General features: G+C 32.6%; 1 protein-coding gene across 1 annotated transcript; it reads left to right on the top strand.

The window, feature by feature from the left end:
* Positions 1-24692: 24692 nt before the first annotated feature.
* Positions 24693-25196, top strand: LOC124899557. Its single transcript, XM_047414463.1, has 2 exons — positions 24693-24808; positions 24929-25196. Exons 1-2 carry the CDS (start codon positions 24693-24695, stop codon positions 25194-25196), a joined length of 384 nt encoding a protein of 127 aa, XP_047270419.1.
* Positions 25197-72089: the final 46893 nt, after the last annotated feature.

Raw genomic sequence — 72089 nt, 5'->3', positions numbered from 1 at the left:
CTCCCTCCATCCCAAATTATGTGTCATCATTTCTTTTTTAGTCCGTTCCAAAATAAGTGTCGCCTTTCCTTATTAGGCAATTTTTTAAAGACACAATTACCCTTTTACCTTTATTGGTCCCACTTAATTAAAAAAAAAGATATTGTCACATTTTTTGATAAAGAATAATTTGGTAAACTTTACCAAGTCTTCCCTTTTTTCTTAAACTCCGTACTCGGTCAAATGGCGACAAATAAAATGGGACGGAGGGAGTATTAGTATGCATTAGAAATAAAATTCAATACAAACTCGCTTGTAATGGACACAAAATCTCAATCACATTCTCCACATGAATTTTTCTTTACCTGTACAAAAATATTGAAGAATCAATCAATAATGACTTATATCATTTATATTTATTAAAGAACATGTAATAACTCTGATAAAAACCTTTCTCATTGTTGAATTTTTTTTCCTAATTGAAATTATTATGAGACTTTTCTTTCCATCGCGCTTTATATAATATCATCTATAAAAAAAGTTTCGATTTAATTAGGGAGACAATTTATATGCGATAAACTTTATTTTTCAAAATAAATAAAAATAGCAATTTTCAAAAGAATTTTAAAAACATGAGTATTATTGTCCTATATATGAATAGTTCCTTATTTTAGTTATGTATATTAAATATAGCTTCTTCAATATCATTGCATTCCTATTCAAGAATATTTTTATGGATTTTTTTGTTGCTTTAATTGATATATTCTTTAATTTAGGGTTTTTATAAAGTGGCATTAATTCTCCTTAACTAATTAGATTTTTTTATATATATTCAAGTATTTTAGTTCTCCTAATATTTCTTACCATATAATTGTTATTACTATATGTTTTAAGAATGTTTAATTTAATTAAATAATAATTGGAGGAAAAAGATGATAATGCTATAAATGTATTTACATTATAGTGAATGTCTATCAAGATCTACTTTGATATTTATTAGAATTTGAAGCATCCGTCTTTTACTCAGATTAAGAGTAAATTTTTCCTATAAATAGAGGGGTTTTGTTCATTGAATTGACAATCATATGATCTCTCATCCCTCAAGAGAAGAAATAAGAACCACTCTCTCTATTCTCTCTACTCTTCTTCTCGTTCTTTATTGTTGCATAATACGTTATCAACACGAGACTCTATCAAACAAGGTGATATTATAAATCTTAAGGATTTCAAGGTTAGTAATTTCTTATGTTATTTATCTTTTGCTACTAATAATATAATTATTGTTGAATTTGAGGAAAAATAATTGGTTTAGAACCATTTATGTTTTAAATTTATTCATCAAGAACAATATTATCAAAAGGGATGATAATATATTGGGTTGAAGTCCCATCAATTTATGCCTAAAACGCCTTTATATGGATAAGACATTGAGATTGGATCTCAATGCATGTATTGGTGATATTATGATGGCTAAGGCAAAATAATGGGTATTTGATGAAAAGTCATGAAATATATCCCATTAATATGCTCTATTCCCTGAATTGAATGTGGTAGCAATAAATCATATGTATGCCTTAATTTGCTTTTGTAGTAGCTATCATAATTTGATACGCTTAAGGCATGATTATATTTTATTCCTGGAGAATGAGAAGCTTATTAATGCAAACGTGTACTTGATTGTGATGGTATCACAACTCACCTCTGAATAAGGCAGAATAACTGAGAAGAGTTATTTCGAAATCTACTTCTAAAGTAGTAAATCTGAAATTTATTCATGTAATATTAAATTTGAAATTTACTAAAGAAAAAAGTACATGTCATGGTAAACTTGGAGTTTATTAGAATAAAAGTTCATAAATTGGTATGAACGATTGTGACATCTCGAAGATGTGCATATTGAATATTAGACATGTATTGAAGAGCTAGAAGGTTCCTCGAGAATTGTTTATATCACTTGTTCTCATGATAAGTTGGTTGGACCAACTAATGTTGGGATTGAATTCCTTACATTTGAAAAATATAAAAGATGAATATGGGTCTGTTCACCTATCATGTGATATGTTGAAAAAGATGCACTAATAAGATGATCACATGTACATTCATTGTCAACTTGCAGTTTGACATTCATAAAGTTGGTTACTCAATAAAATTGAGTTAAGAGCATAATTTTTAAATTGTGCAATCAAGAAAGTTATCTTGATGATGATGGTTTAGCATTGAATGCCTTCGATAAATAGTTAAACTGTCGCTATTGAGAACAAAGCTTCATGTGTTGGTCTAAAATATGATATTTTGAATACAATAACACTTGTATGTATTAGACCAATAAATTATGATTATTTCTTCCCTCTCAATTGGTTCAAGGTCGGAAATCAATTATTCCATCTAATAATTTTGATGTGCAGTATACGATTGATGAATATACCATAATGCACAAAGATGAATTCCTCAAAGAAGATGGAGGATGTATGCTAGTTTTCCTAACACAAGAGGGAGATTATAAGCAGCTATGAAATATGTTAGGAATTATCATCAGATCCTCAGTCAAAAGATAATTCAAGTCAAATGCCGAAAACATCTCATATTTAGCTGCAAGTGCTCCTATTTTATGTCCTCAAAGGATAAAGTCTATGGATGCGTGAAGCATGATAGACCAATCAATTCCAAATGAAATAATTCTTGAAAAAGATAAGGAGCAAATAACCATGATAAGAAGACAATGTGCTCTTGAAGATTCTACGACATAACACTTCATGAAACTTTATAAGAGGTTTAGGTACCTGAAAATAATGAAGTAATGAGATCTCAAAATATGATATCGCATTGTGAACCGATACAAAATAAGAAATCGTCGACGATATCTTTGATACAATATTGGTGCAATATTGTAAAAGATTATGAGGATCTAAATTCTACGTTAATTTAAGCATGCTGACGTAGAAACATTATTAAGTGACATGAAAGGATGCATTTTGGTAAGCATAAAACTTATTTGATTTGCAGTCCAGACACTTCAAGATGTCACTCATGAAATGTCGAATATTGTCACTTGACAAAACTTATGTGAAAAACTTTCAAGGATTCAAAATGCTTAAAGCATATAAAAGTTTCTGGGAAACTTATTTATAATCCTTATATTGTATAAGCTCATAGCTTGAAAATCATTGAAACTCTTGGCGAGTTTTCAAAGCAACATATTATTTGCTGAAATTCGAAATATATCGAATTAGATTGGTTATGAAGTACCATATCTTAGTGCAATTTATGCACTCATGTAGCTTGCTAATACTACAAAGCTTATAGCCTTTTCGGTTAATATGTTATCTAGGTATATTTCTACTCCTACTAGGAGACATCAAAATGGGATAAGATATATGAGCTTATTTTATTCTAAAAATTCCAATCCCGATCTTATTGGTCATGTTGATGTTGGGTACTCATCTAACCCGCATAAATCTCGATCTCAAATATGCAATGTGTTTACATGTGGGGATACTGCTATATCTTGGAGATATACAAAGAAGTCTATCGTAGCCACTTCATCGAATCATGCTGAGATAATAGCTATTCATGAAGCAAGCTGAGAATAAGTATATTTGAGATTCATGGTACGTCTCGTTCGAGAAAAAATGTGGTGTGAAATATGACAATTTATCCACTATTTTATACGGAGGTAATGCATCATGCATAGCACATCTTAATGGAGGATTCATAAAAGGAGATAGAACGAAGCACACTTCATCAAAGCTTTTCTACATACACGAGCTCCAAAATAATAGTGATATTAACGTGCAACGGATTCGTTCAAGTGACAATGTGGCTGTTTTATTCACCAAGTCTCCTTCAATTACAACTTTGAAGAAGATGGTGTACAAGGTCGGAATGCAAAGGTTCAAGGATGATCTCATTAGGAGGAGTTAATACGTGCTGTACTCTTTTTCCCTTATGAGGTTTTGTCCCACTGGGTTTTCCTTGTAAGATTTTTAATGAGGCAGCCTATATGCATATCGTTAGAGATGTGTACTCTTTTTCCTTCACTAGATTTTTTTTCCCACTGAATTTTTTCTAGTAAAGTTTTAACGAGTCACATTATCTATCTAGACATTCAAGGGGGGAATGTTATAAATGTATTTACATTATAGTGAATGTCTATCAAGATCTACTTTGATATCTATTAGGATTTGAAGCATCCGTCTTTCACTCAGACTAGGAGTAAATTTCTCCTATAAATAGAGGGATTTTGTTCATTGTATTGACAATCATATGATCCCTCATCCCTCAAGAGAAGAAATAAGAATTACTCTCTCTATTCTCTCTACTCTTCTTCTTTATTCTTTCTTATTTTATAACAGATAAGACGATTTTGTCTGTTGCAGAGTATTTTAATTAAGGACAAAAAATTCAAATAACTTTTCAAGAATCTTCACACTTTTTATATATTATAGATACAGATTAGTTGACAAAAGTCTTCTGGCTCAAACACTCTTGGTATAATTAGTTTCACAAAAAGTAACTAGGAGGGGAAAATAGTATTAATTATAATTGGTCAAACCGATCGATGGCCCCCTAAATTTGGCACGATCTTTCACTTAGGCACCCCAAGTGGACGTTGTTCACTTTTGACACCTCAAATAGCATACGCGAATGTTATTTTGACACTTTTCGCTGAATCAACAATAGTGAAGTATTAATAGTTCTCCGTCTTCCAAAATTTGAAGCACATGAAGTCTGATAACTTAATCTGTCTAACGAATCTCACTCGTCATTCACATTTATGTTCTCTCAGTATATAACTTGTTGAAACTGTTGCAAAAAATTAAGGCTTTATCAATCCTCAAGAACATCATATCTTGAAAATTGATTTGATCAAGTCTTCTACTTAAAGAGTTGTTAGCATATTCTGTATGCAATTTTCTTTATAGTTATAAATTGCTCTTTAATTTAGTAATTTGCTAAGATGTATGAATGTGTGGTGTAGAGAGAGCAATTATGGATGGAGATGGTCCTTCTATTAATAGTGTTACTGGAAGTAGATGATGAGGTGCAAAGATCAAAAGATGTGTGAAAGTTAACAAGAGCTTTTGTGTTGATATTTTATTTTTTTGTTATTAAAATATACACTTTCAGTTTTTTCATTAGAATTGAGATTAGTTGGTTTAATCCATTCCGGTTGCTTACCTTTTTTTTATGCATTTTCTAATAGGAATTATTGTTGTTATTTGAAAAATATAGTTCATTAATTTGTTAGCTTTTTCTTCCTCTAAAGGGCACGGATATTTTGATTTTTGCTATTCTATAATTGAATTGGATAGAGGTACTACTTTACACGTATTTGAGACTGCTAAAAGTTTTACATTGACTGAGAATAAGCAATCTTTTGAAAAGATAACTGCTTACAAGTTCATCTCTTACCACCTTCGCTGCAAGCATTACTTAATCATCTATTTAAATGCATGAAACAAGTGTTAGTAAAAGACTTTTATACTATTATTTATTACTATGAAAGTCACTATATTTTATTGCATAGTATAACCTATATCAATAAATATGTGAATTGATGATAAGGCGAGTAATGAAGTTATTTGGTGTAAATATAACTTTTTTGTGCCTAGAATATTAAAAAAGTAAACTTTACATTTTAATCATATTTATCACATTTATAATTTTATTAATACCGCGCAAAGCATGGATATCTTTACTAGTTAAATATAATTAAGAGATTTAAATGAGTAAGTTTGAGCTTTTTTAACATAGTACATAAATAAAAAAAAATTAGAAAAAAATCAAAAAAATGAGAAAAAAGATTTAATTTGTCTTTAATTGAATAAAGTTATAAAATGTGACAAATAAAAATAAATGGTGGAAGGAAATAATATGGATCAAGACAATAAGTTATCTTTAGTTTCTTTTCTTTTCTTTTCTATATAATAGAAACATTGGTTTCAACATGGCACCTTAAAGGCATTGATAAAATGTTTAAGGATATAATGGTCTTCTTATAAAATTAACTTGCTTATCATATTTATCTTTAATGCTTTACTTTTTGAACCTTAATAACACATCTAAAGAAAAAGCCCAACCATTTTCATTTAATTACAACCATGACCTTAAATAAAAGTCTTCCCTTTTCTATTTAATTACAATGATACCAAAGTTCTATTGAATATGGTGGAGACCATACTTATTAAAATGTATAATTAAATATTTCATATATTTTTTATTTTACTCTCTTAAAAGTAAATAAATTTCTCACTATATTTTGCATTTAAATTTTTGTTACTCCGTAATTTTATATCACCCCTAATTAATTATTATAAGTCATTTATATATTAAAAAATTAATAATATTTAATTAAAATATAAAATAAAAATTTATGACATGTCTCTTTAACCTTAATTTTACTATATCACATCTAATTAATTATTATAGGTCATTTATATACTGAAAAATTAATAATATATAATTCACGATTTTACTATATCACCACTAATTAGTTATTATAAGTCATTTAAGTATTAAAAAATTAATAATATTTAATTAAAAAAGATAAAATAAATATTTATGACATGTCTGCTTCAGCTGCTTCAAACGCGATTTTACTATATCATCCATAATTAATTATTATAAGTCATTTAGGTATTAAAAGATTAATAATATTTAATTAAAAATAAAATAGACATTTATGACATATCTGCTTCAGCTACTTCAACCATGATTTTACTAAATACCACCCTAATTAATTATTATTAGTCATTTAGGTATTAAAAAATAATAATGTTTAATAAAAAAGTAAGATAGATATACAAAATGATAAATTAACTCTTGAAGTTTAGAATTAACTTGACGTTATATATGAGGTCCACTTAATATTTTTTCACGAGTATTTTTTATAGTAATTTTGCTATGTCACATCTAATTTTTTGTTGTAAGTCATTTAAGATATTTATGCTTCGCAGCTTCAATCGTGAGTTACTATATCACTCCTAATTAATTATTATGATCATCTAAGCATTGCGTCACTTAATTGAAATAGAAGAAATATTATAAATTACAATAATTAAAAATTAAAGTTATTTAATAAATATAATTGGCTATCAATGATACAAAACTCTGGATAGGGAGAGTAACATATTTTATTAAAAAATTATATAAAAATTATTACAAATTATAATAGTTAACAACTTAAGATATCTAGAAATAATTTAATTTGTTATATATTTCAAAAAAAATATGTAAAAAATACTATAAATCACAATAATTAACAAATTTAAAAAATATAAAATATTTGATTGACTCTCAAAATTATATTAGTGTCACTTAAACTGGAACAGAAGAAAAGTATTATCAATCACAATAATTAAAAACTAAAATTATCTAAATACATATTAAAAGTATGATTGACTATCTAAATTCTATTTGTGTCACATAAATTGAGATAAAAAATAACATATATTGAATCCATGCTATATCCCGGATGAATCTTAGAATGTATATGCAATTTTTTAAAACTTTTATTTAAATATATAAAAATTGAAAAGACAAGTTCTAATACATCACATTAAATAGTGTATAACAAATAATGTTAGCATAAATAATGCCAGTATTACCAATACAAGCATTATTAGTGCAAATATTACTGATACATTCTATTTAAAATTATTTTTATATACTTTAACAAACGACTAATACGTTTCAATAGAAGGAACATATACAAAAACAAAGTTCGATAAAATGTTTACACAAGTATGTTTCATCGTGTTCTCAAAGTCAAATAACTTAAATTAATATGAAAGATGGTAACTTGAAGCTTTTTTATTTTTTTATAATTTCCAAAACACTTAAAAAATTTAAATTTAAAATATTAATTTAATTTAACTTCAAAGAGCAAATTGATAAATAAAAGAAAAGAGAAAATAAAAACAAAGAATATTTATGTCGGCTTAGTAGGGGAATATAATTCAATTTTGGGTTATTAAGTGCAAACCACATGTGATGTAATATGCAATTACTAGATAAGCCTTTATCATTTTCAACAATTATTCTCTATTTTATTCAACAAGTATGAAGTTGTATGTACCAATTTTAATTTCATATTTTATACTTAATGTAGCAAATCTTAATCATAAGATTAAAGATCTACAACAACAACAACAAACCCAGTGTATTCCCACATAGTGAGGTCTGAGGAGGGTAAGATGTACGCAGTCCATACCTCTACCTCTAAAGAAGTAGAAAGACTGTTTCCGATAGACCCCCGGCTCGAGACAAGGAATACTAAACAAATTCATAGTAAAGCATGGAACAAGATGGCATAACATAAATACGACACCCACAAGTAATTGTAAATAGAGAAAAGTAAACAGACTCGTAATAAAGCATGAAACAAGGTATCATAACAAGAATAATACCCTCACCAAGTAATTCCCTACACTAGCGACCCAAACTGACCCTAGCCTTCTGCCCTAATTCACATCTTCCAGATCTTCCTATCTAGGGTCATGTCCTCAGCGAGCTGTAACTGCTCCATGTCCTGCTTAATTACTTCTCCCCAGTACTTCTTCAGCCTACCTCTACCCTGCCTAAAACCATCTAAAGCTAGCCTCTCACACCTACAAATCGGGGCATCCATGCCCCTCCTCATCACGTGTACGAACCATCTCAATCGGACTTCCCGCATCTTATTCTCCACTGGAGTCACACCAACCTTCTCTCTGATAGTCTCATTCTGAACTCTATCCCTCCTAGTCAATCCACAAATCCAACGCAACATCCGTATATCTGCCACCTTCATTTTTTGAATGTGGGAGTTCTTAACTGGCCGACACTCTGCCCATACAACATGGACGGACGGACTGCCAACCTGTAGAATTTTCCTTTAAGCTTGGGCGGCACCTTATTATCATGCAACACCCCTGAAGTGAGCTTCCACTTCATCCATCCCGCTTCAATACGGTGCGAGACCTCCTCGTCAATCTCACCGTTACCCTGAATCACGGACCCGAGAAACTTGAAACTATCCCTCTTACATACCACCTGTGATTTCAACTTCACTACCACCTCATTCTCCAGCCTCACATCATTAAACTTGCATTCCAAATACTCTGTCTTGCTCTTACTCAACCTGAACCCTTTAGACTCAAGAGTTTGTCTCCACACCTCTAATTTATCATTCACACCCCCCGCGTCTCATCAATAAAAACTACACAATCTGCAAAGAGGCACCTCTTCTTGAATACGCCGCATCAACACATCCATCACCAAAGCAAACAAAAAGGGACTAAGAGTAGATCCCTGATGCAATCCAATCAAGACAGTGAAATGCTCTGAGTCTCCTTCCGCCGTCCTCACCTGAGTTTTAGCTCCATCATACATGTCCTTAATTGCTCTGATATATACCACCGGTACTCCACTCACCTTCAAGCATCTCTAAAGCACCTCCCTGGGGACTTTGTCTTATACCTTCTCCAAGTCGATAAACACCATGTGCAGGTCCTTCTTCCTTTCTCTATACTGTTCCACCAGCCTCCGCACCAGGTGAATTGCCTTCGTCATCGAGCGGCCAGGCATAAATCCAAACTGGTTCTCCAAAATAGACACTATCCATCTCAGCCTCACCTCAACCACTCTCTCCCAAATCTTCATAGAGTGACTCAATAACTTAATACCCCTATAGTTATTGCAACTCTGAATGTCCCCCTTGTTCTTATAAAGAGGGATCATAGTACTCCACCTCCAAGCCTCGGGCATTTTCGCCGTCTTGAAAATTTCGTTAAACAATTCAGTCAACCACCTTAAACCAGCCTCGCCATAAAACTTCCAAAAATCCATAGGTACCTCATCAGGCCCCGTCGCCCTACCCCTTCGCATCCTGCGAACAACCTCTATAAGTTTGTCTACCTTAAAATGTCTACAATAACAAAAATTCCGACACTCCTCTGAGTGCTCTATCTCCCCTAACCCAATAGCTCTATCCCCTTCGTCATTCAAGAGCCTATGAAAATACGACTGCCATCTATTCTTAATGTGGCCGTCCTCCACCAACACTATACCGTCCTCCCCCTTAATGTACTTCACCTGATCGAGGTCACGACCCTTCTTCTCCCTATCCTTAGCGAGTCTAAACAACTTTTTCCCCCTCCTTTCTCCTATAATCCCGCATACAAGCTCTCAGATGTTGCCGTCTTAGCTGCCGTAAATGCTAACTTAGCCTCCTTCCTAGCTAACTTGTACTCTTTCCTATTTACCCGCTTCTCTTCTTCGTCCTTAATCTCAACCAACTTGGCATACGCCCCTTTCTTGGTCTTCACTTTCTTCTTAACCTCTTCATTCCACCACCAATCGCCCCGACGATGCCCTGGCCGGCCCCTAGAAACACCCAACACCTCACTAGCATTCTCCCTGATGCACCTAGCCACCCTATCCCACATACTATCCACGTCCCCTACATTCCCACACCCCCATTCCTGCCAATTTCTTCCCTATCTCCCACGCATTCACTGGCGTCAAGCCACCCCACTTAATTCTAGGTCTACACTCCTCACCCCTTCTCTTCCAATCCTTCTTTATACCCAAATCCATAACCAAGAGCCTATGCTGGGTTAAAAGATTCTCACTCGGGATGATCTTACAGTCCTTACACAACACCCTATCCCCTTTCCTAAGCAACAAAAAGTCAATCAAAATGCATCAAATTTTATTATTTATATGAGTAAGTTATACATAATTATCTTGTGAGATAATTTGGCTCATTGAAAAATACTATCAAGTAGTTAATATGTTTTTTGTTTATTTTATAATTCTTAATTGAAATTTACGTCAATCTAACTTATTGTATATAATGAAAATATCTTAATGTTGGGCCCGTGCATGCTTCTATAGTATTTATATATTTACTAGTGGCGATAGGCCCGTGCTGAGCGCGGGCCCAACATGTTAAGATTAAACTTTTTAAATTATTATGAAAGTAGTGAAATAAATCATCAAAAAAAAGTATTGATAGATTTATATATAATATGAGTGTATTTAGAAATTTAATCGCAGTTTATATTCTCCCAATAATTTTACTACCTAAAGTTTAGATCTTCATTAAGTGTTAAGGATATATGTTTATAATTTATGCATGAAGTGACATAAAAAATTAAATAATGTAAGTTTTTAATTATTCCGATTTACAATACTTTTTCTTCTATTTCAATTTAAGTGATAATGATATAATTTCGAGAGTCAAAAAAATATCACAATTGAAGTAGCGAAGCAGACATGTCTTAAATGACTCATAATAATTAATTGAAAGTGATATAGCAAAGTTGCTATAAAAATACTTCTGAAAATAATTTAAGTGGGCCTCATATAAGATGTCAAGTTAATTTAAAATATCAATAGTTAATTATCATTTTAAGTCTATTTTACCTTTTTATTAAATACTAGTTTAGGGTACGCGCCCTGCACGTGTATCTCGCTTTAATGTGTTCACTTTTATAAAATTACTTTGATATTATAAAATAAATATGTCTTGATTAATAAGTTAAATAAATTGATAATTTTATTAAATACAAAAAATACTTAAATAGAAAATTAATATATTCATAGAAAATTGTATAAAATATTAAGAACCACTTTAATCTAAACTAAGAAAAACTATCAAGGCTATAGAACGATCCAAAAAGAAAAAAAGTTTTAAAAACTTTCTCGAAATGACATATGAAGCAACTCATATGTTGTTAGAAGGTGTTATATCGAGGACAACGAATTAATATTTTTACTATTATAATGTAAATAATATGCTATGGAAAGAATTAACTTAAAGCATTCCTATTAGACACTTTGAATTTTGAAAAGTTATCTTTTTGCTTATCTTCACATGTATCTTAAATGTTTAAGTTAGAACACATTAAAAAGTAGCACTATAAACAGTTTATTAAGTGTTCAGGTGCTCGATTGAAATAAATCATAATTCAAATGTTTATATAAAATTTATTGACAAATTTAAAGAGTTGTCAACCTATTTCATTAATATATTATATTATTGTATCTCCTCTAACATCTCTGTATAATATCTCAATCATATCTATCAATTTATTTAATTTTAACTTAAGGTTCATAATTTCACTACAACATGATCAAGAGAAGAGAGAGACATTAGTACTCGAAAAAAAATAACAACATAAAACTTAAACTTTTAGGATGAACATCGCTATAAGTGATTGTGTAAGATATAGTCATAGTTGCCACTAAGAAGTAACAAATAGGTGCATTATTAGAAATTGTAACACCGCACATTTTCGGATTTAGGATTCAAACCTTTATTATCAAGTGTACAGATAGAAAACCCAATGATTCTATGTCTATATGGTTAATGATAAGTTATATAGTGTAAAAATGTCCTTTTATATCAGCCGAGGTCATGAAGAACTCCAAACTCAAAGATGGGTTGAGAACACTTCTATTGATTAAGTTTTAGTGAATAATTTAGCTAGGGTCAACTTTAAATGACTATTACTCTTTGTGCATAGTGAGTTACGTGTCCTACCTTATATCAAATAAAAGATATTTGAATCTTCTTTCCAGCGTATTTGGTTTTACCTTAGTACGATATCAGAGTGAAAAGTTATGCTCATTTTACTTCAGCGTGTTTGTCTATCAACAAAGTGACGACCTGAGTTTATAGGCCATCACCTAAGTGACGACCTATCAACCAAGTTGTCACCCCAAACCAGTGAACCATTATTTTCAGCTTCCAAGTGACGACCTGAGTTGATAGGCCATCACCTAAGTGATTAATTATCAGCCCAAGTCATCACCCAAGACCAGCAACTCATAAAATCAGCTTATGAGTGACAACTTGGTGTGATAGGTCATCACTTGATTGATGACTTATCAACCAAGGTCGTCACCCTTAAAATTCAGCAATTTCCATTCGAATTCGGAGGGATATTTTGGTCTTTTCTCTCACCTCCCATGACTTAAATCATGCATAAAACCCTATTAAGTAATAAAATATCAGTTTCTCATCACTTATAATCCTTTCCACTCTCAAGAACAATAAAATTAGGGTTTTCTCTCAAGATCATCTCTCAAGAACAAAATTAAAGCTCTTCTTCAAGAAAACCAAGAAATTACAATTTTCAATCCAAGAACTTTCAAGAAAGGTCCATTTTATTTCAAGATTAAAGCTTTAAGGTATGTTACGTGTTCATCCTTGGGTTTTCATTTCACCCTTGGAGTTCAAGAATCCTTTTTCAAAATACAAGTTTTCATAATCATGATTTACATGCTTGAATTAGTTTGTATTCATGTATGTATTGTTGTATGGGTTTCAATTCAAGATTTATCACATGTTTCATGTAAACCAATTAGCATGTTTGTTGAATTAAGTGAATTCTCATGTTAAAACCTTTAAGATTTGCAAGTTGAATGTTGTATCCATGATGTTTATGTGTTTATTGTTATGTGAAATAGTCATGCTCCCTAAGTATTTGATAAAATACCTCAATGAATGAATTGTGACTAAGTGACTAACTATTATGCTTTTAAGATTTGTGCTATGTTTTACTATTTGCGCTATAGAGTTCTGGGGGAATTTAATGCCCAAAATCTAGTTGTTTACTTAGATCACAGTAGTTACAGAATAGTCTCAGTAAGGTCAAGAAAGTAGTATTCAGTAAGTATTCATGATCATCGTGAGTTCATTCAAGCCAGTCCAGTAATGATTAGTAATCAGTGTCAATTCAATTAGGAGTAGAATTCAGCACTGAGCGATCCTAGGGATGATGACTCACCCATTAGTTAGGACTGGGTCCTTAGAAGCAATCCCTAAGTTCCAGAACTACCTATCCAACGTAGGTTATGAGATGTCACCCGTTAGTTAGGACTGAAACTCTAAGGGATCACCTGTTAGTTAGGATTGATCTCATGGGTCACCCATTAGTTGGTACTAACTCCACAACCAATGTTAGTACCCGGGGCACGGTACTAACTGTAATACCCCGTGATTTTCCCAGCTTAAATTCGTCTCTAGAATGTTAAGAGATAGATTCCCAAAGTAAATACTATTTATTTCATGTATAATCTCTTAAATTTTGACTTTTCATTTCGTAGGAAATTGAATTAGCTTTCCAACGATGTAAAATTTACATAAATTCAATAACCGGGTAAGAAGTTATGGCTATCTTAAGTTCCAGTCATAAAACATAGTCATTTCGGTCAATAGCGCGTCGCGTACAGGTTTAAATGATGATTGTCAATTTTTAGTGGCCCTCCATGATATTGGCACATTGCGGAGAGTGCCAAATTTCCAAGTGTCCCATTCCAGTGGCCCTCTGCGATATTGGCGCGTCGCGGAGAGGGTCAATTTCCCATTTGTCAATTTCCAGAAGTGCAGCGCGATAATGGCGCGTCGCGCCATGTGCCAAAATGGCATTTCAAAGGAACACCGTGATGGTCCATGTCACGGAGTCTATCCATTTTTCATTCATCGATTTTCAGTGAGCCACTGCAATAGTGGCGCGTCGCGGTGGCCACCCAGATCGGGAAAATATATGTTTTCCAGTTTTGTATAAAAGTTTAATGGGATATTTTGGTCAATCCCCAGGCCCCCCAATCCATCCAAAATACCTCATTAATCATATACTAAGGCAGTTTATGCTTATTTCATCACTTTTCTCTAAGAAGCAAATTCTAGTTTATCAAACTTTCTCCCCAAAAAATTCAAAATTTCTCCATTAATCCTCTAAGACACTTCAAGATTGAGAATCCCTAATTCAAGAACTTTAAGAAGTCATCTCCAAAACATCAATAAAGATCCAAGATTCAAGTTCTAGCATCTAGATCATCCAACAAGGTATGTGGGGTTTGAACAAGGATAATTCTTTCTTTCTTGTGCCCAAAACTTTATTTTTATTACAAATTTACTGCACTTATATGATTTTCCATGAAATTCAAGTTAAGGTTTATACCCATTATCATTATTTTTAAGATTATGAGATTTTCCAAGATTTAGAAGTTGAATTACATGATTATGTTTATGTTTTCATGCATATTGCTGAAATTTCTAGATTTTATGATGAATTATAAGTGATTACATTATCAAGCATGAATTTTTAGATGTTGTAACATAAGATTGATGCATGAGTCGTGAAGCCCCAATTTAAGATTTGTTATTTCGAGATTATTTGTGCCATGAGCACCCTCAAATAAGATTACTCAGAGATTTTACAAAGACTTGACCTTTTGATCCTAAGCTAAGATAAGAATCCACTCTATTCAGATAACATGAGATTTAAAGAAAGAAAAGCATAATTGGTTTTCTTATAAACCCTTGTGCTATTCTTAAAGTGGATTGCTTAAGATTTTAAGCTTAAGAATGGGAGTAGTATTTAGCACCAAGATGGGTAGGTTACTACGGTTTCATACCCCAAAACTACGTGCCAATGTAGGATTCAGATTATTCCTACTTCTACGTGGATAACTCAGATTGTGATCACTTAAGATAGAAGTTCTATTCCGATAACAAGGGTAGAACATCCCTACCTAATGGGGGCCATACGTGGGACTCGATGGATGCTCACATGGTGTATGTCGGTTAGAAGAACATCCCAACAGATGTCCCCCACCCTTCAATAGTCTTTTGATTTAAAGAATTAAGATAAAAGCATATGTTTTGAAAGTTATGATCTTAAGACTTTAAGCCCTAAGATAAGCTATTTTACAGACTTCAGAACTAAGTGCAGTGGCTCAGAAGATTTATGTTATATATCTTATAAACCATGGATGCTTAGATGGTGTATGTCGGTTAGAAGAACCTCCCAACAGATGTCCCCCACTCTTTAATAGTCTTTTGATTTAAAGATTTAAGATAAAAATATATGTTTTGGAAGTTATGGTCTTAAGAATTTAAGCCTTAAGATAAGCTATTTAACTATAGGCTGAAGGATGTTGCTTATGATTGGGTGGTGATGTAGAAGAAAAGTAGAGGAGAGAATACAGCTTCTATGACTTGAAAGATATTTAGGATGCGTTCTTAGACAAGTTCTTCCCACATGAGATGACAGAAGCTAAGTGTAACGCTCCAAAAATGGGTCCCGAGACATCACACGGTGCACAGGGTCATAAGTAATCCCAAGCTAACCCAGTTACTGGCTTACTTACAAGCAATTGAATAAAATACATAAATCTAAACAAAATCAGTGGAAATAATAAAACTTCTCTGAACTTGATCAATACAAAATCTGAGTTTACAAGATTATAACTCTGCCTTTACGAACAAAACTGAAATAAAATACATCGACACTACTGACTGTCTATGAAGCCTTTACTAGTACTGACTATGGGGAGCCAGGTCATAACTCCCAACTATCCTAACTCAATACGACTGAATAAAAAAATATAATAATTTTTAAACTGTATAACTGACACGAGCCCTTGAATCAAAAGGACTCATCTCCTGCTAATTGGAAGCTGTGAACTAACTGAATATGGTGTATGTGTTACAACTTGTACCTATATTATGAGACAATATAGCATACAGACGTATATGTGGATTAGTACTTTAAGGATGTACTGAGTATATGGGGGTGTATGCATTTACATAAAACAATATCAATACTCTTTAATAAAATCATGCTTGCAAATAGGAATGACTCACATGGCTAGAATAAGTCTAAAATATAAAACTTATAAATCATGAATAGTGAAACATGTAACACAAATATCGTGAGTCATTATACTTAACTTTAAAATCTATACTCTCCTCTTATTCTCAGTACTTGAAGGCTATAGGAAGCTTTAAACAATACTTTCAAACTCATGCTTTTATCTTGTGGAGTAAAACTTCTTTAAAACTTAAAGACTTAGAACTTTTAGGAACTTTTAACACTTGAGAACTTTGGAACTCTTTTAGACTCAGGACATTTGGAACTCGGGAGTTTCTTCTAACTAACATAAACCATGTGAGCTACATGGAGTCCAACTTCTTGCCCACGTTGGGGAGAGCTGTTCTATCCTTGCCATTGGAGTAAAACCTCATTTTTAGTGATCACTATTCTGGCCTTGGGTCCATAAATCTCGAACCTATGGTGGCACATACTTTTGGGGTATGAGACCTTGAAATCATACCTAACTTGGTGCTAAATACTACGCCCATACTTAGCTCAGAACTCTTAGGAAATCCACCTCAAAATAACTCAAGGGTCAATAATAAAGACCAAAATATATTTCTCTTGCTTTAAATCATAAGTAGTGTGGATTCCTATCTTAGCTTTTGAAAATACTTAACAAACTTGTCAACAAGACTTTGAGATCATAATCTCCTTATAAACTCATCACTTGTACTTAGGATTCAAAATATAAATCTTTAATGCATCAAAATCATATTTAAACTTCATACTCAACAATCATCTTAAAAATGCTTTCAACCATCTCAATCAATATTTTGGAAAATAACTCATAATATGAATCTCATGATTTTAACATCTCAAAATTTATACTTGATAACAAACATTCATAATCATCTTAAAATCTGAAAATTTCAACTATATATACCAAAATATAAACATTCTTATGTGATTCAACTTCTAAAACAATGAAAATCTTATAATCTAATGAATAGCAACATAGGGTATAAACCCAACTTCAATTTCATAGGAAAACATGTAAAATCAAATAACTCTTGTAATAAAAATAAAGTTTTGGGCATAAGAACGAAAGATTTATCCTTGTTCAAACCCACATACCTTAGATTTTGAATGTAGATGAACAAGCTTGCTTGAGACTCTTTTTCGCACTCTTGAATGAGGGTTCTTGAAGCTTTTGAATTGGGAGTCTTGAATCCTAACTCAATTTGTAAAACCTATGGTGAGTTCTTGAATTTCTTGGAGGAAGATTCGGACCTTGTTCTTAGGGGTAATTTTTGCAAGAAATCCTAGATTTTTTATGCTTGAGGAGAATATGGCATTTTTGCCTTGGTCAGATGTATATAGATGTTGGAAAGGATGGAAAGTGACCAAAAAGTCCTTTTTGAAAATGACTTAAAAATACTGAACGGGATCTGCGACGGTCCATCATTGGCTCGACTGTTCGTTGGCTTGACCATTGAACCTAGGCTAGAATGGGACTTACTATCTTGGCGGCGGTGTCTTGGACGACGGTCCATCGGCCATTTCGTTGTGCCTGGCCATAAGGTCAACTCACTGCCTCCGCTGTGACGGTTTGGGCGATGGCCCGTCGCTAGCTCGATGGTCCATCGGACCTTTCCGTCACACCTGGGCGGTTCAGACTGCTTTCTATAATTCGGCCATAACTTTCACTTTCAGTGTCGGATTTTGACAAAATGGGTATTGTTGGAAAGATAATTCAATTTCCCACATGATAAAAAGTTAAAATTAGGAAAATTCTATATGATTTAAACACTACTCACTTTGAAAGCTATTCCTTAGTCTTTTAAGAGTGAAATTAGGCTTCACTTGACAGGCTCTAATGGATTAGACTACGAGGGAACTTTGCGGGGTCTTATAATATCTCTCCCTTGGAAACATTCGTCCTCGAATGTCGTTAGTTAGACAAAATACCGAGGAACTAAGGATGCATAGCTGAAATAAATGGGTAAACCGGCTTTATATATTTCTAAACTTTTGAATACTTCAAAAGATATAAGAACTTGTCGTAAGAATAGCTATATAGATGAATCTCTAATTAGAGAGGAGATGAATGAAGGAAGGCTATTATCTTCATCTGAATCTAAGATAACTTGCCTTTTTCTTATTATGAGGAGTTGACTCATGCTGAGAGTTTAGAATTCGCTTGATGTGCTCATGGTACGATTGAAATTATAAACTGCGAAGCGATAGTTTATGCAGGCATAAGTCATAAGAAGACCAGGCTAAGGTCGCACAATGGGTATCACATTGTTTGATCTGGAATACTTGGAAAACAAAGATCGTTCAGTGAATACTTTTGGACTTAATCATGACTAGATACTCATACTCAAGTGTAGGATTTCTTTAACCACCATTCTAGGGAGTTCTAATGATGTGGGGAAGCAAGGAACTCTGGGCAAGATCTGAACAAGACATCTGAATAAGAGATTACAATATTGCTATGACTCTATAGCTCGGAATGTAGACCTATGAATCATAAGTCGGGATATAAGTACTAGGCCTCAAGCAATGAAACTTCTTACTCTCAAACTTAGCAATACTTCTCAAACACTCCTTCAACTATACTATTCCCCTCAGATACCATACTCGCTCGGTCCAACTTATAATTTTCACAAGGCACTAATACTTTTATCCACTAATGTCTTGACTGAACTAAATTCTCTCACCATGTTCAAGCCTAACTCAAAGTCACAAGATATACCACATAATACTGTAGTACTAGTCTGAACCATGAATTCAACACACCCTGCATTTCACAACTTCTTATCTCATGCAAGGTTCTTATTACCACTTTCACAACCACATTCAACCTCGTACTAGGCATTTACTAATGTGCAATGCATTCATCCAGATAACATAATGTTTAAGCCAATATTTATAACCACATATGCACTCCTAAGAAACCATTCGTAAGGCATCGCTTCATATTCCCTAAACCTCTATCAACAACAGATTTCCTTCACTATGCTTAAGAAGACATACATAAAATTTTAACTAGCCATGACATATACCAAAGACTTGTCCTCAATCTTACTTTACATTTACAGTCTCAGCTAAAATAAGCATACAATAATCTTCCAATAACTAAAAAAAAGGCTTACTCTCTCCCATCCAGACAACTGTTCGTCATCACTATCTTGACCTGAGAAAAGGTAACTAAATGGCTAGAACAGAAGGACCTGGAACATGAAGGGATAATGTGTATAACTTGACACCCAACTGAGGCTTGAGGAATAGAATATTTAACATCGTGAACTCATCAAAGAAGTCTGATCTGAAGAAATGCTTGCTATAAGTCGAAAGTTTGCTGATCATTAAAAATATTACCTGAGTACCAGAACTGACATACTGTAAAGCTCAAGTACATGGGTCATAAGCTGCATGACCTAAATTTGGAGTTCATAACTTATGGAATGTGATTCCATCTGCTGAACGAACTGAAACTCCTCATTTTGGGAACTAGGAGAGTATATGATTCTCTATTGTATGCATGAATGCGAATTAAGATCATGGAACTAAAACGTAAGGCATGAGTAGGTATTGGGACAACCGAAAATACTGAAATAAGATTGGATCAAGCATTAATTTTTCTAACAGCTATTCTACAACTTACTGGTACATTTACTAGAATTTGAAAGCTTGACTTGGTTACTAATTCTGCCATCTCCTCCTTAGATTTAAGCCATCACTCTGAGACTGTGAACCACTATATAAACTCCAGTCTAACTGCAATCACTTTACTCTAGAGTCTGGGATATAACAATGCACATGAATAAAAGAAATTAACCTTTAATGACTACACTTGAAAGCGCAAAACAACCTCCTAACACTACCTTCTGAGTTACACCCTATCTTTATATAGCCTCATCATATAATACTTGAACACTTACTAACTTTGGATCTGCATGAGCACCCCATAGTCAGAGTGAACGCTATCTAGTTCTTTAACTCTTATTTCTATTAGCTCAATCTTCAAAGTTTCAAACTTTGATTCTAAAACTTAACATGAATATCTCCAAACCTCTGATAGACCATACTACTTCTATCATAGCCTATCAATTTCACACTTGTAAACTTATATTTCTAAACCATGAGAATCAAAATCATACTTAACAGGCTTCACATCTTCAATCATAACTCCTTAACTTAGCTGTCAAGAACATCATACATTATCTAACTAGCCTTTCTCCACCTAGCAACTCAACGTTACTACTAACCACACAACATGCAATAATCCTCGAATAATAATGCAGCCCCATAGCACCTTGGGCGTACTTCCACATCATATATACAACATCATACTTTATTACGAGCCAAATAAACTTAAGTTCTTGCATACACTATTCAAGCCTACTAGATCACTTCCATACGACTAACATTCACAATACATCAATTATTATATACACCTTGCTCATCATCTACTATTTGAACTTAGTATCTCGTTCTAACTATGATTAACCACAATCTTGACAGCTATTCTTACCTACCCAACATCTAAAAATACTAGCCCGCTAAAACCGCATAACAATAATGATCAATCACAATCCTATGGTCTATCTGATTTATAATTCATTACCACATCTTCTTTCTACACCTCATTACTATTCACCTAAACTTCTTTCATAGCTTTATAAGTTTTAACTAAACTTTCTCTTGCAATCTCAGAAAAGTCTAAATTAACAACACTCCTCCACCAAGTACTTTTATCAATACCCTATACTTTTCTAGCATAACAAACACGGTCAACAACTTTTTTCTTACTTCAAACAAACAACAATTCGCCTTAACTAATAACTCATTCTCTTCCTTCTATTAAACTAACACACAAGAACAACAAGATGACCAACAAGTTGCTAATGAATCGAAATAGGCATCACACAGCTTCACTAGACTATAATTTTCAACAACACAATGATAAAAAGATTAAAAGAGACAGAAACTTGACACAAAATATTCAATGATCTAAGAATACACATCTTACTCTGTTTTAACTGAACGATTTATAAGAATGAGGCATAACTTTAAACTTGGGGGACTTATAACACACTAGAAGGCTCCTCTTAAGCCGCTTCATAAGACTTTTAAACTTCTTGCTAGCAAGCCTGAGAGCATTATTAGGAGAGGAAATTGGAAATTGCCGATCAGATTACCTCAAGAATAGTAAATAGATAAAGAAGTATAGATTATCATTATGGATTCTGAGGAGAAAATCTGAAAGCACATCTGACTTGGGCTTAGTGCACAATTTTTACAAACATGATAAAGCACTTCAATCTTTGAAACTCAAAAGCACTAATGGAATATTTTCTAGCCTTCTTATAATCTCATAACTATCTATGGAGAATTAAGCTTGACTGTTTCCACTACCTTAAAAATGAGGCAAAGATAGCCTGAATTGAGTAAGATGAGAAGCTATTTAAGTTTCTTAGAGGACCTTTCTATAGCACGATCTGAGACTTGAAAGAATGGAGACATTTTCTAAATGCCTTGTAGCCTCTCGAAGAAAAGTACAGACGTCTCCGTACCATTCTACAAGACTCTACTATACACAGCTTCACAGAAACCCTAGGACTCTTGAACTCTGTGCTCTGATACTAAGTTTGTAATGCCCCAAAAATGGGTCCTGAAATGTCACACGGTGCTTAGGATCACAGGTGATCCTAAGATAACCCTGCTACTGGCATACTTACAAGCAATTGAATAAAATACATTTGAACAAAATCAAAGAAAACAATAAAACTTCTCTGAACTTGATCAATACAAAATCTGAGTTTACAAGATTACAAATCTGCCTTTACGAATAAAACTGAAATAAAATACATCAACACTACTGACTGTCTATGAATCCTCTACTAGTACTGACTATGGGGAGCCGGGTCATGACTCCCAACTATCCCAACTCAATACGACTTAATAAAGAAAATACAATATTTCTCAAATTGTATAACTGACTCAAGCCCTTGAATAAAAAAGACTCATCTCCTGCTGCCTGGAAGCTGCGAACTGACTGAATATGATGTATGCGCTATAACTTGTACCTACATTATGAGACAATATAGCACACCGACGTATATATGGATCAGTACTTTGAGGATTTACTGAGTATATGGGGGTGTATGAATTTACATAAAACAATATCAATACTCTTTAATAAAATCATGCATGCAAATAGGAATGTATCACATGGCTTGAATAAGTCTAAAATATAAAACTCATAAATCATGAATACTGAAACATGTAACACAAATCTCGTGAGTCATTATACTTAACTTTAAAATCTATACTCTCCTCTTATTTTCAGTACTTGAAGGCTAAAGGAAGATTTAAACAATACTTTCAAACTCATGCTTTTATCTTGTGGAGAGTAAAACTCCTTTAAAAATTAAAGACTTAGAACTTTTAGGAACTTTTAACACTTGAGAACTCTGGAACTCTTTTAGACTCGGGACATTTGGAACTCGGGAGTTTCTTCTAACCGATATAAACCATGTGAGCTATATGGAGTCCAACGTCTTTTCCACGTTGAGGAGAGTTGTTCTATCCTTACCATTGGAGTAGAACCTCCTCTTTAGTGATCACTATCTCGGCCTTGGGCCCATAAAAATCTCGAACCTACAGTGACATGTAGTTTTGAGGATCATAATCTCCTTATAAACTCATCATTTGTGCTTAGGACTCAAAATATAAAACTTTAATGCATCAAAATCATATTTAAACTCCGTACTCAACAATCATCTTAAAAATCCTTTCAATCATCTCAATCAATATATTGGACAATAACTCATAATATGAATCTTATGATTTTAACATCTCAAAATTTATACTTGATAACAAACATTCATAATCATCTTAAAATCTGAAAATTTCAACTATATATACCAAAATATAAACATTCTCGTGCGATTCAACTTCTAAATCAATAAAAATCTCATAATCTCATGAATAGCAACATAGGGTATAAACCCAACTTTAATTTCATAGGAAAACATGTAAAATCAAATAACTTTTGTAATAAAAATCAAGTTTTGGGCACAAGAACGAATGATTTATCCTTGTTCAAATCCCACATACCTTAGATTTTGAATGTAGATGAACAAATCTTGCTTGAGACTCTTTTTTTGCATTCTTGAATAAGGGTTCTTGAAGCTTTTGACTTGGGAGTCTTGAATCATAACTCAATTTGTAAAACCTATGGTGAGTTCTTGAATTTCTTGGAGAAATATTTGGACCTTGTTCTTGGGAGTAATTTTTGCAAGAAACCCTAGATTTATTATGCTTGAGGAGAATATGGCATTTTTGCCTTGGCCAGATGTATATAAATGTTGGAAAGGATGGAAAATGACCAAAAAGTCCCTTTTGAAAATGACTTAAAAATACTGGACGAGATCTGCAATGGCTCGTGCGATGGTTCGTTGCTGGCTCGATGGTCCATAAGTTGATCGTCGTGCCTGGTCCAGAATAGGACTTACTGTCTTGGCGGCGACGGTCCGTCGCTAGGTCAATGGTCCATCGGCCATTCCGTCATGCCTGTCCAGAAGGTTGACTCACTGTCTCTATTGCAACGGTTTGGGCGATGGCCCGTCGCTAGCTCGACGGTCCATTGAACCTTTCCGTCAAACCGGGGCGGTTCAAACTGCTTTCTGTAATTCGGCCATAACTTTCTCTTTCAATGTTTGATTTTGATGAAATGGGTATTGTTAGAAAGATAATTCAATTTCCCATACAATAAAAAGTCAAAATTAGGAAAATTCTATATGATTTAAACATTACTCACTTTGGAAGCCATTCCTTAGTCTTTTAATAGCGAAATTAGGCTTCTCTTGATAGGCTCTAATGGATTAGACTACGAGGGAACTTTTTAGGGTCTTACACTAAGATAAAAGAGTTCATAAACCTGAGGCAAGGATTAATGACTATAAAGAAGTATTACCTCAAGTTCAACCAGTTGTCTAAGTATGCCCATATCAGATGGCTGACCCTAGGTCAAGCATGAGTAAGTTTGTGACCGGTGTGTCTAGGTTAGTAGTTAAGGAGTGTAGGACTATTATGCTTATTAGAGACATGGATCTTCCTAGATTGATGTTGCACGCTCAGCAGATTGAGGCAGAAAAGGGGAAGAAAAAAGAGAGAGCAAATAATAGGGCTAGAACTAGACAGTTTGATCTTGGTCAAAGTAGGTCTGGAGGAGGAAATTATTTGTAGTTTTAGAATCATTCATCCAGGCCAGCACCTTCTTCAGCTAGTGATCCTGCACCCAAAAATAGGCAGGAACAGTGGGGTAAGTCTTTTATGTCCAGATCTCAGAATAGTATGAGTGGGAAGCCTAATCATCCCCAATATGCTAAGTGTGGTAAGAATCATGGAGGTGAATATTTGTGGGGTCATAATGGTTGTTATGGTTGTGGCCAGGTGGGTCACGGAATCAAAGAGTGCCCACATGCTAGATTGGGGAATAGAGATGTTCGTCCTCAGACTCAGGCTAATTGTGCACTAGATCCTCTAGGTCGCCCAGCTCCTCCTCAAGGCACATCATCTAGTACAAGTGTTGGTCAGTGTCAGAATTAATTTTATACTTTACCATCCCATCAGGAGCAGGAGGATTCACCCGATATTGTGACTAGTAGCTTCATATCTTTCATTTTTGATATTTATGTTTTGTTAGACCCTGAGTCGAGTTTCTCTTATGTGACCCCATTAGTTGCTATAAATTTTGAGATAAGTTCTGAAAAGATCCCTAAGCCTTTCTTGGTCTCTACTCCAGTAGGTGATTCAGTTGTTGCTAAATAGATTTATAAAAAGTTTCATATCACTATCCTTCATAAAGTCATATTAGCAGAGTTGATAGAGTTAGACATGGTTGATTTTGATCTTATTCTGGGTATGGATTGGCTTTATTCTTGTTATGCTTCTATAGACTGTCGCACCCGAGTAGTGAAGTTTCAGTTCCCAGATGAGCCAGCCTTTAAGTGGTCAGGAATTCGGTATCTCCCAAGAGTCATTTGAAATCTTATCTCAAAGCCAGAAAGTTGATATACAAAGGTTGTATTTGTCATCTAGTTCGAGTCAAAGACACAAAGTATGAGACTCCAACACTTTAGTCCATCCGAGTGTTCAACGAGTTTCCTAATGTTTTTCCAAAAGATATCCGAGGGGTACCTCCTGATAGAGAGATAGAATTTGGTATTGAACTTCTCCCAGAAACTCAGCCTATTTCTATTCCTCCTTATAGTATGGCTCCCATAGAGCTTAAGGAGTTGAAGGAGAAACTCAAGGATCTTTTAGATAAAGGTTTCGTAAGGCCTAGTGTTTCTCCGTGGGGTGCTCCCATCTTATTCGTGTGAAAGAAAGATGGTTCTTTGCGTATGTGCATTAACTATCGTCAATTGAATAAAGTTACAGTAAAAAAAAATATCCTCTTCCTAGAATTGATGACTTATTTGACCAACTAGAAGGTGCCAGTTGTTTTTCAAAGATAGACCTTAGATCCGGCTATCATTAGCTTAAAGTAAGGAAATATGATATTTCAAAGACAGCCTTTAGAACCCGTTATGGTCATTTTGAATTTCTAGTCATGTCTTTTGGGATGACCAATGCTCCAGCAGCTTTTATGGACCTCATAAACCATGTGTTCAAACAATATCTAGACATGTTTGTCATAGTATTTATAGATGATATCCTTGTCTATTCCCGTAGTAAGGATGACCATGTAGATCATCTTAGAATTGTCTTGCAAACTCTTAGAGATTATCAATTGTTCGCCAAATTCAACAAGTGTGAATTTTGGCTAAGTTCAATAGCTTTTCTCGGTCAAATTATTTTTACCGATGGCATTAGAGTCGATCCTTAAAAGACAGAAGACGTAAGAAATTGGCCTAGACCTATCTCTCTGTCAGATATTAGGAGTTTCTTGGGTTTAGCTGGTTATTACAGACATTTTTTTGAGGGTTTCTCATCTATTATATCCCCTATGTCTGGACTGACCCAAAAGAAAGTTAAGTTCCTATGGTCAGATTCCTGCGAGAAGAGTTTTTAGGAGTTGAAGGCCCGACTCACTTCAGCCCCAATTCTAGCATTACCTGATGGTACATATGACTTTGTTGTTTATTACGATGCCTCTAGAGTTAGTTTGGGTTATGTGTTGATGCAGAGAGTTAAGGTCATAACTTTTGTCTCTGGACAGTTGAAGCCTCATGAAAAGAATTACCCAACTCATGATCTTGAATTAGCTATTGTGGTGTTTGCTTTGAAAATCTGGATACATTATCTGTATGGTGTAAATGTTGATGTGTTCATGGACCACAAAAGCTTGCAGTATGTGTTTACGCAGAGGGAGCTAAATCTCCGTCAGAGAATGTGGTTGGATCTATTGAAGGACTACAATATAAGTGTGTTATATCATTTGGGCAAGGCCAATGTAAGGAAAGACGCCCTAAGTAGGTTGTCTATGGGCAGTGTTACTCATGTTGAGAATAATAAGAAAGAGTTAGCTCAGGAAATACACCATTTGGCTAGGTTGGGTGTTAGATTGGTTGACTCGGATGAGGGTAGAGTTTGGGTGCAGAGTAATTTTGAATCTTTCTTAGTTTTGGAAGTGAAGGAGAAGCAAGATATGGATTCTAGTTTGGTTAAGCTGAAGAAGTCAGTTAAATACCAAAAGGTAGAGGTTTTCTTCCAAGGGAAAGATGGTGTTTTGAGATACCAGAGTAGACTGTGTGTACCATGTGTAGATGAGTTGAGTTAGAGAATTATGGCTGAAGCGTATGGTGCGTGTTATTCTATCCATCCAGGAGCTACCAAGATGTACCGCGACTTGCGGGAAATCTATTAGTGGAGCGTTATGAAGAGAGATATAGCGGAGTTTATAGCCAAGTGTGCAACTTTTCAACAGGTTAAGGTAGAGCACCAAACACCTGGTGGTACTTTGCAAGAGTTTGGTATTCCTACTTGGAAGTGGGAAGAGGTGAATATAGATTTTGTAACTTGTTTACCCGAATCGCGATGTCATCATTATACGATTTAAGTTATTGTAGAAAGATTGACTAAGTCTGTGCATTTTTTGCCAGTTCATACATCCTGTACAGCTGAGGATTATGCTAAGTTGTATATTCGAGAGTTAGTCAGATTATATGGGGTTCCCTTTTCTATCATCTCAGATAGGGGTACTCAGTTTACTTCCCAGTTTTAGAGAGATTTTCAGAAAGGTCTTGGTACCTAAGTCCATCTTAGTTCTGCTTTAGATCCTCAGATAGATGATCAAGCAGAGAGGACCATCCAAACTCTAAAAGATATGTTGAGGGCATGTGCTTTTGATTTCAAGGGTAGTTGGGATGAGCATTTCCATTGATTGAGTTCGCGTATAATAACAGTTATCATTCTAGCATTCAGATGGCCCCATTTAAGGCTCTTTATGGGAGGAGACGTAGATCACCCATAGGTTGGTTTGAAGTGGGTGAGGCCGTTTTGCTTAGGCCTGACGCAGTGTTTGAAGCTATGGAGAAAGTTAAATTAATTAGAGAAAGATTAAAAATAGCCCAGAGTCATCAGAAATCCTATCCAGATGTGCGAAGAAGAGACCTTGAGTTTGATTCGGTGATTCAATGTATCTAAAAATTATACCCATGAAAGGGGTGAAGGGATTTGGCAAAAAAATAAAGCTTAGTCCTCGGTATGTTGGCCCTTTCAACATTTTGAGTCGTGTTGGGAAAGTAGCTTATGAGCTTGAGTTGCCCGCAGACTTGTCAGCCGTTCATCCTGTGTTTCACGTCTCTATGCTTAAGAAGCGTATCTATGACTCAACTAATATAGTTCCTTTAGAAAGCTCAGATGTTCAGAACAACCTTTCTTACAAAGATATTCTAGTTGAGATCTTAGATCAACAGATCCATAGACTAAAGAACAAAGAAGTTCCCTTAGTCAAAGTTCTTTGGTGAAATCAAACTGTTGAGGGCGCTACTTGGGAAGCAGAAGCAGATATGCGAGCCAAGTACCCTCATATATTAAGATATATAGTTGTCCTTATTAAGTTCATGCACTCATAGATTACTTAGAAGCTCAGAATGATTTAGATTCAGACTCGTAGTTTATTTTAGTTGTGCATTCTACCTTATATTCTTAGATTCCTAAAAAATCTTAGCTTAACTATCCACATTCGAGGATGATTGTTTTCAAGGGGGAGATATTATAATACCCCGCAATTTTTCTAGCTTAAATTCGTCCCTAAAATGTTAAGAGATAGCTTCCCAAAACAAATACTATTTATTTCATGTAGAATCCCTTAGATTTTGACTTTCTATTTTGTAGGAAATTGAATTAGCTTTCCAACGATATAAGATTCGCATAAATCTGATAATCGGATAAGAAGTTATGGCTATTTTAAGTTCCAGTCGTAAAACGTCGTCATTTCGGACAATAACGCGTCGCGTAGCAGGTTTAAATAACGATTGTCAATTTTCAGTGGCCCTCCATGATATTGGTGCATTGCGGAGAGAGCCAAATTTCAAATTGTCCCATTCCAGTGGCCCTCCGCGATATTAACGCATCACAGAGAGGGTCAATTTCTCGTTTGTCAATTTCCAGAGGTCCAGCGTGATAAAGACGAATATACCAAAGTTATCATTAACCTCATCCATAAGAGATAGAGACAATGTAATTCCACACTTGGGGTTTCAATAGTTCTTCAAAGAAAAATCACTACCATGTATTTTTCATTCAAGTTTAGCACAAAATTCTCAAAAGATGAAAAGATAAGTGCTAAAAGAGAAGAGAGAAGCTAAGAGCTAAAAGGGAGGCTCTCTTGCTAAGAAATGAAAACTAGGTCTTGAAAAATGAGCTAAAAGACCCCTTTTAAACTCCACTCTACATTTGCTGAAAATTAAAAAACTGCCAACTTATTCTTGATCTACTTGAGCGGATCTAAAGCGGATGAAGAGCAGACAGGAGCAGATGGCTAGCAGCTCCAAAGGAGATGTGAAGCGGATGCAAAGCAGATGTGAAGCAGATGACTCATTTTCTTCACATTTGTCCTCTTGATGACTTGAATAACTTGTCCAATCTTCTCTTTTTACTTTTACCTATATAAATGGGCATTAAGTAAGAGAGTACCATCAAATCAATGGAAAAATATGATAATTAAGACTTAAAAGGTGCTAGCAAGTCGTCAAATTGACGAATTATCACGTCGCGTCATGTGTTAAAATGGCATTTCAAAAGGGCACCGCGATGTCTCCACGTCGCAGAGTCTGCCCATTTTCCATTCGTCAATTTTCTGTGAGCCACCGTGATAGTGGCGCGTCACGGTTGCCACCCAGATCAGGAAAATGTACATTTTCCAATTTCGTATAAATTTTAAAAAGGGTATTTTGGTTAATCCCCATGGCCCCCAATCCATCAAAAACACCTCATTAATCATATACTAAGGAACTTTATGCTTATTTCATCACTTTTCTCTAAGAAGCAAACCCTAGTCATCAAACTTCCTCCTCAAGAAATCCAAAATTTCTCCATTAATCCTCCAAGACACTTTAAGATTGAGAATCCCCAATTCAAGAACTTTAAGAAGTCATCTCCAAAACATCAATAAAGATTCAAGATTCAAGTTCTAGCATCTAGATCATCCAACAAGGTATGTGGGGCTTGGACAAGGATAATTCTTTCATCCTTGTGTCCAAACTTTATTTTTATTACAAATTTACTGCAACTTATATGATTTTCCATGAAATGCAAGTTAGGATTTATACCTATTATCATTATTTGCAAGATTATGAGATTTCCCAGATGTATAAGTTGAATTACATGATTATATTTATGTTTTCATACATATTGCTGAAATTTCCAGATTTTATGATGAATTATAAGTGCTTACATTATCAAGCATGAATTTTTAGATGTTTTAACATGAGATTGATGCATGGATCGTTAAGCCCCAATTTAAAATTTGTTATTTTAAGATTATTTGTGCCATGAGCACCCTCAGATAAGATTACTCACAGATTTTGACAAAGATTTGACCTTTTGGTCCTAAGCTAAGATAAGAATCACTTTGTTTAGATAACTTGAGATTTAAAGAAAGAAAAGCATAATTGGTTTTCTTGTAAACTCTTGTGCTATTTTTGAAGTGGATTTCTTAAGATTTTGAGAAAAGAATGGGAGCAGTATTTAGCACCGAGATGGGTAGGTTACTATGGTTTCATACCCCAAAACTACGTGCCAACGTAGGATTCAGATTATTTTCACTTCTATGTGGATGACTTATATTGAGATCACTTAAGATAGAAGTTCTATTCCGATGGCAAGGGTAGAACAACCCTACCTAACGGGGGCCAAATGTGGGGACTCCATGATGCTCACATGGTGTATGTCGGTTGGAAGAACCTTCCAACAGATGTCACCCACTCTTTAATAGTTTATTGATTTAAAGATTTAAGATAAAATCATATGTTTTGAAAGTTATGGTCTTAAGATTTTACGCCTTAAGATAAGCTATTTAACAGACTTAAGAACTAAGTGTAATGGCTCATAAGATTTACGTTATATGTCTTATCAATTATGATTATGATTTTCAGATTTTTAGATTACTCAAGCCTGTGTGAGTCATTTACATTTAGCATGCATGATTTTATAAACTATGATGATATTGTTTACTTATTACATGCACCCTCATATACTCAGTACATCCTCAAAGTACTGATTCACTATATGTCTATGTGCTACATTGTCTCATAATGTTGGTTCAGGTGCTCAATCTCAACAGCGTGAGTTATCTTCAAGCATCTCTTCTATATTCATGCAGTTGATGATTACTCATAGTTTGGGGGCTTAGTTGTTCACACGTTTAGTTTATTAGCAGATGTTTCTCATTCTATTTCAGATAGTTTGAGTCAGCTGGGGCCTGTCCCAATGACTCTCTAGATTCAAATAGTAGAGGCTTGTCGGACTACCAGATTTAGTATTCAGATTTTTATTTTAGTACTTAGATTTCCAGTATTTACTTTATCAAACTTTTGAGATTAGTATGATTCAGATATACCCAGATGATTCAGACAATTTTCTGCATATATTATGATTTTTTATTTATATTTCCCCCTATTTAGAGGTTCAGATTTAGAACAGGCAGTCAGGGTTAGTTCAGGACTACTTGTAGTTCGGAGCACCATGTGGCGTCCCGGGGATCAGATTTTGGGGCGTTACACTAACACCCTTCCAACTGGGGTTACAGGTTGGACCCCAATCAGTTCATATTAGGGCATGTCGGTTAGATGATACCTTCCACAGTTATAGTTTTAGTTTTAATATTTAGTAAAGAACTCAGACAGCTCTACAGAACCATGACTATCAGATATCAGTTACTTAGCCATTAGAATTAAATACTATAGTTTCAGTCTAAACTCTCAATTACCAGTATTCAGTTATCAGAACTTAGTACTTCAGTCACAGTTTAGCCCAGACAGACTTTATATGTGCAGTATTGCATATTCAGCATGTTTAGTAGTTACAGTTTTGCATGTACTCTTATCCAGTTACCCTATGATGTTCATTCAGTCAATTAGCATCTCATGCATATGAACCCATTTATATCATCCTAACACACTTAACATACTAGTACATTCAAAGTACTGACACATACTCTTTCTTTGCGCTATGATGTCTCATATCATAGGTTCAGACGCATGGGCTCCTGATCATACTTAGCAGTTCAGGATATCAGCAGCAAATTCAGTAGAGAGTCCTCATCCATCGAGGATATTATCTTATTTCAGTATTTCAATTAGTTTAGTAGTTACTTCAGCGGGAGTTAGTTGGGGGTTTGTCTCATCAACTCCATAATCAGATAGTTAGAGGCTTTTAAACTAGCATAGTCAGTTATTCAGTTTTCAAATTTATTTTTTAGTTATACCCAGTTATTATTTCAGTATTTTGAGAACCTTGTGGCATCTTCAGTTTTACTTCCGCATATGTTCTCAATATTATTATTCAGTGCTAACATCAAGTACTAGTCATGAGTTAGCTCGTGATCTTTTGGGATTGTAAGCACTATGTGGCGACTAGGATGTATTTTCGAGTCATTACAGAAATACTCTCTCCGTTTTCAAATTTCAAAATTTAAATAAATTTATTTTTGACCGTTATTTATCATATACCTTTTAAATATTTTTAATTATCAATAATTAAAATATCTCAATCAAATTAAGAAATTGCCTATGTATTAAGCCAATAAATCAACTTTTCTATCTACAATTAAAAGACACAGGTATGCCTATCTCTAAATTAATAACGGTGGGATATATTGTTTCTCCCGTTCAATTCCATATGGGAAAAACTATGAACGTGCCAATCACATTTTCCTTCAGCTATTCTTAGAGAACATCAAATTTACTTACAAAGTTGCTACTCACAAAAATTTAGGAAGAATTATTTCAATCATTCACTTCCCATAATTTACAGCACTAAGCGGTCTGAAACCTTTATAATTGTGAGTAAATCAAACGAAAAGAGATTGAAACTTTTATTGTTCGAGGTCTGTTGTCAAGAAGGCGTGAAACTCGAATGATATCTTTGACAAAATATTAAACTGGTCCTCTTCGAAGCTGCTATCGTTGTCCGTTAGAGTTTTCATCATTGGCGGATATTGTGTTTGTATGAAAATTCAAACAACAGTTAGAATGAGGGAGTCAAGCTGCATAGGCTTGAACAACCAGAAAGCTTTGTATTCTCTTTTTTTCATTATTGGCGTTTTTCGTCTTTTTCTCCAAAAAAAATTAGTTTTGCATGGGTCGTGTACACATACCATCAAATTCTTTATTAATCGACACAAAGCCTCAATCACACACTACACATAAATCTTTCTTCACCTGCTCAAGAATATTAAAAGATCAATAATAAATCATATATACTTGTTCATATATTATTTGGAGAAGATAAGAATATCTAATAACTTTATAAAACGAACAAACATAAATTATTGATGAGGAAAATTAATTAAGAACGAAGCAAAGCGAGACAAAAAAAAGCAGATGTTTTTGTGATGTATCTTCTACTAAAAAAATAAAGACTAATAAAAATCTTATGGATTACAAAACTTATAAGGAGTCGTATTTGATCATACGATGAAAGAGCATATTTACCATAAATGTAAAAATTTAACTATAATAGAATTTGCTACTACGATGAAGGAGCCTAATTTTTTGGATATATTGGAGAGTTTAAGGGGGAAAATACCATAAATAAAAGGCAAAATACATCGTCAGACCCCTCGATTGGGCGTCATCTTTCACTTTGACACCTCAAGTGGACGTTGTTCACTTTTGAAACCTCAAATAGTGTACGAATATGTCATTTTGACACTTTTTACACAATCCGTAAAAATATATTAGATGCTTGGATACACACGCATTGACGTGTAAAGTGACCAATAATAACAATAAATTTGTCATTTTTTATCGAAATAATTTTTAAATAATTAATTTTTTTGAAAAAATTATCCCCCTCCATCTAACCCACCCACCCCCCGCCAGTCATCTTCTTTAAACACCTCGCCCCCACCCCACCCCACTCCCCAATCATCTTCTTCCCTCTTTCTCTTCTGCAAATACCCCACCCCTCCCCCAATCATCTTCTTTCCCCTTCTGCAAATACTCCCTCGCCCCCTTCCACCACCACCAAATAATCTTCTCCAAATGCCTTCCTTCCCCTAGGCCCACCTGCCCACCTAAATCTTCTCCAAATACTAGCCCCTTCTCCCCAGCCCTACCCACCCACCCAAATCTTCTCCAAAAGTCGCTCATCCCCTAACCCCCAATCATCTTCTCCAAAGATCTGACCCCACCCCTTCTCTATTTTTAAAATTTTTTCATTGATTTTTCTTTTATTTTTAATTTTTCTTCATTGATTTTGCTTCCTTTTTAGTTTTTCTTCATGGATTTAGCTCTATTTTTTAGATTTTCTTCATCGATTTTGCTTCGATTTTCAGTTTTTTTACTGATTTTGCTTGGTTGTCAATTTTTCTTCACGAATTTAGCTTCATTTTTTAATTTTTGTTCATTAATTTTGTTCAATTTTAAAATTTTCTTCATTGATGTTGCTTGATTTTCAATTTTTCTTCATCAATTTTTTCCTTAATGGTTAAAAAAAATGATGCATATTATCTAATCTTCACGAACCCCTAAATGCATATATAAATTCCTCTCACAGGAGAATCATCAGGCTGTCGATCCAAACCAACATCACATGTCTTCATATTACGCCCCTCCAAATTCTACTGTCGCCCCATGGAGTGCTCCTGGTGCAGATAGCTATGCCAGAGAAAATGGAGTTGTCTCACATTCTGGTTATGATCATGACCAACAAGCTGCGCCGCCTTCAAGGAATGTTCAAGATGGACTGAATGTTGCAACTTGTGCTTCAACACCAAGTTCCGGTGCCACAAATGTACAGCAGGATTACAGTAGCTATGGCACCTATCAAAGTACTGATCCTTATGGATACAACAATACAGGATATGCTGCTTACTATAATGGCTATCAACAACAATCTAATCAATCGTATCCTCAGCCATCGGGAGCATATCAAAATACAGGTGCTCCCTATCAGCCCCTTTCCTCATTTCAGAATACAGGGTCTTATGCTGGGCCTGCAAGTTATTCAAGCACTTACTACAATCCTGGTGATTACCAGACATCTGGAGGTTACACAAGTGGTGCTTACAATAACCAGACGAACACGTGGGAAGGACAATATGCAACATACACTTCCCATCAGTATCCAAGCTACAGTTCTGATTCGAATGCCGCATATGGTTCTACCACCGCTCCTGCAGCTTCACAATACCAGCAACAGTACAAGCAATGGGCCGACTATTACAACCAGACACAAAATGATGTCCCCTGTGCTCCTGGAACAGAAAATATTTCCGTTTCTAATGTATCCAGTCTGAGTTGCCCTGTTCCTGCAGGATACTCAGCTTCAGGTGTCCAAGCTCCGGTATCTCATGTTCCATCTGGCAAGCCAGCATCTGGTTTGCCTGCATTGTCTGCAGTGCAGGTTTTTCCTTTACATGCAATTCACAAATAAGTTGCTCTATTGGAGCTATACTTATATTAGATAACTTTTATGCATTCATAGACTCCTATTTGAATATCAATTTTCATGAAATTCACTTAAAATTCAAACCCATGTTAAGCATGCTAAGAGATGGAAAAGACGGTGATAGATCATGTATCACATATAAACTTTTTTAGGATTCTTGTGGTCCATAAATAATTTTAGAAATGCCGGTAGGATTTCCTGGGTCATTGAAGGCACCATGTGACGCCCATGTACACCAATGCGAAAAAATTTGAGTCTACTGAGTGTCTCTAGTTGATGGAGTACTTTATAAGTGCCTGTATGAAGCTGGTGCTGTTGTAAATTATGAAACCCGGCATTAAACAAGATTACACGCTAGGGACGGAGGCAATCCACCTGGTACGGAGGTTGGCGGAGCAGTATAGGGAAAGGAAGAAGGATCTGCACATGGTGTTTATCGACCTGGAAAAGGCTTACGACAAAGTCCCCAGGGAGGTGCTTTGGAGATGCTTGGAGGTGAGGGGAGTACCGCAGGCATATATCAGAGTAATTAAGGATATGTATGAGGGAGCGAAAACCCAGGTGAGGACGGCGGGAGGAGACTCAGAGCATTTCACTGTCCGGACAGGATTGCATCAGGGATCTACTCTTAGTCCCTTTTTGTTTGCGTTAGTAATGGATGTGTTGACGCGGCGTATTCAAGGAGAGGTGTCGTGGTGTATGCTCTTTGCAGACGATGTAGTTCTGATAGATGAGACTCGAGGGGGTGTAAATGACAAATTAGAGATGTGGAGGCAAACTCTTGAGTCTAAAGGGTTCAGGGTGAGCAGAAGCAAGACAGAGTATGTGGAATGTAAGTTTAATGACGTGAGGCGGGAGAACGAGGTAGTAGTGAAGCTGGAAGCACAGGAGGTATGTAAGAGGGATAAGTTCAAGTATCTCGGGTCCGTGATCCAGAGTAACGGTGAGATTGACGAGGATGTCTCGCACCGTATTGGGGCGGGATGGATGAAGTGGAAACTCGCGTCGGGGGTGCTGTGTAATAAGAAGGTGCCGCCCAAGCTTAAAGGCAAATTCTATAGGGTGGTAGTCCGTCCGGCCTTGCTGTATGGAGCGGAGTGTTGGCCAGTTAAGAACTCCCACATCCAAAAAATGAAGGTGGCAGAAATGCGGATGTTGCGCTGGATGTGTGGACTGACTCGAGGGGATAGAGTTCGGAATGAGACTATCCGGGAGAAGGTTGGTGTGACTTCAGTGGAGTGTAAGATGCGGGAAGCACGATTGAGATGGTTCGGACACGTGAAGAGGAGGGGCATGGATGCCCCGGTCCGTAGGTGTGAGAGGCTAGCGTTGGATGGTTTTAGGCGGGGTAGGGATAGGACGAAGAAGTACTGGGGTGAGGTGATTAGGCGGGACATGGAACAGTTACAGCTCACCGAGGACATGACCCTAGATAGGAAGGTCTGGAAGACGCGAATTACGGCAGAAGAGTAGGGCCAGATTGGGTCGCTAGTGTAGGGAATTACTTGGTGGGGTTTTTTTTTATTTTTTATTTTTTATTCCCGTTATGATTCCGTATTCAGTGTTCCATGCTTATTACGAATCTGTGTGCTTTCCTATGCTTTCCTCTGTTTTATATTCCTTATGGGTGCCGTATTTATGTTATGTCATCTGCTTCTGTGCTTTACTATGTGTTTGTGTGATATCTTGTGCCTTGAGCCGGGGGTCTTTCGGAAACAGCCTTTCTACTTCATCAGAAGTAGAGGTATGGACTGCGTACATCTTACCCCCCCAGACCCCACTAAGTGGGAATACACTGGGTTTGTTGTTGTTGTTGTTGTTGTAATTTTTACCATTAAATAAATTTAAAATTGACAAAAATGGTGGATAAAAATGTGAAAGAAGTATAAATTAATAGGGGAGGGGGTGAGTTAATATACTATTTTTGACAAGACGAACTCTTAAATGTGTATCTAATTTTTAAATCTCTCCCAATAATTTTCACCATTAAATAAGCTTAAGATTGATAAAAATGATGGATAAAAATAAGGAAGAAGGTATAAATTAATGGAGATGAGTTAATATATTGTTGTGGGCCAACTTGGGCGCCACATCAGCCAAAAGAGGCTTTCGCGCTCCTTCATGGAGATGTAATACATACACCCTGCCAACTCAGAAAAAGGTGACAAAATGATACATCTGTATGCTACTTGAAGTGTCAAAAATGAATAATGTCCACTTGAAATGCCAAAGTGAAAGATAACGCCAAGTTGAGGGGTCTGGCGAGGTATTCCGCCTAAATAAAAATTACCATAAATTTAGAAAATTAACTATAATAAGAAAACTTTCTTTATTTAATTTTTAAATATATTTATTATAGTTAATATTTAATAATTTAAGTAAAAAAAACTGAAAAGACGATTTATCTAAAGCGGAGACTTTTAATGAAGGGCAAAATGTTCAAATCACTTTTCCAAAGGTCTTTTATTTTTAATATATTATAGATTATTAATTTTTTAATACTTAGATGACTTATAATAATTAACTAGAGATGATATAGTAAAATTACGGTTAAAACAGCTGCAGCAGACATGTCATAAATGTCTATTTTATCTTCTTTATTAAATATTATTAATTTTTTAATTAACTAGAGGTGATATAGTAAAATCACGAAGCAAGCAGTGATCGGCAAGCATGTCGACCACCGAAATGAAAAAGTAGTTAAAAAATTAAAATATAATTTTCTTGTTTACGTATTTTATTCTTCATTTAGTTGTACCTAATAAAAAAATGATATTTTAATCATTCAGATCTTGCTCATAACTATGTATTTAATTTTTTGTTTGACTCTAATCATTTAGATCTCAGTAGGTGTACTACTTTCATACTTTCTTTTTGACACAGGTATTACTATTGCAAAGTACTTCATACAAGTAATTTTAATTTATAATTTTTTATCTATTTAATCTTTGTTATTAAATATTATTTATAATCTAATACTTAAATGACTTATAAGAACTATTTAGAAGTGATATAATAAAATTACTATAAAAAGTACTTGTGAAAAAAATTAAGTGGACCCCATATAAGTTGTCAAGTTAATCTAAACTAATTAGAAGAGATATACTAAAATTACTATAAAAAATACTTGTGAAAAAATTTAAGTGGATCACATATAAGTCGTCAAGTTAATTTAAAACATCAAAAGTTAACTTATAATTTTGTGTCTATTTTACCCTTTTAATGAAATGTTATCAATTTTTTAAATGCTTAGATGATCTATAATAATTAATTAGGGGTGATATAATAAAATCACGATTGAAGCAGACATGTCATGAATGTCTATTAGACTTCTTTTAATTAAATATTATTAATTTTTTAATACATAAATGACTTATAATAATTAATTATGGATGATATAGTAAAATCATGGTTGAAGCAGCTGAAGCAAACATGTCATAAATATCTATTTATCTTTTTAAATTAAATATTATTAATTTTCTAATGCGTAAATGAATTATAATAATTAATTAAGGATGATATAATAAAATTACGGTTGAAACAGTTGAAGCAGACGTATCATAAATATCTACTTTACTTTTTTAATTAAATAAATATTATTAATTTTCTAATATATAAATGGCTTATAATAATTAATTAAGAATGATATAATAAAATTACGATTCAAGCTGTTGAAGCAAGCATATCGTCTACAAGCTGTCTGCTTCAGCAGCTTCATTGACACTTATATATATATTAGGAATAGATATAATAATGTACTTGATCAAATCAACAACAATGAAATAGATAATGATTATTACCAAAAAAAAAGAAATAGATAATGACACGTCATGATAAAGATGGAATAAATATAAAATGAATATGGAAGATTTGTGTCATGTTAAAATTGTTGGGAGAAATGGGTTTCTAACTCTTTACAAATTTTTTTTTAATTTTATTTTATTTTATAAGAAAATTTTTATTTTTATCGTACAATAGCTCTTCACATAAAACATCTAGAAAAAAAAATTATTTTTCTTCCATCCAACTGTCACAAAGTTATTGATCTCGCTTGTTTGGGGTAATGAAATGCTGTAGTTGACGTTTTTCATGGGACATGTGTTGAAATTGAGTTAGTAAATTGGGAAATGGAGAAAAATAACACCTAAAATTAAAATAATTTTATAAAATTAGCACCTAAATTTAAAAATTCAGTAAATAGCTATTAAGCATCACAATTCGGCCCTTTTCGTTTTGTGGACCAGCCCGCCGACAGCTGTTTACAAGTGCAGTATTATTTTCGCTCATTTTAATGTTGTAGAATGATATTTTTTATCGTAATGACAGTTAGCATCTGTGCTCTGCTGTTCGAATCAAGTGACCAGAGTAGAAAGTAGTCATTCGAATAAAATATTAAATGAGATTTTTATGTCCAAACAACTATACGACACAAATTTGAACCTTTTTTTTTTCCATCAAGGATAACATAGATTAATTAACTAGCTAACAACAGAGGCCTTAGTTCTTCTAGGTAAAAATAAAACTTAAAAAAAAAGAAGAAGAGGACTTGGTACCTGTATCTTATAAATATCCTTGTATTTAACAGCATAGTCTAATGCAAACTTTTGATTACCAAAAATAAAGTGACATGAATTATACTTATTTATATAATACAATTGTTAGAGATATATATATTTATATATAATAATGATACAATTTCTATACATATACATATTCTATATAATAATTATAGTATTTTTATACACATTCTATACAATTTTTAACTACAATTATTATTTAAATACATATTTTATACGACTCTATATAGAGTATCAATTGAGTATATGGACACTATAAGTGTATCAATATAGTATAAAAGTGTATTAATATGGTATAAAAAAGTACCAATTGAGTATAGAAAACTGCATGTACTTGCATAGAATTTTCTTTCTCTTTTTTAAAAAGTATATCAATATATAAAGGTGTATCAATGTGGTATAAAAATGTATCAATTGAGTATCGAGATTGCATGTGCCTAATTGGGCCAAATGGCTAAAAAGAAAAATTAATTTTTATAAATAACAGAAATACCAACCTTTTGAAAGTAATTACACTCTCTCCCACTTTTTTAATTATTTTACTCTCTCTGCTTATTAATATACATAACATAACCAACATATACATAGCATTCTGTGTATATGTTGAAATTTTTGTAATATGTTTAAGGAGTTTGAATTTTTTGTAATATTGAAAACATAAATTGTGTATTTATATAATTTTTAAAATTAATTTAATCAACTGACTATAATATGTCCACCTTTTCAAATGTGGACCATTTTTTTTTAAAATGATCATCCCGTATTCTTTTCCCTAGTAAATTTTGGAGTTGACTTGAAAGGAAAGGGCCCAAAATTAAATGCCTAAAAAAGAGTTGTGATAAATAGAGTTAGTAGGCGTTTGGACATAGATACTGACATCCCGAACAAGGAACTTCGATTTGAAATTAGTATTTATAAAATTCGCATATATAAAATTTTAATTGAATTTCGAATCATGATTTCAAATCTTGAATGCTTGAGAAGTTGGATTTCATTCTTTTCAAAATGTAAAATATGATTGGCCATAAATTTATATTTTGCATAAAAAGCCTATTATTTTAAATTTTGCAAAAAAGAAAAAAAAAATCATGTTTGATATGAAAAAATTGTTTGTACAATGTGAAAAATTTATATTAAGAAATATCTAGTTACTATTATTGTTAACTAGTGTATTTTTGTAATACTATGCATATTTGAAAGTTTGTAATAACATGAAGCTATGCACCAGATTGTGTACTCAATATTCATTTATCAGATTTTGATGTATTGGTGATTCACTTATCTATCGCGAGAATCTAAAATTCAAAATTTTTATAAATAAAAAAATATTCAAAATTTTCTATAATTAGACAACAAATAATCAGAATTTATGAAATTTATCTTCTTTCTTTAAAAAAAAAAGTTGAATACCATATAGAGTGATATTTTTAATATTCTAGTTCCAATATATTTTATTTTTTCTCGATAACAAATTATAAATTTAGTTAAATAAATTTATCAATTTTTATGTTCTACTATCTGTATATGTGAAAAGGAAAAGTAAACAACTTATAATTGAGGTTCATTTTGACAAATAATTGGTGATAGTTCAAGTATAAAACTCACACATATCAAAATACTTTAAATATATTTTAAATTCTTTACTCAAATAAAAAATAAGTATTTTTAATTGTTTACTCAAATAAAAAAAAATATTACGTCTCCCATCATTTAAAATTTCTACTTTTTTCATACCTAAGAGGCTAAGGATCTGGGGATGAAAAAAATTGCACATAATATAAAATGAAAGATAAAAATGAGTTGAAAATTTCAAATTGTATGATTAAAAATAAATAATGAAATCATCCGATGCAAACACATCATCCAACTCTGCACATGTATAAAGCCTTTCATTTTGCATTAATAACTAAGAACCTTTTAAATTTAAATGTCCAGAAAATCATACTGAACTTATAAAATTAAAGTCAAAATATTCATAACTATAAAATTAAGAAAGTGAGTCTCCAAAAAAACTTAAATTAATTATAAAATGTACAAATCTCGGTCATTACTATACAGTAAAAAAAATTCAAAAAGTACTAGTACTTAAGTTGGACTCTAGAAACTGTTGAACCTGATGATATATCAATTTATAAATATCCCCAAAAATATATTTAGACCTAAAAATTAAAAAAAAAAACTAAAAGGCAAGGATATATGAATAAAGATCTTCTAAAAAATCTAAAAAGAACGAATATTTAGAATAATACCATACGGTGATTAACCAACAATCAAAAAGGAAAAGAAAGAAAGAATTCACCTCAACATTGTTGAATTGTGTTTACGAAAAAGAGAAAATAATGAATAACAAAAATACCTAGAGAATAGTATTTAGATAAATATGCACAAACCAATAAAGGAACAACAAAGCAAAATTAAAATTGTCAAGCCCTCAGAAAAGAGAATTAATGAACTTGATAAGAAAGTTTTCGCCCAAGCTGAAGTGGGTGAAGCAATTATTATACTCTCTCAGTCCCATTTTATCCGTATCAAATTGGAATGACACAGCTGTTAAGAAAATAATGATTGGTAATATAACTTTACCATTTTGCCCCTCTTAATTGTGTCTTGTTGTTAATTCAATATTGATGGATGACCAATACCAAAACACCATTTATATTCTTAATAATATACTCTTAATGATACTCCTCTTTGCAACATTTTTCAATAATGTTAATAACAAGGAGTAAGCAATTACACTAAGAGTATAATGGGAAAAAAAATTATTTTGTATTGATAAGTAAAAAAGAATAAGTAAAATGATATATCAAATTAAAAAATTTGAGACGGATAAAATGAGACGGAGGGAGTAACGTATAGTAAGTTATATTACCAATCACATTAATTACTCCTAAAAGGTGACTCTTAGTGTTTTGAGAATTTAGTGTGATAGTAATAAATGAGATTGTTTCTTTTGGACTACTAATTATTCTTTGAATGTTTCTTTTGATATGATTTATATTTAAATGATTGAAATTTTAATGTGTTTCTTTTAACACATAAAAATATAAAAATTAAAAAATGAGGGAAATACAAACAACTGAGTTAAGGTCTGTTGAAGAATTTTAATAGTGAATACTATCAAATATAACATATTAAACATAATTAAGAGATTTAAATAAGCAATTTTTTTTTTTAACATAGTACATTAATGAAAAATTTTTAGAAAAAAAAACCCAAAAAATGATTGTCTTTTGTTATAAAATATAAAGCAAAGAAGAAGAATGGAGAGAGAAGAGAAAAGAGAAAGGATTTCTTTATTTCTCATGAGGAATTTCTTGATAGGAGAATTACAAAGGAGAAAAATCCCAAGGAAAATTAACCTTGGAGTTTCTAACTTATCCATAAATAGACATTCACTATAAATGGTAAAGTAGACATTCACCATATATATGATAAAGTTGACATTCACTATATATGATAATATATTTATAACACTCCCTCTTATATGTCTAATTGATAGATAATGTGTCTTGTTAAAACCTTACTAGAAAAAATTCAATGGAAAAAAAATCTAGTGAAGAAAAAAGAATACACATCTCTAATAATATGTATCTCGATTGGCTCATTAAAAACCTTAAAAGGAGAACCCAATGGGACAAAACTTCGCAAGGGAAAAAGAGTTCAACGCGTATTAACTCCCCCTAATGAGAACATCCTTGAACCTTTGCATCTCAATCTTGTGCACCATCTTCTTGAAAGCTTCAGTTGGAAGAGACTTGGTGAATAAATCAGCCACATTGTCACTTGAACGAATCTGTTATATGTTAATATCACCATTCTTTTGGAGATCAAGTGTATAGAAGAGCTTTGGCGAAATGTGCTTCGTTTTATCTCCTTTTATGAATCCTCCCTTAAGATGTGCAATGCATGCTGCACTATCTCCGTATAAATTATGGGTATATTGTCATATTTTAAACAATATTTTTCTCGAATGAGATGTATCATGGACCTCAACTATACATATTCTTAGCTTGCTTCATGAATAACTATTATCTCAGCATGGTTCGATGAAGTGGCTAGATAGACTGTTTTGTATATCTCGAAGATATGGTAGTATCCCCATATATGAACACATTGCATGTTTGAGATCGAGATTTATGTGGATTAAATTGTCACGATTCAGAATAGGAACATGACCGGTGCTAAGAAGGTTAGGGATCCAAAGCAAGCCTCATTAGAATTTTACAGAAAATCGGGCAGAGTTTTTCCTGTTTTGGGGCCTATTAAGAAAATTTTCTGTCTCAAATCAACAAAACCTCAACCAACACATCAATAACACCAACACAATCCACCACAATGATCAATAAGTTACCAACACCATCAAATAATAAAATAAAATCTGTCTCCAAATCATGAGAGAAAGTTCAATACTTCATGAATCCAAAATACCAAAAGAATACTCAAAACTCTAAAGACATGACTATGGAACAACTCTAAGAGTTTTCAAGAAATAGAACATAAAAAATAAATAAACTTATGCCTATGCGAACAAATGCGGGGCTCACCAGGAATATGCTACCTCGAGACCTCTAGCTAACGAAATCCTCACTGTCACCTGTGTTCTCTGTAAAATAATAGCGAGGAGTGAAACGCTAGCTCATTGATTAATAACACTTAACCACAACCGTTTTGATAGGGACAAGTCATAAAAAATCATGTAATAAATGCTCTTTCAGAAAACAGTTACAATAAAAGGTATCATTTGTTTCATGTACACAAAGTGAATCAATAGTTCAGTAATAAACTCAGTAAGCATCATATCATATCAAATATTACATATTTAGGAGGTTTTCAAGAATGAATCATATTACCAATGTGGCATTCTACATCAAGAATAGTCAATAACAGTGAACCCTTCATGAAAAAGCCAAATATCATATCAGAAGCTTCCTACTCGAGGGAGATCAGTAACAGTATGTTAGTTCTACCTTCCCACTAGTGAGGGCTATAACAGTAATCAGTAAATACAAGATGCACCAGGTCTAACAATCCCACCGTTAGATACGGGATTCAACTCAAGGTCTACTCCTATTTATACTTTCTTTGTAAACAATAGGATATTCATCTTGAGCCGGGGGTCTATCGAAAACAACCTCTCTACTTCTTCAGAGGTAGCGATATGGACTGCGTATATTTTACCCCCTCCCCCAGACCTCACTTGGTGGGAATACACTGGATTTGTTGTTGTTATTGTTATACATATCATTTAAAGTTCATATCAAATCACGTTACATGTAAACTTGAATAAAAACACATGTCAAAAATAATTATTTTTCATGTAAGTGATGAATATTCACAGTAATAATTTCATATATCAAATAACCATTTCAATATCATATCAAGTAAAGAACTTATCCCACGTGAAAATTTTCCAAAGCATTCAATAACTCTTGTTTTTATCACAAACATGTATAAATATGCAATTTAAGAAACACAAATTATGGTAAGATTACTACTCACAATACACTTGTCGTAATGCCAAGTTTGTCACCTCGAACAATTTGTATAACTTTCTTCGATCGAATCTATAATCACATCAATCAATCTTAAGTTAATTTTCTTGTTTAGCCTAACTCCATGATAAAATTAGATTACCCAACCCTCAAAGTTCTATGGTAACTTTCAATTTATCAAACCTTACATCTAAGACCGTACCTTGCTACCCATAATTCTTGTCTTTAGCAAGTAAGTTTCAATAACCTAAGTAATTTACCTAAACTAGAAATCACGAAAAGCTATTGAAGAAGATTTACCTTAAATGTTGGTAATGGTAGTTCAAATTAGAATAGATGCTAAAATCCCTTTTTCAGAACTTCCGAAGGCTTAAGAAATTAGATTTACGCCTTCTTTTAACTAACTTTTCTATTTTTTTTTTTGCTGCCCACTAAACCTTGAACTTGAAATCATGAAAAGAGGCTAAGGCGATGCCCTTCTCATTATTTTATATATATACTTTGGCTTTTATGATTTGCCTCACATTGGCAGATTTGCCAATTCTAAGTAAAGTCATACGACCCAGTTGTTTTATGGGATTGGCCCACCAGGTTCTTCCCTTCTTTTTCTTTTATTTTTTTAAAATAATGGGCATTACATTCTCCCCATCCTATGAAATTCGGTCCCCAAATTTAAAAGCAAGTGCATACCTATAGGCTGAAACAAGTGACGATAATTGACTCGCATGTCATTTTCAGACTTCCAAGTAGCTTCCTCAATGGTATGGTTCTTTCATCTGACTTTTATAGACACAAACTCTTTTGATCGTGACTTTCTTACTTGTTTATCAATAATTGCCAATCGTTACTCCTCATAGTTTAAGTTCTCATCCAACTGCAAGGTCGGTGCTTCGACCACGCGAGAAGAATCTAATACACACTTTCTTAGCATAGAGACATGAAATAATGGATGGATGAAAGATATGTAGGGAGGAAATGTCAAATGATATGCCACTCCTCCTATACGATCAAGAATTTTGTAAAGTTCTATGTATCTCGGGCTTAATTTACCTCTTTTTCCTAATCACATCACATCTTTCATAGGAGAGACCCATAGAAAAAACCTTATCCCTGATTGTGAACACCAAATCTCTTCTCCTCTTGTCTGCATAAGACTTTTGTCTGCTTTGAGCTGTAAGCAACATTTATCTAATTAGGTGAACCTTTTCCATAGCTTCATGTACCAAGTTTGGTCCTAAAACCTTAGCATTTCCAACTTTAAACCACTCGATTGGTAAACGACATCACCTACCATACAAGGCTTCATATGGAGCCATTTTAATGCTTGATTGAAAGCTATATTGTAAGTAAATTTGGCTAAGGGCAAGTAAGCATCCCAACTACCTCAAAAATCAAGAATGCAAGCTCTCAACATATCCTCCAAGAGTTGAATAGTATGCTCAGACTATCCGCCCATTTGCAGATGAAATGTAGTATTAAGATCTACTTGGGTACTCAACGCTTCTTAAAAAGATTTCCAAAAATGTGTAGTGAACTATGATTCTCTATCATAAATGTTGGACAGTAAAACTCTATGAAGTTGAACAATTTCATCCATAAATAACTGATCATACTTCACTCCACCATATGTAGTCCTTACTGGCAAAGAGTATCCTGATTTAATAAGCCAATCTGCAATTTTTGATATGGAGTATTGACCCGTAATGGTTCATTATATTCAATCACTCAATCAAAACTAACTCTTTTCCATTGCTACTATGGGATCACAAGTTATGGTGAAAGTCTGCGGTTTGTTGATGCTCAAACTTTTTACTTGATAACATTTCAAACAACTAAAAACAACGATGGCAATATCTTATTTCATACCTTTCCACCAATATGATTACTTTAGATCACAATACATCTTAGTGGAATCAGGGTATCTAGTATATCTGGAGACGTGTCTTCCTCAAGAATAGCTCGTTGCAACCCCTCTACCCCTAGAGCACATAACTCGTTACTTAGTCGGGTAATACCATTTCATTCATAAGTCATCTTTTAGTTGTTACCAACGGAGACCTCATCTTAGTATTTGCACAAACTGTTCATCCTCATATTAAGTGGTCTTAATGCGCTTACTAATGAAGATTAGTCTTGCACACCAGCCAAAAATGTCTCTAAATTTCTCATACTGAATCTAACACTTGTACCTTTGAGTTTCTGTGAATTCATCGCCAATTGTCTCTTTTTAGGAGCTATATGCGCCAAATTATTTAGAGATTATTTATTTATTGCTCGGTATATAAGTCCCAATATCGACTTTTCTAGGATGATGCAAAAATAGTACAATCATAATTTTTTTGAGTAATTCTATCTGCCGATTTTGTCAACATTTCAAGCCTCAGTTGAAAAAAATTGTACATCAAGCTTTTATGGTCATAGAAATCTCACAAGTTTAGTTGTATAGGGATTGGATCATACTTTTATAGCAGTTACCACTTTATCCATCTGTAAAATCAAGAGTTAAATAGTTTTTTTGGTGTTTCTCCAACTTTCTTAAAGCATAAGCTATCATATAATTATTTTACACGATAAGAAAAAAAAAAAGCCTAATTTCAACCTCGAACCGTCATAAAACAAACTGAATCCTCAGAAATACATTGTGTAGTGGTAAATTATATTTTGAGTTTTTTAGAACTTTGCTCACACTATTATTTTGAAGAAATCTCGCATGGACCACCTATACGCCTGCGAAGGCTTAAAAGTTTTGAATCTTCATAGTAACACTAGGTCTTTTACATTTTGAATAGCTCTCATCTTCTTAGGATCCACCATCATCCCATCCTCCGATATAATAAATCTAAGAAGTGTCACTGAGTCTAGTTTAAATTCACTCGTGAAGAACTTGACCTAAAGATGATATTCTTGTAGCATTTTAGACAAAGTTTTGAGTTGATCCTTGTATTCTTCCTAACTTAGAAAATACACCAGAATATAATAAATAACCCTGCACCAATCTATAAAGAAATTGCTTGAACATCTCATTCGTTAAATCCAAGAGTGCAATCGGCACATTGGTCAGTCTGAAAGATATCATAAAGAACTTATAATGCATGTTTCGAGTTTTGGAGGCTATTTTTCAAGAATATACTCTCTGATTTAAAGTCGATGATAAACAAAGTAAAGACCATCAGAAGAATAGTTGACTACTAGTAACTAAACAAATATGTCATCTTTATGAGACAGTGGTAACTTATTACATATTGTTACCTTGGTAAACTGTTAGCGGTTAATATATTCTCAAGGATCTCTTCTTTTTTTTTCAAAAAGTATCTTTGTAAAATTTGGTTTCTATAAAGTCCTTCCAGTAGGTCTGCCAAATGTTTCTTTAGGTCTCTCAACTCCACTGGTGCCGTAATATATGGGGGTATCAAATGAGCTAGGTGTCAGGTGCTAAATCATAAGCAAAAATTTACCTCTGTATTTATACAAATCATGAAAAATTCATAGGAAATGCATCATTTAATTCTATTGGTAATGGTACTTTTCCAGCTAGGTCCATGATGTATTGTATGCCTTACATAGATAAGAGAGCATCCATCTCTTTTACCATAGATAGAAAATATAACAAACTTCTATTTCAGAAGTCGCTAAGTCATTATAATAGAGGGTATAACATTTCCCATCTACGTAATTCCTTCTTCTTCTTCTTCTTCTTTTTCTTCTATAAAAAATGGATTCATGGTTCTTTCAAACATCTGTCTTCTCGTGCATCAGAAGTATTTTATGGAGAAGGTAACCCATCAATGTCCAACGATCATCAAAGTTAACCATATAATACAAAACTAATTACTTATGGTATTCCTTCTCTCAACTGAAATCTAACAAGCTTTACATACATGTCCAACAATTTTTTTTTAAAAAAAACATTTTCCACAGGATTAGTAACCAGTAAAATTGTTGCCTAATGTCTTAAGCAATCATAATTTCCAACTCTTTAACTCGCTGATAAATTTTTCATTAAAAGATTACTTAGTTATTGGCTGTCACAAATGAATGTTTGATTGCCCATTAATCGCGTTAGAAATTTTCAATCCTTTCAGTAATATAAACTACCTCAAAGTAGGTTAAAGTATTTATGTGTGGGGTTGTTTAAGGGATACCAATCCTCCAACGAACAACTAAACCTAGAATATTTTTTTGTACAATAATGAAGGAGCATATCTAGCCTGTTGGAATATATGAAGTCATATACCAATTTAAATCCATCATTTGAACCAATTTCTTGAAATCTCAATCAAGCTAAACATTTTCAACTGTCAAGAAAGAAACAATCCATAATCAACTTTGTTAATTGCCTCAAGACAATAATGTTGCTCATGTCAAAATTCTTAATAATTCAGTATCATTCCATGTATAGGCCACACCATCTTTCTGTAAATTCTTAGCTCCACGAATTTCACAATAGAACTCATAATTCTTCAAGTATTTTCAACTAAGAACATTTAAAGATCTCCTGAAACTATCAGATATGAATTTTTAGTGGTTTTAACTTTAGAATTTCTCAAGGATACATTTTGTCTTTCGACAATCTAAATCTATAAAGGTGTGGTCTTGGACCATCTTATATTGTATGTTCTAGCCAATCTATCCATCACTCTATCGCTTTCTCTTTCCTGGATATAAACATTATTAAATCTCAATCATCACATACACACGGAGGAATAAGAAAGAAATCAAAGACTACCCTATCATGCCCTCGTAGAATCACGATTATGAGAATGACCGACAACTAATGTGTGCTCCATTAATCACAAAAATACTTGGCTCTGATACCAACTTTTTCATGATCCAGAATAGGATAATGATCAACGCTAAGAAGGTTAGGGGTTCAAAACAAGCCTCATCAGAATTTTACAGAAAATCAGGCAGAGTTTCCCTTATTTTGGGGTCTATCCAGAAAATTTCCTATCTCAAATCAACAGCACCTCAACCAACACATCAATAACATCGACACAATCCACCACAATAATCAATAAGTCACCAAGACCATCAAATAATAAAATAAAATCTTATCTCCAAACCATGAGAGAAAGTGCAATACTCCACGAATCCAAAATAACGAAAGAATACTCAAAACTCTAAAGACATGACTATGGAGTGACTCTAAGAGTTTTCAAAAAGCAGAACATAACAAATAAATAAACTTCTACCCACGTGAACAAATGTGGGCTCACTAGGAATATGCTACCTCGGGACCTCTAGATAACGAAATCCTCATCGTCACCTGCATTCTCTGTAAAACAATCGCGAGGAGTGTGACGCTAGCTCAATGATTAATAACACTTAACCACAACCGTTTTGATAGGGACAAGTCATAAAACATCATGTAATAAATGCTCTTTCAAAAAACAGTAATAATAAAAAGTATCATTTGTTTCATTTAAACAAAGTAAATCAATAGTTCAGTAATAAACTCAGTAAGCATCATATCATATCAAATATTACATATTTGGAAGGTTTTCAAGAATGAATCATGTTATCGGTGTGGCATTCTACATCAAGAATAGTCAATAACAGTGGACCCCTCATAAAGGAGCCAAATATCATATTAGAAGGTCCCTCCTCGAGGGAGATCAGTAACAGTATGCTAGTTCTACCTTCCCACTAGCAAGAGCTGTAATAGTAATCAGTAAATACAAAGTGCACCAGGTCTAACGATCCCGCCGTTAGCTACGGGATTCAAATCAAGGTCTACTCCTATTTATACTTTCTTTGTAAACAATAGGATCTTCATATGAAAGCATTTTTTAGAAGAGAGAAGTATACATTACCCCCATGAACTTGTCGAGTTTTATTCATGGTACACCTGAACTTTTACTAGTCCTAAATACCCCCCCCCCCCCCCCCCGAACTTGTTCTTTTAGTACACCGTGTGGCCCCTTTTTGCTGAAAGTCCACTGCGTGTAACACACACGCGAACACGTGGAAAAAAATGCTGATGTAGCTGTCCACGTGGATAAATACCATCCACTTCTCTTATATTATTCTATATTAAAAAATAAGTCTCTTCTGCCCTTAATAATCCGATTTCTCTCTAAAAAATTATATTTTTTAGTTTTTCTCTACTCCAAAATAGTGAATAGTTGAACTTTCGTCGATCAAGTAAGCTATTATCTAAAAATTTATATTTTTTGGTGTGTGTTAAAAATATGAAATTATTTTTTTTCGGTTAGTGTTTCATAGTAGTTTCTGATTAGTGCTTTGATTAGGATTTTAAGGAGACTCACACGCACAAATATGTTTCTTAGTATAATTAATGGAGTAAGAATTGCAATTTAAGTTAGGGACGTACAAAAATCAAACCGATAAAAATGTTATTGATTTATCGTTATAGGGTTAATGATTTTTTAATGATTTTATAAAAAAAATTATTGGGTTATTGATTCGATTTTTGATTTTTTTATTGGGTTATTGGGTAAACTGATAACCCAATAAGTTTATACTAAATTATTATTTGACATTATATATATATATAGAGAGAGAGAGACAGAGAGAGAGACAGAGAGAGAGACAGAGAGAAGTAGAATTTTGGTTGCAACTAAGATTTGATTTCTTTTCATGTTAGTTACTACTTTTTTATATTTTATGAGTATTTTCTTATCGGTTAAATCGAAAATCAAATCGTTAGAGACTAAAAATCGATAATCAATATAACTACATTCTCTTTATTATAAGTATGTGTATTAGTTTCTTTAGTATTTATTTTGTTATTATCTTTTAAAATATCTGTTTTGATATTTAGTACATTTCTTTAGTTACAATAACTCATATGATATATATAATTAAGATTACAAAATTGAAGGAGTTTCATAAAAATGAAAACTGGAGTTTTAGATTGAATTAGTAAACGGATGATTTTCTTTTTTAGATAAATAAACAAAATTTTTACAAAATTAATAAACGGATGAAAGGTTTAATTCATAAACTAATTAAGAGATAAACTGGAGTTTTACAAAATTAATAAATAGATGAAATTTATTTTTAGATTGGAAGTAATGGAGGAAGAGGGATGATAAATAGTGAGAGGGATAATTGAATATTTTGAAAGAATTAATTTTTTTTTCATTTTTTAACCATTAAAAAGGCTGATTTGGCTGAAAAATCACTTCATCACAAGCGTGACGGAGTGTGAAACCCAAACAGTTCGCCACATCAACAAAAAGGGTCACACGGCGTATTAAAAGAACAAGTTCGGGGGGTACATAGGATTAGAAAAGTTCAAGTGTACCATGAATAAAACTCGACAAGTTTAGGGTGGTAATGTATACTTCTCTCTTTTCAGAATAGTACATATCATTTAAAGTTCATATCAAATCATGTTACATGTAAACTTGAATAAAACACATGTCAAAAATACTTATTTTTCATATAAGTGTTGGATATTCATAGTAATAATATCATATCTCAAATAACCATTTCAATATTATATCAAGTAAAGAACTTGTCCCAGGTGCAAAATTTTTAAAGCATTCAATAACTCTTGTTTTCATCAAAAACATGTATAAATATGCAATTTAAGAAACACAAATTATAGTAAGATTACTACTCACAGTACACTTGTCGTAATGCCAAGTTTGTCACCTCGAACAATCCGTATGACCACCTTCGATCGAATCTATAATCACATCAATCATTCTTAAGTTAATTTTCTTGCTTAGGCTAACTCAATGATAAAATTAGATTACCCAACCCTCAAAGTTCCATGGTAACTTTCAATTTATCAAACCTTGCATCCAAGACCGTACCTTGCTATCCATAATTCTTGTCTTTAGCAAGTAAGTTTCAGTACCCTAAGTGATTTACCTAAATTAGAAATCGCGAAAAGATATTGAAGAAGATTTACCTTAAATGTTGGTAATGACAGTTCAAATTAGAATAGATGCTAAAATCCCTTTTCCAAAACTTTTGAAGGCTTGAGAAATTGGATTTACACCTTCTTTTAACTAACTTTTCTATTTGTTTTTGTTGCCCGCTAAACCTTGAACTTGAAATCATGAGAAGAGGCTAAGGTGATGCCCTTCTCTTTATTTTATATATATACTTTGGCTTTTCTGATTTGCCTCACATTAGCAGATTTCCCAATTCTAAGTAAAGTCATACAACCCAATTGTTTTATGGGCTTGGCCCACCAAGTTCTTCCCCCTCCCCCCCCCCTTTTTTTTAAATAAGGGGCGTTACATAAATGAATACCTAGCATCAACACAATTAACAAGATTGAGACTGACATTCTTAGAATAAAATAAGATCATGAGTTTGATCCCATTTTGATGTCTCATAGTAGGATCAAAATTATATCTTGCTAATAAATTAATTAGAAAAGGCTATATCAGGCCTTGTTAAATATGCAAGATACATTAGTACATCAATTGTACTAAGATATACACTTCATAACCAATTCAAATCGATATATTTCTTATGTCATCAAATAATCTATTGCTTCAAAAACTCTCCAAGAGTTCCAATAATTTTTAAGCTATAAACTTATACAATCTAAGGATTATAAATAAGTTTTCCAGAAACTTTTATATGCTTCAAACATTTTGAATCCTTAAAAAGTTTTGATATAAATTTTGTCAAGTGACAACGTTTAACATTTCAAGTGTGACATCTTCAAGTGTCTGGACTGCAAATCAAATAAGTATTATGCTTACCAAGATACATCCTTTCATATCACTTGATAAATGTTTCTACGCTAGCATGCTTAAAATACACATAGAATTCAGATCCTCGTAATCTTTTATAATATTGGGCCAATATTGTATCAAAGATGTTGATGATATATCACTCTGTATCGGTTCACAATGTGATAAAACATTTTGAGATCTCATCATTTTATTATTTTCAAGTATCTAAACCTCTCATAACGTTTAATAAAGTGTTTTGTCGTAGGTTTTTCAAGAGCACATTGTCTTCTTATTATGACTAATTGCTCCTTATTTTTTTCAAGGATTATTTCATTTGGAACCGATTGGTCTATCATGCTTCAAGCATGCATAGACTTTGTCTTTTTAGAGGCACAAAATAGGAGCACTTGCAGTTTAAATATGAAATACTTTTGGCATTTGACTTGAATTATCTTTTGAATGAGGATCTGATGATAATTCCTAACATATTTCATAGTTGCTTATAATCTCCCCCTTATGTTAGGAAAACTAACATATATTCTCCATCTACTTTAAGGAATGTATCTTTATGTTTTATGGTATATTCATTAATCGTATACCGCACATCAAAATTATTAGATGAGCAACGTGTGGTTCCTGAATCACAATCAACTTTGAGGGAAAATTAATCATAATTTATTGGTTTGATGCATACAAGTACTTTTGTATGAAATATTTCAAACCAACAAATGAAGTTTTGCTCTCATTATCAATGGTTCAGCTATTTATCGAAGGCATTCAATGACAAATTAACATTATCAGATGAATTGTCTTGATTATACAACCTGAAAATTATGATCTTAACTCAATTTTATTGAGCAACAACTTTATGAATGTGAAACTGTAGATTGACAATAAACATATAAGTGATCATCTTATATCGATGCATCTTAATAGATCACATAACAGGTGAACGAACCCATATTCACCTTTTATACTTTTCAGATTCTGAGAAATCAAATCCCAACAGTAGTTGGTCCAACAAACTTATCATGAGAAATGGCAACATTAAAAGCTCATGAAGAATTTTCTAGTTCTTCATATATGTTTAATACTCACTATGCACATCTTTGGGATGTCACAATTGTTCAAGTCAATTTATGAACTTTTATACTAGTAAAATCCAAGATTACCATGTCATGTACTTTTTTTTCTTTAGTAAATTTTAAATTTACTATTACATGAATAAATTTCAGATTTACTACTTTAGAAGTAGATTTCAAAATAACTCTTCTCAGTTATTCTGCCTCACTTAGAGGTGAGTTGTGATACTGTAACGATCTAAGAATTTGATGAAATATGTAAAATTTATAATTTTATCTGATTTGATTATGTTACCTCTCTTCGTAGTTGCATTATGGTATTTCTGACGTGTGAGAGTGATTGGCATATTTTTCGATGTATTTAGGTATCATCTATGCGATATTGTAATTTTTGATGATTTCGAGAGCCTTATTTTGATCTGTGGAATGAATTATCAAACGGACTACATCAGCAGCTCCAGAATATCGATTTTAGGCTAGTTAGACCTTTGGTTTGGGTCTCGATGCACCCGAGCTCATTTTTGACCTATTGATCGAAAAGTTGAAAAAAAATATGGGTGTGGGACCCATAATTGATTGAAATAACCTCAAATGAAAAATACAAATACTCTAGCAGATCCAAAATATCGATTTTAGGGTGTTAGCATATTTGGTATGATTTTACGACTTTTAAAACTCATTTTGACCCTCGGTTTGAAAAATTATGATTTTGAGTTTTGGGGGTCAACTTTGTGAAAATGATGCTTTTTTGAAAATATGATATTGCCATCGTGTACGGAATATCGAATTTAGTATGATTGCATAGTTCATTTTCATGTATCAGACTCCGAGCGAATCTCGGCACCCCGTCGAAGTCCGATCGACCAAAAAAAACTGTTATTGCAGAAAATCTGTTATATTTTGCTTATTTTCATCTTGCCTCTTGGAGTTAAACCCTAAAATAGTGTGAGAGCTTAAAATTAAAATTTGTGAGAGTTTGGAAAGCTAGATTAACACCCATTTCTTGATTTGATTACGAATTTAAGGTAAGAATTCACCTTTTTCTTAATAATTTATTGATTAATTTCTCAAAACCCTTAAAATCTTAGGGCTTGATTTAAACTCCAATTTCACTTCTTTTCACTTAATAATATTTTTACCTTATAATTACTAGTTTTTCATCAATTTAACCCTTAAAACAACTCTGATTCTTGTTTTTAACTCAGATTTCAAAGATTTTTACCCGATAAAGCTTAAAAATAGTTTTTCTTCAATTTGAACCTTGTTTTTGACTCGATTTGACTTGTGTTTTCAGCTGTAGATTTCTAAAAATATAGGAAACGTATTTTTGAAGTAAAGTTTTTATTTGACCTTTTTTTTAAAATCTATTCTGGGGTCAGTTTTGATCTCGAATCAAAAGTAGTCAATATGGGTGTCGTTAGTTTTGTTTTGATGCGTAGATTCTATATTTGATATTTTTAGTGGAGTTTGAGATTATTCATAAAAGTTAAGTCCGTGGGTTCGAAGTGTAACAAATCGATTTCAGCTTTTGAGGTGTGTTATGGCTTAGCTCTTTCAGACTGGGTTGAGTAGTAAATGATGATACAAAATGCATGTTAAGGATGAGAACTAATCATGAAAAATGGCTATTTATGTGTTGTACCCGTGTGGGGACCTATATGTGGTGTAATTATCGAAATTGAGTTATTATGTGATATGTGTGATTGTGTGGGACCTTATGTAATATTAATAGCCTTGAATACATGTGAATAATTGTATTATGTTGTTAAGATGCTTAATATGGTACCATTGGTATATTGTGATTATATTCATACTTTATTTGGCATATGAGACATGTGAAAATTCATGAATGAAACTGAAATAATGAGTGGATATTGGCTTACATGGTTGTGGAAATATATCATTGTGGTTGGTTGTGAAAATACTCATTGTGATTGATTGTGAGCATTACATCCTCAGATCATAATTATTCATGAAATATTGGTACCATCGTGACAATATTTAAGAAACACTAGCAACATCTTTTTAAAGCCCTCCCCGAGGGATGTGTCGGGGAGGAGTTATTGTAACACCTTATAAAATCATTTTTGAGGAATATGCCTGAAAAGAGATATAAGATATGTGGATTGTATACGGGTTGATAAACCTCTCATGGATCCTGCGTTGTGAGACTTGCCTCCGCAGGTGTATACAAGAATTGTGTGATGATCCCAGAGGTTGTGCAATGACCTCGTGCATCATCATCATCATCATCATCATCTTCATCATCATATACATTGCACTTACTTTATTGTGTTATGTTATGTTGTATTGCCATATTAACTTGTCATCTATGTTTTATCGTATCTTTTTTTACTTGTATTTGATGATCTTATATATGCATGTTCCCCCTTGTTCTTCTTATGTGTGATATAATACGTATTTTTATTCTATCTTAGTGTGATATTGCAATATATGTGAGATATATTAGAACTGTTAGTGCAAGTGGTGTGGGCTATCATTGTGGGACATTTTCTGACTGCAGGTGATGTGCCCTTAGTGTATATTTTGTATGCTTTAATTACTACTTTGGTCGGCCTATGATACTTACTAAGTACAAGTGGACTGTACTCATGCCTACTATGAATTTTCGGTGCAGGTCCTAACTCGAGTGTACCTCAACTTGATTGACTCGAGCGATTGTTGGAGCTTCCAAGATAGCGGTTGGACATTCATGCGTCTGAAGTTCACCTATATCTTTCTACAGTAATTATGTCTTTATTAATATTTGAAAAAAGATATTATTCCTTTGTGGTTATTTTTTTGATGTATTTGACTCTTGGATTGTATTAGTAGTTCTTACACTATTGACACCTGGTTTTGGGCATGATTGGTATTTTTGATAAGTTCTTTCCGCATTGATATGATTACTTATATGGTTCGACTTTATTCTAGAAGCCTTACATTGGGATATTTCTATTATTTTTTTCTTTTTTTTTGTATCGGTTTGGGTGATAGGCTTACTTGTCAAGATACGTTGCGACAAGTGTCATCATGACCTTTATTTTTGGATCATGACAGATACTATCTCAATCAAGTGCATGTTTGTATTAATAAACTTTACAAAATATTATCGCATTCACCTTAAGGAATAGATATGTACTTAAAACAATCAAAATTCTCATTCCCCCGGAATGGAATATAATCGTGTCCTAAGCCTATCAAATTTTGATAGCTTATAACCTTTTTTTCATGATATTGCTACTTTAGGAGCAAACGAGGCATTTAATGTAGAGAATTTTTCTCTAACATATCTTATAATCATAATAAGCGTGTGAAAATATTATCACTTTTGATGATTATTATCATATTGTCCCTTCACGCTTGTATTCGTACATTCAGTCACTTGTCTTCTTTGAGACATATTATGTACTGCTACCAATTCACTTCAGAGAATGGAGTATATTCAATGGGATATGTCTCATGAATTTTTATCAAACCCATCATTTTGCCTTAGCCATCATAATATCATCAATATGGTGCATTGAGATTCAAACTCAAGGTCTTATCCATATAAAGACGTCTTAGGCTATAAATCGATGGGATTCGAACTCAACATCTTATCATCATGGTGCATTGAAACTTTTAACCCAATGTCTTATCCTCTTAATGAGATGCGACTTAAATTCATCATCATATATTTTAACAATATTGTTTTTCATGAACACATTTAAAGCATAAGTGGTTCCAAACCAATTATTTTTCCTCAAATCCAACATTTTTTATATCATTAGTAGCAAAATAAAAATAACATAAGAAATTACTAACATTGAAACTGTCTTTAGATTCATAATCTCGTCATATTTGGCAGAGTCTCATGCTGATAACATGTTATGAAATATATAAAGTAAATACAAGAAGAATAGAGAGAGAAGATAGAAAACTTCTTTATTTCTCATAAGGAATTTCTTGATGGGGTGAGTTACAATGGAGAAAACCCCCTTTATTTATAGGAGAAAACTAACCTTAGAGTTTCTAACTTTTTCATAAACAGACATTTACTATAAATGGTAAAATAGACATTCAATATATATGATAAAGTAGACATTCACTATATATTGTAATATATGTATATATAACATTTTTCATTTTTTTTCATAGAACAGCTCATATGACATTTATCAAGTACCCATAAGGTCCTTAACTGAATGAGCTCCCTAATTTTGCTAGATAAGATGCAACTTCCTTGTCTCAAAATATTTATCCATTTTAACTAAAATTGTTTGTTATTTTAAAAGTTCAAATGATTTTAAAAAAAAACTCTACTATTAGTAGTAATTATTTTGAAGACTAAAAAAATCCCAATTATAATACATAAAAGAGTAAATCTTCAATGAGGAGTGATTATATCTTAAGAACTAATAAGGGTAAAATAGTCAATCGCCCCTCCTAATTAATATATTTTTAACGGACATAAAAATAAAAAAGACGACAAATATCCCAAGACGGGTAAGTATTTCATATACAACAATGCTTGTAAGTTGTATTCCCTATGTTCATTTTTATTTGTAGTATTTTATTTCTCGAGAATTATGACCAACACTTTATGATGTATTTTCTCATTATATTAGTATGAAAAAGATTGTAACTTATAATATTTTTTATAAAAGTTTTCAAATATTTAAATTTTAAAATTAATCTATTTCAATTTCCTTTGAAGTTTAGCGAAATTGACTTTTATTAAATAAAATTTGACAGATAAGGTGCTTGATCAAATCAAGACAAGAAATTGTCTTAGGTTTCCTCATTTATATGATAAGGTGCTTGATCAAATCAATAACAATGAATTTAGACAATGACATGTCATGATAAAAATGGAAACAATATAAAATGAATCTGGAAGATTTGTGTCATGTTAAAATTGTTGGAAGAAACGAGTTTCTAACTTGTTTTATGTTATTTTCACCAAAATTTTCATTTTTATACACAACAGATCTTCACATAAAACATCTAAAGAAAATCATTTTCTTCTATCTAACTTGTAACCGGATGCCAAAGTTATTGATCTCGGTTGTTTGGAGTGATTAAATGTTGTGGTTGGTGTTTTTCATGGGATATGATGTTGAAATTGAGTTAGTAAGTTTTGGAGTTGACTTGTAATGAAATTAAATGCCTAAAAAAGAGGTGTGATGTCATGAAATTGAGTTAGTAGGCATTTGGGCATAGATATTGACATCCCAATCTCAAGTAATTTTGATTTGAAATTGGTATTTATAAAATTCGCATACATAAAATATTAATTTAATTTTGAATTATGATTTTAAATTTTAAATTCTTGAGAAGTTAGGATTTCATTCTTTTCAAAATGTAAAATATGACCAGCCCATAAATTTATATTTTGCACAATGGAGATATGTGATCTATTAATGCATCAGTGCCTTCGAATATTCCAACACATTGTTTATAAACTGTGATTTGCTCATCTAGTGAAATTATATAAGGGTTGAAATTTTTTTAATAGTTTTATACAAATTGTGGAAGTTTTACGTTTATACAAAAAAATAAAACTTAAATATTTACATTACATTTTCATATAAAATTTTAATTTCAGATCAATATAATTTCAACTTACTGATTTAAACCCTAATTCAAATCATGTCCAAAATGCCCCAAATCTTTTTTTTTTTTTTTGAAAAAAAAAATGGTTGATCAAGGTTGACGCGATCACAAACAAGAAAAGGGGGGAAAGGCAACATCAATTTGTACCGATCACACTATGTGTGTTGCTATCACAACATAGTAAATAACTCCCACGGCAGGACCCTCTAAAAAATTTTATTGTGTTGCCATCATAGAATTAGGAAGATTTTCCAATGTAACCCAAAAAAAAAAAAAAAAGAGGCATCTTTAGCAATCATAAAATTTTTGGTAGAATATATAGAGTCTTCAAGTTAGGTTAAATATGTCGATCATGTTATTTCATATTTCGTTATAACATAAACTGTTACTTCCAAATTAAATCCTTGATTAATTTGATTTTTTGCCTATATTACCAATTTTCACCCCAAACCCCTAAAGATCAAGAATTTGGTCTACTTCATGAGTATGACATACTGGTAGCCTAAGTACGTGATTTGGTTGGTCATTAATGATGAATTTAACTTTGGCTTACCTAACAGCTATGCAAGAGTGGTTAGTTAGCTTAGGGCCAAAACCCCAAAACCAATTTGGGTGCTACAAAGGTATGCACGTTTATAAAAAGCGTGGATAATACTAATATTTGTCCACTTCGGTATGTAGAAATAAGCATATATATGCAAGTATTATCACAAGCTGTTAAATTATGTGGTCCTATCTATGTAATGACAAAACCTTGGCTTTCTATTAAGTATTCTACAAAATGCTCTCTATAAAAAGTTTTATCCATATAAATTTACAGTTTTAACATCCAAAGTATGATGGAACCCCTATGTTGAAGCTACATCAAATGCTTTAAGCTACGTATATATTTGGTGAATGTTCAGATGAAAACTTATAGATGTCTAATGGGATATTCACTTGCCGTGAATGGGTTTTATCTTGAAAATCATTGTGTAGATGTGAATCATATTATCGTGACGAGACAAAATAGTAAGGGGTGACGTAAGATGTATATGTCATAATCAAGATCGTGGCACCCAATAAGTTCACGGGCGTGCAAGCTAGTGCAAATGTCGTTATAGTCAACAACCAAAACAAAAGGTTATGATGGATGCTATCCCTAGTAATTTTTTATTTTGACGATCAATAGACTATCTTATTAATGCATAAATGGTCTTAAAGAGTTAAATGATGCGATATGTTATCGCAGTGTTTGCAATCCAGCTATGAAAAGCAGAAATTCAAGTAACTTAACGTAATAATTAACTAACTAACTAACTCGTGTGCTGTCATATTCCTGAAATATGCATCATATCCATCTCTACAAAGAAATTCATAAGATTGCAACTGTCTTCATATATCATTTCTATCTCCCATAAAACTATATTTCTGTTCCATAGCATATCCACCACATTTTTTGCATTGATAATTGGGTGGATGAAAAGAGATGCCCAATATACACATGAAGATGTTGGAGTCTATAAGGAAACTTATAACTCCCTAAACTTAATAACTATTAATTATGATACAATCTTTATGCATCAAATATTTGTGCCAAAATGGTACATGCTAATGCCTACTCGGGAAATTATACTTTTATACCTTAAATAAGCTTTAATTTGATGCCAACGTAACATTATGACAAAATAGAGCAAGTTTAAGTTGAAATTGCGTGTCTAACAACCATTGGTTGCTGAATTTTATGCTCACTCCATTTAATTATCAATATTTTTTGAAAAAATACATAAAGTACTCTCTGAACTTGTCTGACTTTGTCAGAAAGATACCTAAACTATACTTTCGACCTATTAGCTCACCAATCTTACTTAAACTGTTGAAAATAACCCATTTTCAGCCAACATCAGTTATACCAGTAAACATGTATATCACGTGCCAATTAGCATTTGACACGTGTTAATTAATTTTAATCTTTTTTTTTAGAAATTATAGTCATATAATTTTTTCTTTTTCTTTATTTATTTTCTTCCTTTATTCTTCACATTTCCTATTGAAATTCCTTACAACAACTGCTAGTACGAACACCAACAATATTTCTTTTAATAGGATCGATCAAATTGTATTTTACTGGATCTTTTTTGGGGTCAAAGTTTCCAACACCAATTCCAACCACGAAGAAGTTATAGTCATTGAGATGGAAATGATGTGATTCCACCGATAACAAGTTGGTATTTTGGATTACTATTTCAACAGTGGAATTGAAAGCACTTTTACCCTTATGCCTACATTAGCATCTTTTCCCACAAAAATTTAATTTTTCATATTGGGTATATCGTCGGAAAATACCTTCTCGTCGAAAAAAATGGTGGCTAACATAACATCTCTTTTTTACCCTTTTTTAATCTCTTTATCATTCTTCAATTCAAGATCAAACTTTTCCAACACTAATTTACACAAAATCACTACTTTGATAAGTCCACTGCTTCGCTGGCCACTATTGTAGCAACTTTCAAATTATCGTAATTTGTCATTCAATTATAATTTTAAATTTTTTTGAGTGTTGTGTAATTCACCCAAAAGATTCTTTCACCTTACGATTTAAACATATGAAAGGAACAGTTTAAATTAAAAAATTGCTCAAAATGAAAGAGTATATACAAATCAAAGAAAAGGGAACGTAAGCCAATGGAAAAACTAATTTTTAATAGTCTTTTATTGTGTTTTTATCATTTTATCATTGTTAATAAATATGTTTATTGCTTGATTATAGTAATACAATGTGTAAAAATCGAATGCTAAAACAAATTTTTGTTCAAAAGATGAGATGTTGTAAATATGTTGTAAAAAAAGAAAAACTAAGAAATTGTTGAACAAATGGAGAAGACAACTAGTTAATGATACATGGCAATTTTCTATTGGCTTGAGGGTGAATTTTAAGTTAATTGAAAAATAAATTACACTTGCAGCTTTTAATTGGTTAAAAGAGTCAACTTTTAAGCAATTCACACGCTTTCTATGCGTGTCTACATGCAGAGGTAAAATTTTAATCAAAATGGTGTATTTACAATGATTTAGGTAAGTTTCGTGGGGTAATAGGTCGGAAGTATAATTTTGGTGTCTTTTTGAAAAAGTCGAACAAGTTCAAGGGGTAGTTTATATATTTTCTCATATTTTTAAGGGTTTAGACATCGTAATAGCCCTATGATCAGATCAGTGATGCTAGTTTGTTGTATATTTTTTTTTCTTTAACTATCTTGCTAAATTGATTTTAATTAGTTTTCATTCTAACGGCTAATGAAGGAATAACGATAGCTAAATCATCTGATGTTTTATAATAAGATAAATGATAATTCGATACAACGATTCTCATCCATTTAATTATTATCGTATTTTAGAGTAGAGATATCAGACTAACCCCACCCATCGGATAGGTTAGTCATTAGTGACATATTTGTGGTTATTCTCAAATATAGATCCAAATTAGGGTGACTTTCAAATTTTAGCCCCAAATAAAAAGGCTTTGTTAAAATAGTCTTTACTTGTTAAGTCATATTCTTTTGAACGAAAATACCCTCCTACAAAATATTCTCGATTAAATCTCTTTCTTTCTCTTTTTCTTCCAAATTTCAGAATCGACCTTCAAAATATTGCTATTAAATCTCTTTCTTCCAAATTCGATAATCGACTTTCAAACATTCGCAGAATCGACTTTAGTCGTAAGGTTTCTTCAGGTATGAATTTCATCATCGAAATTCGTTGTGGTAATTTTAGCTTATTGATGCATTGTGGTAATTTTAGCTCGTTATATAATTGACATATTGATTTGATTTTAGGGAGGGGAACGTAAGCTGAACTTGGGATATGTTGTTGTTGTAGTAACATATTTACCATTGAAGAATTCCGTCTAACAGGTTATAGGGAGTTTGTCATTGCACTTATAATTGTGTTTGAGTATTGTGGGGGGTTGATCTTGGGGGGAAAGATCGTTACTATGGGAGTTAACATTGATCGCAACATATTTTGAGAAGGCAAAACGTATAAGATCAAGGTGGTACAAGAAATTAGTTCCAAGTATTTCAAACTAGTGGTATAATTAGCATTAGAAGATGATGAGGAATTGTGTCGAATAGGTTGTGGGGAGTTTGTTATTGCGATTATAATTGTGTTTGAGTAATTGCGAGGGTTTGATCTTGAAGAAAAAGGTTGTGTTTTCCATCGCAGATGAATCCAACCTATATTTTAGAGATTAAAGAAGCACTAACTTGTTGATTCTAAGAGAGAGCACCTTAGCTATTAGCTTGTATAACATAGAGCAACAGGCAATGTATTTAAACTCTCTAATTGTAGTAGGATTTGGCACTTTAGGTAACAAGGTTACTATTATACAACTTTTCAGTTTTTAAAAAAATCCTTCATTGTTGAACACGCATCATATTTAATTTTTCATCTTTTGTTATTTACAGTAGTATTGGTTAGTGCACACACCATTAAAAATTGGTAAAAAGTAATAATCTCATGCTTAATATCCTCAGGATCCGCCAATTTAACACTATTTAAAGAAATAAGCTCCACAATCTTTTTCTTGTTACTTTTTTTTTTCATAAATGTACTAAAATACATGGGGTTTGAATCACCTAGCTTATACACAAAGCCCTAAATTTTTATTGTAACATGCTCTCTTCAATATTGCTCTACTTCTCAATAATAGTCAGTACATCATTCTCTTTTAAGGCCATACTATCAGAGTATTGAGTTGATAAACTATATTGTATCACTTTCAACCTATCTCTGAAGTAAACAACTCTCTCAGAATCATCCCTATAGTGTGTGTTATTCAGTAGTTTCAAGTACGATTTTAGCATCTTCATATTCTGTCATACATTTCAAGTTATGCCCCATGGGCAAGAATTAACATTGCCTTAGTCTGTAATGATTTGGCAGATGTCCTATAACTCTTTCCCCAGAGGCAAGACTGAGACAGTTGTGCCCCATGGGCAAGAGTTGACACTGCCATTGTCTGTAATGATTTGGCAGATGACCTATAACTCTTGCCCTAAAGGTAAGACTTTGACAGTTATGTCCCATGGATAATAGTTGACTATGGCTTACTCTTTAATGATTTTACTTGTTGAAGATATATATTCTAAATTAAATTGTTGCTAATCTTTTGTTATTTTATTTTTCACAAGGATTGTGCTTGGAATGGATGAAAAAGAAATGAGTATTGAGCAATACAATACAGGACAATCAATTAAAATTATTGATAGAAATAACGAGTTACTAGTTATCGAATCAATATTGGAGGCTGCAATAGCTGAAAAAAGGGGCAGTCATCCAAGATTAAGAGGGTACAGCAAAAAAGAAAGAGGATACTTGATGTTGAGACTACTCTCTTGAGACACAATGCCTCTTTTAATGAGATAAATGTCAAGTCGATCTTCATTGAAAAATAAAATATGATGACGTGCATGTCAAACGTTGCAATTCACATAATATCTAATTTAAGGTTATCAAATCAAGCACAACAAGATATTCACTGCGATGTTTGGACGATAACTGTATGTGGCGGTTTCATGCCTCGAAGATTGCCGATTTTTTGCTTTTTCAGGTTACTACATATGAAAAGGCTCATAGTTGCTCGATTAATTTCATAACGTCCGACCATAAAAATACAACATCAAAGGTCATATGTGACTACATACTAGAGCTTGTGTGTGACTCTAGTAATGTAATCACACCAAAATTTGTGGTAGATAAAATGAGAAGGAAATACGGAATAATCATATCCTACAACAAAGGATGACGAGCGATACAGCATGCCTATACGGTGATAAAAAGAACTGCGGAAGAGAACTACAACAGGTTGCCATCGTATCTTCATATGATGAAAGAAAACAACCCAGGCACGTACACAAACATAAAGAGGGAAGACGAGAACAGGTACAAATGCTATACTGTTGAAATTGAAAACTTTTTTTCAAGATGCAAAAGCTTATTCTTTAATTGCACTGATTAGATTATTAACATATATACAACTCTTGCCTCGTGGGCAAGACTTAGTTTAGAAAATTGTTGTACAAATGCTATACTGTTGAAATTGAAAACTTTGGCCCAAGGGGCAAAAGTTTATTCTTTAATTGCACTGATTAGATTATTAACATATATGCAACTCTTGCCTCATGGGCAAGACTTAGTTTAAAAAATTATTGAAATTAAAAACTTTTGCCCAAGAGGCAAAAGTTTATCCTTTAATTGCACTGATTAGATTATTAACATATATGCAATTCTTGCCTCATGGACAAGACTTAGTTTAGAAAATTGTTGAACTTTAAAACTTTTTCCCAAGAGGCAACAATTTATTCTTTAATTGCATTGATTAAATTATCACCATATATGCAACTCTTGTCTCATGGGCAAGACTTAGTTTTGACAATTATTGTACAAATGTTATACTGTTAAAATTAAAAAAATTTGACCAAGAGGCAAAACTTTATTCTATAATTGCACTGATTAGATTATTAACATATATGCAACTCTTGTCTCATATGCAAGAATTAGTTTGGAAAATTGTTGAAATTGAAAACTTTTTCCCAAGAGGCAAAAGTTTATCCTTTAATTGCACTGATTAGATTATTAACATATATGCAACTCTTGCCTCACGGGCAAGACTTAGTTTATACAAATGCTATACTGTTGGAATTGAAAACTTTTGTCCAAGAGGCAAAAGTTTGTTCTTTAATTTCACTGATTAGATTATTAACATATATGTAACTCTTGCCTTATGGGCAAGACTTAGTTTAGAAAATTATTGTACAAATGCTATACTGTTGAAATTGAAAATTTTTGCCCAAGAGGCAAAAGTTTATTCTTTAATTGCACTGTTTATATTATTAACATATATGTAAATCTTGCCTCATGGGCTAGACTTAGTTTAGAAAATTATTGAAATTAAAAACTTTTGCCCAAGAGGCAAAAGTTTATTCTTTATTTGTACTGATTAGATTATTAACATAGATGGAACTCTTGCCTCATGGGAAAGACTTAGTTTAGAAAATTATTGTATAAATGTTATACTATTAAGTTGAAAACTTTTGCCCAAGAGGCAAAAGTTTATTCTTTAATTGCACTGATTAGATTATTAACATATATGCAACTCTTGCCTCATGGAAAAGACTTAGTTTAGAAAATTATTGTACTCTGATTATAAATATCAAATGCAAATTGTTACTAATATTCTTTTGCTCAACACAGGTTTCAATATGCTTTTTCACTGCTATTGATACACCACTTTCAAAGAAAGTACTGTAAACTGATCCAATTGTGCCATCACCAATCAAAGACTCCTTGTCTAGCAAGGCTTTTGTGTCAGTCTCCCAGTCCTCATATTTTGAAGGCAAAGTTTTGCTGAAAAGAACCAACTTATCTATAATGACATTGAATCTGTTGAAGCCAATGACATGCTCTCTACAATAAATGCTTCATCTTCTCTCCTCCTTCTTCGTCGAGCCTTCATATTGATGATGGTTATCAAACAATCGCCTGAAAGGATTACTGCAGCAACGATAATAGCAATAATAGCCGAGACACTCAATTTTGGTTTCCTTTTTGTAAAAGTAGTGCCACCGGCAGAACATGAAACTTCTAAAGGATCACCACACAGATCAGTATTATGAAAAAACACTGAGGGTCCAAACTTCTGGATGCTCTCAATTGAGGGAATAGCACCAGATAAAAGGTTGTAAGATAAATTAAAATGAGTTAAATATTGTAAATCCTCAAGGGCAACAAGGATTGATCCAGACAATGTATTTTTGCGATAAATCCAAAAAATACAAGTTAGATAAATTTCCAAAGGTTGATGGAATATTGCCATTCAATTGGTTATGATGTAAGTCAAGATATACAAGGTTTGACAAGTTGTACAGGTTTTGTGGTATTTCTCCTTATACAAGATTCTCAGATAGATCCCTGCAACAAATATTAGACTCTTCAAAATTTTAGTTCAAAGCAATGATGAAATTAAACAAACTAAACTGAAATGGTACTATACTCACAGTTGAAGAAGAAGCTTGCAGTTGCTAATCTCCTACAAGATTTCACCAAAGAGGATGAGATAGACTGACAGAGAATTCTTCAGACATTGATGTAAAATAGATGTTAGTGATAAACTGAATTTAGTAGAAACTTACATCAACAATAATGTCAATTAAGTTTGAAGGCAGAAGTCTCAAAGGATTGGAATCAACATCCACTGAGAGACGCTCTATTTCTTCATCAGAAGCAATATTGATTTTTTTTCTGTTAATGGAGTTTGAAGATTTGAGTGAAATCGGTTGAAAATAAAAAGGAGCAAGAGCAAGAGTATTTGAGAAATGAGGAAAAAAGATAACAACGAGAATCAATATTTGAGAAAAATCTGAGGAAAAAAAGAGAAATAAGAAAAACTCTAAATAAAAGTTAAAGACAAATTAATTAAAAAAAGAAAAAAACTGAAGAATAGATAATAGTTTAGAAAAAGAAAAAGAGAAAAAAAAATAAAAGTTGAAATAAATAAATTAAAACATGAAAATAAAGTTAAAGAAAAAATCAAAACTGAAAATAATAAAAAAAAACAGATTAATAAATTTAAAGGAAAAAATAAAAAAGTGAAAAAAAAGTAGAATAATAAAAGTAAAGGAAAAATAAAAAAGTGAAAATAATAAAAAATAAAATTTGAGAGATAAATGAGTATGGAAAATTTAAAAATATATTTGAGGTGTAGAGGGGCAAAATGATACTTTTAGTATATTAAAAAATAAGAAAGGCTGTTCTTCAAAGACATTCTTATGTAGGGTCAAATATCTAAAATCACTCATATTTGTGTCTATGGAAGCAATTTCCTGACATATTTGTTATCTTCTTCTCTCTTTAACTATCGAATTGAATTTAGACAAACATTCAATTAGTTTTGATTTTTGATGGCTGATAGAAAATAACGACAGCTAAATCATCTAATATTTTACAATAAGAAAAATATGGATTAGATATACTGACCTGCTCTCTTTAGTACAATTGACTGCAATCAAAAGTATTCATCGTCCGGAGATTGAGGAAAAAATTAAAAAATTGAATCGAAATTTAATTTTAATTTATTTTTTTAATTTTTCAGATTGGTTTTGGTTTCAAATTTTAAAAATTTAGTTAAACGGTTTGATTTTTAAATTTACCAAAAAAGAATTCAGATAAATCAAAAAATCAAAATTATATAAATAATATATTATAATATATATATATATATATATAATTTAATATATATGTAAATATACTAAAAATATAATATAATCTGATATAACATATAAATATATAAATTATGATCATTTAGTAACCCTAAATCCTAATATCCTGTTTTGCTTTAGACCCTAACATTAACGTGAAGGTGCAGTAGCGCTCAACCATCCTCAGTTCGTCAATTCATTTGAAATTTCAACATCATCAACGACAGTCGTTTGCTTAGTTCGTCATTGCTGTCGGCAGTCGCTGCCGAGTGCGGCCACTGCCGTCACGCCGATGGCGATGACTCAGCGAGTTCGATATTTATAGTTATTTCATGCATGTTGAATTAATTATATTTGAGAATGAAAAATAGGTTTGAAAAAAAGATTATTTTTCTAGAAAAATTCCTAATTTTAAATGATCACTACTTTAATCTTTAAAACCGAAATAAAAATTCGAAATAACCGAACCTAATTTGTAAAAATTGAACCAAACCGAAATAATTTTGGTTTGGCTATGATTTTCATTTTTGTCAATCTGAAAATCAAAAAACAGAACCGATATTCAACAATCAAACCGAACAAACCGAATGCCCACCCCTAATTGAAAGTCAATAGAAATATCAAATACGTATTTAAATTCATTAATCTTAAACGAGGATAATACTAGTCATATTGTAGAATGTTATCCATTTAAATATAAAATAATATTTAGTTTATTAGGTATTGAAAATGACTTCATTTACACCATATTGTTAGATATTTTTTTTTTTTTGGTTAATTGTTAAGTGTTAATTGTATGTAGTAATCAATACTTTTTCGTAGTACCCCCTACTGATTATTGTTAATATTCCTTTCGTCACTTTTTAATTATCGCATTTTATTTCCAAGAGTTAAAATGTATGAATCTTGATAATTTTTTAAAATATACTTTTTTCATCTAATTAATATAAAGAAGAATTGCTACTTGTAGTATTGTTACATATATATTTCAAATATCTAAATTTTAAATATTAATTTTTTAAAATTTAATTTAACTTAAAAAGTCAATTAAATTGACTTTTATAAAATAAAATATGACTAATAAAAAGAACAGAGGGAGTAGAATACTTGTAATGGAATTAGTATAATATATTTATGATGAGATTAGTTATATTGAAATTAGGTATACTTAGATTATTTATCCTAATATCATTTTTATTAGGTGTACTTAGATTAATTATCCTAATATTATTTATATTAGGTGTACTTAGATTAATTATCCTTATAGCATGTTTATTAGGTGTACTTAGATTAATTATCTTAATATCATTTTTATTAATTGTTTATTTTTTTGTAGTGAAAGTGATATGCACTACATAAATTTATCTCACCTCTTGTTTTTTTTTTTGTGTGTGTGTGTGTATGCGTGTTTTGGAAGTCAGAAGATAGCCACCTCATTATACCTAACGTGAACACAAACCTTGAAAGAATATTCCTTTACACAAACTCTTTTTTTCTCATATATTTAAAAAAACGTGGTGTTTTTGAAGTTGAAAAATATAAAAAGTGAATAGACTAGGTATGTGCTGCTGTTTTGTGAAAAAAAGATAAATTAAAAAATGCAAAAATTAAATTAAAAAATAGTGAAAAAACCTCTTGAGGTGTTTTTCAAGGATCCACATATTGTGAAAACATTTTTAAGAAATATTTATGGCCTCAAGTATTTCAAAATAAAATAAAAATATACT

This window comes from Capsicum annuum, chromosome 6 (assembly GCF_002878395.1).
Source record: "Capsicum annuum cultivar UCD-10X-F1 chromosome 6, UCD10Xv1.1, whole genome shotgun sequence".
NCBI classification, from domain to species: Eukaryota; Viridiplantae; Streptophyta; class Magnoliopsida; order Solanales; family Solanaceae; genus Capsicum; species Capsicum annuum.
Note: the sequence above shows the minus strand (reverse complement) of the source record. Positions and strands in the feature narration are given on the sequence as shown.

Coding starts and splice junctions, on each gene's coding strand:
- LOC124899557 (XM_047414463.1), top strand. CDS start 24,693: ATGGATCTTCCTAGATTGATGTTGCACGCTCAGCAGATTGAGGCAGAA. Junction 24,809..24,928: donor TTTGATCTTGGTCAAAGTAG/GTCTGGAGGAGG, acceptor TTTTATGTCCAG/ATCTCAGAATAGTATGAGTG.